Here is a 72,089-nt window from a genome sequence, read left to right as displayed (position 1 = left end):
TATTTGTATATATACAGATATTAATGCATAAACATATATATACACATATGCATATAAACATACATACGTTTATATGCCATTTTATTGCATTTTGCAGATATTGCATTTTTTACAAGTTGGAGGTTTGTGGCAACCCTGCATTGAACAGTTCTGCCAGTGCCATATTGTCCACAGTATGTGCTTCACTTAACTGGCAAGGAAGATACCGTGATCAGGAAGGCGGTATTCCCAGGGTGAGGTTTATCCATTGCACCATAAATATGCTCACTTTATGTCTTTGTGTTGCCTTTTGGTCATTTTTACAATACTTCAAATTATTTTATTATTTTTATATCTGTTATGGTGATCTGTGATTAGTGATCTTTGATGTTACCATTGATGAAAGTCAAAATTACAACAAATTTAGATTAAAGATATGAATCAGCTTTATTTGCAATTCTAGAATCAGGCAACACTTCATTCTATAAAATAGAATAAGTATTCCAATGAGCTGAGCAGAAGAGGTTGGCTTTACAGACAGAAAAGGGCTTAAAAAAGCAGAAGCAAAGAACATAGTGTATTAGTTACTTTGGACAGAACAACAGGAACATAAATTATTAGTTAACATCAAGTTACCTCAGGATATCTTTTTTGTGTGCGTAAGAATTAAAGCAAAGGGAACTTCATTGTCATACCAATTGAAGGTTTCATGCTGGTCCGTTTGGGAGAATTAGCTGTTATATCTCTCTCCTAATAGGTGGGAAGGTCGGATAACAACTTAGTTAAGGTTTGATGACATGGAACTTTAGCACGAGTGACTCCATTTTAATTTTTAGTTCGGTCTGTTGTACTAGTACAGGAGTTTAGTCCAAAACAATGACCTTCTATAATTTTTATTCAAGACTAATAGTTCTGAGGCACCATGAAGCATTCCCGTACAAAACTGCAAGCTTAATTGACAAATGTGTGTGTTCTGACTGCATCACTTAGTGAGAAAGCTTAGTGCAAAAGGCATCAGCTAAAAGCTAGGCTTCTTGCACCACTTAGCCAAGCTGAGAATGCAAAGGATAAGCTACTGAAGGAAATTAAAAGGGCTACACCAGTGAACACGTGAATGATAAGAAAATAAAACAACCTTATTGCTAATATGGAGAATGTGGTCTGGATAGAAGATCAAATCTGCCAAAACATTCCCTTAAGCTGAAGCCTAATCCAGAGCAAGGTCCTAGCTCTCTTCAGTAAATTCTATAAGGGCTAAAAGAGGTGAGGAAGCAGCAGTAGAAAAGTTTGAGGCTAGCAGATATTGATTCATGAAGTTTAAGGAAAGAAGCTGTCTCCATAACATAAAAGTGCAAGGTGAAGCAAGCATTTTTATTGAAGGTACAGTAAATTCATCTAGCTAAGATCATGGATGAAGGTGGCTATAGATTTTCAGTGTAGACAAAACAGCCTTATATTTGAAGAAATGTCAACTGTGACTTTCATAGCTAGAGAGGAGAAGTCAATACCTGGCTTCAAAAAGGCTGAGTCTCTTGTTAGGGGCTAATGCAACTGGTAGCTTTAAGTTAAAGCCATGCTCTTTTATCATTCCATAAAACCTAGGGCCCTTGAGAATTATGCTTAATTTACTCTGTCTGTGCTCTATAAATGGAAAAACAAAGCCAAGATGACAGCATATATGTTTACAGCCTGGTTCATTGAATATTTAAAGCCTATTTTTGAGACTTACTGCCCAGAAAAAAAGATTCATTTCAAAAGATTGACAAGTCACCTGGTCACCCAAGACATCTGATGAGATGTACAAAAAGATTATTGTTTTCATGACTGCTAACACAACAGCCATCCTGCAGCCCATGAATAAATGAATATTTTGAATTTCAAGTTTTATTATTTAAGAAATACATTTCATAAGGTTATAGCTGCCATAGATTGTAATTCCTCTAATGGATCCAGACATCGATTGAAAACCTGCTGGAAATAATTCACCACTCTACATGCCATTAAGAGCACTCATAATTCATGGGAGGAGGTCAAAATATCAACATTAAATGGAGTTTGGAGTTTGTAAGAAGTTGACACAAACTCTTATGAATAAGTTTGATTCAAGACTTCAGTGGAGAAAGTAACTGCAGGTAGTGGGGAAATAGCAAGAAAACTAGAATTAGAAGTGAAGCCAAAGATGTGATTGACTTGCTGCAATTTTATGATAAAACTTGAATGGATAAGGATGCTTCTCACGTGTGAGCAAAGAAAGTGGTTTTTTGTAATGGAAGCTACTCCTAGTGAAGACGCTGTGAATATTGTTGAAATGAGAACAGAAGATTTAGAATAGTACATAAACGTAGTAAAATATTATACAGTTTGTAAATTATTTTATTTTATTTTATATTTTTGAGACGGAGTCTCTCTCTGTCGCCCAGGCTGGAGTTCAGTGACGCGATCTCGGCTCACTGCAAGCCCCGCCTCCCGGGTTCCCGCCATTCTCCTGCCTCAGCCTCCCGAGTAGCTGGGACTACAGGCGCTGCCACCACGCCCGGCAATTTTTTGTATTTTTAGTAGAGACGGGGTTTCACCGTGTTAGCCAGGATGGTCTCGATCTCCTGACCTCGTGATCCGCCCGCCTCGGCCTCCCAAAGTGCTGGGCTTACAGACGTGAGCCACCGGGCTTGGCCTGTAAATTATTTAAATAGTAGTTATGCAAAATATTTGAAGCCACTGCTACCAATGGTAGGAGAAGGACACACATCTGGTGTGAAGAGAGCAGAGATGAAATAAAGCATATTTGTTGAAGAAATGATGCAATTAATCTTTTTCAGAAGCAGAGTGATAGGTATAAACATGCAGTAATAGAAAAGAGACCAGAGACTAAGGAGATTCAACAAAAGGTTGGAAAGTCTGTTGGAAACACCTGGTAATGAGGCTGAAAAACTGGTCATGCAGAATCATGGAATTACTTTAAATTAAAAGCTTTTGGTTTGATTTCTGAGTAAGTTAATAACTACGCAAAGTTTTAGAGTTTGAAAGTCAGAAGTTATATACACTATATATTTTACATGATTATATATTAAAATTTATGTTGTGTTTATATTATATTAATAACCATAATATTAGAAATTGTGTGACAACAGAAGTATAATAGTGTGATTATAATTAAGGTTGGTGCAAATGTAATTGCAGGTTTTGCACCAACCTAATATTAGTTTTTAGCATAATTGAAAAATTTGTGCATCTTTATCCTACTTGTAAGAAAGTACTAAGACAGTTTTATGTTACATGGGTTAAAAGGGAAGATTGCATTTTTATTTTCAGGTGATAATTTCATTATAACCTTCAAGATCGTCTTCTGTCAGTTTTAGAAAAGACACGTTACTGAAATAAATGGTGGACAGGCTGAAATATTGGAGAGATATAAATCATAAAAAAGGAAAGTTGTAGAGAAGTAAAGGTATTAAAAGTGGCATTGATTACTATAAGTAACAGTGGATTTCAAACATTGTAATAAGTGGATCCTCAGGACTACCAGCATTTACATATGGAAGTTAGGATCACATACTGCTTGAAGCTACATTTGTACCTGATATCTATCACATTCCTTATGGCATTTTCCATCACACATGTTTATATGACATAGACTTGCTAACACTGAACGTGTTTAACTTAATGTTTAATACAAGTTAAATTTGCTAACTATGTTATGATATATATATTATCATAATTCATTGCAACAGTTTTTTACCCCAGATGTACGTCACTGAGACGGAAAATGTGTGTTGCGCTAAGTTGTCCAAGATTTAGAATAAGGATGGTGGCAGCCCAAAAGACATTACTTTAATGATCTTACATGTTTGATACAGTTAACAATTTTTGACAAGTTTTTGGACAAAAACTCCTTATTGGTATAATTGTTATTGATGTTATAAGAAAATCACATGTTGACATACGGTTTTAGGTATGAAGACCCACTCATTGATTTACTTCAATTTACTTGATATGCCAGTGTTTAATTTTGTTGAGCCAAAATATTTCTTTAAAAATAGCTCCAGAGAAGTGATTTCAGCCATATGGCTGGAATCAAGAGGTTCTAGGTCCTCTTATACCAGAGGCATTAAAATAATAATAATTAAAAAAACAGAAACATTAAAATAAAATAAAATAAAATACTAGAGACTGGCTAAAATAACTTTATAAGAACTCAGAAAAACAGCCAAAGGTCTACAACAAACAAGTAAATATCCAATTAAGAAAAAGCCACATTCAAAACAATAGGAAAATTGATGGTGTTTTTATTAGCCCTAACCCCAACCCATCCCCAGCTCAGAGCAGTGGGGTTTCAGGAATGAGCTCCCAGTTCCCTCCCTATATTCTGTTTCCTGAAACAGTATTTTCTATGTAGACCTTTTGTTAATAATGAGTTAAGTTTTCATTTCAAATGACTTATAACATGGGGTTTTTTTTTTTTAACAAGTTGACAATTATAAGACTGAAAAGTTGAAATACTTTGTTGTTATTCTGAGAGCCTTAAGTTAGATAGATTGATATGAATATGAAGAAAGATAAGGATATAATGATGTATATAAAGAAATGTTACTATTTAAAATATATGACAGATATATAAAAAAAATAGAGACAGAAATTTGAAGGACATTTTGGGCTTTAAAATCCTCATAATAATTTACTTAAGCAGGTTTAGGTGACATTAATTCACTTAAAGTCTAAACAATTAAACAGTTTTTGTCTTGGTTCGTTTCACTATAACTTTGATTTGATTCAGTATAAGCTACTTAAAAGCAGGGAAATTGTAAGTTGATGACATATTGAGACTATTATCAGAATTGATATGTTACAAGTTATATTTATTTCTACATAATTATAGTGTTGACTTAAACGTCTTGAACTTTTTTTCCTCTTTTAGTCCTTTAATTCCCCTTGGAGTTTTGTATCTCCTGCGTTCACTTCAAGGCACAGCTGCTGCTAGAAACTCAGGTGAAGGCTATGTGAGAGGGCATGTATTTAAAAATCTATCTTTCGTTCAGAAATAATGCCCTCTTCACAAGGCCTTACCCTCACCATTCTTACTTTTCATTCAATTATAGTGGCTTTGTAAATAGAACCCTAAAGGAAAGTCTTGGCCTCAGTGTTGATTTATGTTATACACTGCAGAAGTTACAAACTTAGTTTTATATTTCTTATGTTAAAGATACAGTATCCAGCAATTTATGTCTCATATAAAAGGCCAAATAACTTAGTTAATTGCAGTTCTTAAGGCAATCAGTAAACATTAACCAAGCATCAAGATGATTTTGTACATGTGGGTATGACTATAGAAATACTTTAAGCTTTGTAGCATCTGGGTAAGTGGAGATAATACTTCACTTGAATTTCATGGAGTTATTTAAATAGAGGTATCTTGGTGCATTTGCTTAGGAACACCTTCATGTATTTTCTTTGTGAACAACCTTTAGCCCCTTTCCCAGTTTCTAGACTATCCGTTAGGTCTACTCAGTGTTTCTACAAGGAAATAGTATTTGTTTCTTTACTAAATCAGAAAGAATTTTCTTTCCCCTTGTATATTAAAAAAATTAAACATAAATTTTATTTTTTGTATTTGCAGATGTTAATCCATTTGCATCTAAAAATGTTTAGTTGTAATTAAAAATTGCTAATGAGAATTGCAATGGTAGAATATCAAGTGATAATCTTTTTTCTTTTTTTCAAATATAATCAAGATTATGAAATTATCTGTAGCATTTGATTCTTCCAAATTTTGTTTTCCTTTCCTTCACAGTCTAAAGCCCATCTGTGGATTCAGGCTTTTGCCTAATAAATATGGGAAAGAGGCATGTGTGAATCTGTGGACTGGAAAGTCAGAGACGAAAAGATTGATGTGCTGATTTGTTTCTGTATACCTGCCCAAAAGCTGAGGGATGAGTGTAATCTAATGATCATAAATAATAGACACCCTCGTCAGCTGGGGTGGGAAAGGAAATGGTGGCAATCTCTATCAGAGGGAGGAGAACCAGCTGTTGCTGCTACCTCTGAACAGAATTAGAGGAAACCTCTTTCCAAACCATTCCAGAAGAGTTGGGAAGGACAATGAGTATCCGTCTCTTTCACAACAAAAGTTAGCTTTCTAAGTCAAACAAAATCAAAACTTTTTTCCCAATGCATGTAGAAACTGGAGAGCACTGTTATAGTACAAGGGAAAATAGATTTATGAGAAATTCATCAATACTTCTCCCAGTTTCTTTTAAGAGGTTTAATGATTCTTTCATGTTTTCTTCTTTTCCAGAGGCAAAGAATGCTGAAACCAAGCTTCCTTCTTTCCAGGACAGTTAATGGCAAATTAGTCACAGTCACTTATAGATTATTTAATAAATGCTAATAAAAATTATTTTAATTACTTGGGTTATTGTTAGTTTAGTCATCACAACTATCAAATAATAAAAAATACTTCTAGAATTATAAAAATAATTTATTTAATTGGTGTTTTTTATATAACTCTTAAAAATTTTTCATATATAGTTCACTGTTTTGTCATTATAACCAATATTGAAAGTTGGTAAGGTATCTATTATAACCAGTTAACAGCAAATCAAGAGGAAATAGAAGTTAAAACCATATGAGCAATTCCTGAGTCTATGTTAAATGTTATCTGGGTCTCCTGAGATCTTTAGCATTTCCTTATCCTCTTTCACATTGTTTAATATAATACAGTTTTTAAATCTATGCTTAGCATTCATTCCTTTTATTACAGCCTGTCATTTTCCCTTACAAATGACAATGAGTCTCATATTTATCCTTTCAGATAATTAAAGATGCCTCAGAAAAGATCTCTATACTGTGATTTAGACTCACATTTACATATTCATAAACACTTCATTGAGAAGTGGTAACTTGTTTTTGCTTTCAAATGAAATTCAATTTCCATGTTGACTCTGCACAAACACTTGAAATGCATTAACAACATATTAACTTGTATTGAAACATATATTTCTACATATTTCAGAGCAGCTACTAAAGTTGGTCACTTTTGAACAACAAATGAAGAAAACTATGTTGCAATCAAAAAGTACTTGTCATACCACTTCACTAAAGTAAATGCATCATGTTAAGATAATATTAGCCACGAGACTCGGTTTCAACTCATTACTAACATGTCAAGAGTATGGAGGGAAATAGATAATCAAATATATACTTGGATCAAAAGAGAACTATAACTTTTGAAAGTCATACAACTTTAAAAGGGAAGCTTCGTCTATCTTTGTGGTTTGTCTCTGCTGTTTAAAAATAAATAATCTTCTTGAAAGTCAGATGTCATTCACAAAATAATAAAATAACCAAGAATTATTTATTAGAGAGAAGGTGAATATCCTTTGTTTCTAAATGTTTTAAGAATACAGCAAAATACATCAGTGGTTCAAAGAATTTTTCAGTTGTTACAAGTGGTTATTATATATTTATTTATTTAGCACAAAGCACAATTTTTTTTTTTTTTTTTTTTTTTTTTTTTTTTTTTTTTTGAGACAGAGGCTCGCTCTGTCGCCCAGGCTGGAGTGCAGTGGCGCGATCTGGGCTCACTGCAAGCTCCGCCTCCCGGGTTCACGCCATTCTCCTGCCTCAGCCTCCAGATTAGGTGGGACGACAGGCGCGTGCCACCTCTCCTGGCTAATTTTTTGTATTTTTTTAGTAGAGACGGGGTTTCACCGTGTTAGCCAGTATGGTATCCATCTGCTGACTTCGTGATCTGCCTGCGTTGGCCTCCCAATGTGCTGGGATTACAGGCATGAGCCACCGCGCCTGGCCACAGAGCACATTTTTGCTATGTAGTGATTTGATTTCATGAATCGTACGGAAACTTCTGTGACACAGTATGTTGCTAAATTAATGTTTTGATTTAATGAGTCTTGAAAACATTCTTTTGAAAATTAAAATAGCATTTTAACAACTCTTACTTTGGATTTAACTAAGATTTGGTTTTAAGTCAAGTCAACCAAGTTCACATGTTGTAAATGCATTTACAATTAAGTTGTTTTGGAATAGGTACTATACACAAAGATAAATTAAAATTCAATCACACAGGTGTTAATCTGTTGAACTGTAGACCTTCCACTGGCCTTTTTTTCCTTGGGACCCAAATTTTCATAGTTGTTACCATAGGGGTAAAAATTGTTGAGACTTTGCTTGAGTATTAATCCAGGTATTATCATTTATCTTTTCCTTTTGTCTTTCCATCCCAGATGCTATACATCACGGACTTTTGTTTTTTTCACGTGGTATTATACTTGGGAGTAGGTTTCACCTCCCTGGCACCAGTGACACACAATTTTTGTCTATTTGTTTTAGTTTGTATTATTTTCTTTGTTTCACAGTATTCTACTGCATGAACATACACATTATTAAACCAGTTTTCTGTTGATGAACATTAAATTTGTTCATAATATTCTGTTACTACAAATATATTTCAATGAATGACATTATAAATACCTATTTTTACATGTGTGCCCATGGGATCAATGCTATATGCAAAATAATGCCTAAAAATTGAGTTGCTAAATCAATTCAAGTGATATTAATTGTAATTATAATTCTGACAAGTTGTAACCTTGAGTTATTAAATCATAACAAAAAATGAGAAATAAAAAGGCAATATTACAAATTCTATCTATCTATAACTTCTATCGAAGTAAACAAAAAGAAAAAGTCAGTAGAGATTATTATGAACAACTATATGCTAACAAATTTTAAAACCTAGAAGAAATGGATAAGTTCCTGGACACAGACAATCTACCAAGATTGAATCAGGAAGAAACGGAAAGCCTGAATAGACTAATAATGAGTAACAAGACTATCAGTAGTAAACATCTTTCACCAAACAAAAGCGCAGGACCACATGGCTTTGTGACAGAATTCTATCAAACTTGTAAAGAATAATTTATACCAATTCTTGTCTATTACCAAAATTTAAAAAAATGGAAGAGGAGGCAATTCTTCCTAATTCATCCTACGAGGTCACTGTTACCCTGATAGAGAAACATTTCAGGACATTGGTCTAGGCAAATATTTTATGGTTAAGATGGTCAAAAGAGCAGGCAACAAAAACATAAAGAGGTAAATGAGATTATATTAAAAGCTTCTGCATAGCAACAAAACTATCAATGAAATGAAGAGACAACCCAAAGAATGGGGAAACATATTTTTAAACTATTCATCCAACAAGGGACTGATATCTAGAATATACAAGGAACTCAAACAACAGCAAAGATATAACCTCATTTACAAATTTCGGAAAAGTTTCTGAATAGATATTTCTCAAAAGAAGACATGCAATTGGACAACAGGTGTACAAAAAATGCTCAACATTGCTAATCTTCAGAGAAACGCAAATCAAAACTACAATGAAATATCTCATCCCAGCAAGAATGGCTACTACGAATAAAGACAAAAAAGTAACAAATTCTGGCAAGGATATAGAGAAAAGAGAAGTTTTACACTGTTGGTGAGAATGTAGATAGACGTTATAGAAAATAGCATGTCCTATGGTTTGGCTCTGTGTCCCCACTCAAGTCTACTTTGAATTGTAACCACCATTATCCCTTTGAGTCAAGGGCAGTACCAGGTGGAGGTTATTGGATCATGGGGACAGTTTTCCCCATGCCTTTCTCATAATAATGAGTGAGTCTCACAAGACCTGATGGTTTTCTAAGTGTCTGGCATTTCCCCTGCTTGCACTCACTGCATCCTGCCAGCCTATGAAGAAGATGCCTGCTTCTCCTTTGCCTTCTGCCGTGATTTTAAGTTTCCTGAGGTCCCCACAGCAATGCAGAACTGTGAGTCAGTTAAGCCTCTTTCCTTTTCAAATCGTGCAGTCTCAGTTAATCCTTCATAGCAGCATGAGAATGGACTAATACAGTGTGATTTTTCAAAAATAAAAATAAAAATAGAACTACCATGCAATCCAGCAATCCCACTATTAGGTATTTATCCAAAGGAAAGGAAATCTGTATATCAAAGAAAGACTTCACCCCACCCTGTTTACTGCAGTAGTATTCACAATAGCAAAGATGTAGAATCAACCTGAATTCTATATCATCAATGGATAAATGGATTTTTAAAATGTGGTGTGTGTGTCTCTGTGTGTGTGTGTGTGTATGTATATAGTATGTATATATACACACAAAAAAGTATGTATATATACATATATGTAAACATGTATGTGTATATATGTATATGTACATATATGTGTATATATAATGTGTGTATACTATTAGTATTATATTACTAGCAATAATTATATTACTAGTAGTTATATATTATATAAAATATATATTATAGTTGTATATTATATATAAGTTATATATAATATATATAAGATAAAAATATAGTATTATATTACTAGTAGTAGTAATAGTAATGAAATACTATTCTGTCATAAAAGGAAATAAAATCCTGTCTTTGGAAGCAATATGGATGGAACTGGAGGTCATTATGTTAAGTGAAATAAGCCAGGTGCAGAGGGACAAATATTTCACGTTCTCACTCTCATGGAGGAACTAAAAAATTGGTTCTCTGCCTGTAATCCCAGTACTTTGGGAGGCTGAGGAGGGTGGATCACGAGGTCAGGAAATTGACACCATCCTGGCTAACACGGTGAAACCCCATCTCTACCAAAAATACAAAACATTAGCAGGGCGTGGTGGCAGGCGCCTGTAGTCCCAGTTACTTGGGAGGCTGAGGCAGGAGAATGGCGTAAACCCAGGAGGCAGAGCTTGCAGTGAGCCAAGATCGTGCCACTGCACTCCAGCCTGGGTGACAGAGGGAGACTCCATCTTAGAAGAAGAAAAAAAAAGTGGTTCTCATGGAGGTACAGAATAGAACGATGGTTACCACAGTCTGGCAAAGGTGCTGGTGAGGAGGATGAAGAGGGGTTGGTGAATAGGTACAAACATACCGTCTGATAGAAGGAAGACGTCCTAGTGTTCAATAGTATAGTAGGGTTACTATAACTAACAATAATTTATTATGGATTTCAAAATAGCTAGAACAGTTTACATCTTCCCAACACAAAGAAATGATAAATCTTTGAAGTGATATATATCCTAAATACTCTGATTTGATCATTAAGCATTTTGTGCATATATCAAAATATCACATGTGCCCCATGTTATGTACAATTATTGTGTATTAATAAAAAAGAATTATGAGGGCCTTGTACATGAAATCAGGTAACTTTCGGAGCTTAAGAAAGTGAAGAGACATTGATACTATGAAGGAAGGTGTCAGATTTCTCCACTAAAAATCCAAGAGAAGCTGCTGTCAAATTATGAGAAGGAACAAAATAAGACTTTTTGTATGCGGCAAAATAAACATTAAACAAATATAATTTAAATTCACTAGCAATAACCAAGTTAATTACACAAAAGAAAACTAATTCAATTATCATACCAATAAAACTATCTAGCAATAATCTTAACACAAAATACTTAATATTTACATTTTGAAAACTGTAAAACTTACAGAACAACAGAATTTCTGATTAAATGGTGTTCTCTGTCAGATAATGAATCTTAATCACTATTTCAACAGATTTATTAGAAATAAAACAAGTTATGTCATATTCACCTGGGAAAAGCAGACACAGAATTAGCACAGGTATTTTGAAAAAAAGATGAACTGTGCCAAATAGCCAAAATTATTATAAAGTTATGTTTATTAAACAGCATGTTTATTTCCTAGGGCTGGGTGTGGTGGTTCATGCCTATAATCCCAGCACTTTGGGAGGCTGAGGCAGGCAGATCACTTGAGGTCAGGAGTTTGAGATCAGCCTGGCTAACATGGTGAAACCCTGTTTATACTAAAAATACAAAAGTTAGCCCAGCATGGTGGCTCATGCCTGAAATCCCAGCTACTCCAGGAGGCTGAGCCACGAGAGTCGCTTGAACCCGGAAGGCAGAGGTTGCCATGAGCTGAGATTGTGCCACTGCACTCCAGCCTGGGTGATAGAGTGAGAATCCAACTCAAAAAAAAAAAAAAAAAGAAAAGAAAAAAATATATTTGTATATAAACATCTATCTATATTTCTTTTTCAAATATATATATATTTGCCAGTATGCACCAAGAGATCAATGAAATATAAGAAAGTTGGAAAAATTATATGACTATATTATCATAAAAATAGTAATTCAAAAGATGAGTAGAAAGATGGAATAATCTATAGGATAATATTTTTAGTGAGATTAGACTACATATAAGATTATGAATGTTTGTTAAGAATTTCCCTTATCCTTCAGGTTCAATTATTTTATTATTTTTTCAGTCTTTAGATTTTTTGCTTTGTTTATTTTATAAAACAGAGCATCTTTGCTGAAAAAAGTCTATTTTACTATTGTTAAAGGAAAACAATAGGCCGGGCGCGGTGGCTCACGCCTGTAATCCCAGCACTTTGGGAGGCTGAGGCGGGTGGATCACGAGGTCAGGAGATCGAGACCATCCTGGCTAACACGGGGAAACCTCGTCTCTACTAAAAATACAAAACATTAGCCGGGCCTGGTGACAGGCACCTATAGTCCCAGCTACTTGGGAGGCTGAGGCAGGAGAATGGTGTGAATCCAAGAGCTGGCAGGAGATCCTGCCACTGCACTCCAGCCTGGGCGACAGAGGGAGACTCTGTCAAGAAAGAAAGAAGAAGGAAGGAAGGGAGGGAGGAAGGGAGGGAGGGAGGGAGGGAGGGAGGAAATAAAACATGCTATTAAAATAAATAAAAGTAAGAACAACTTTCTAGGAGTTTAATAATTAATTATGAAATTTTGTGAAGTATCAAAGTGATCTTTTAAAACAGATCACTCAATTCATTGTTCTATTTTATATCACAACATTTTTAGTTGTGGGGTTATTTACCTTTTTTTTCTTTTTTTCTTTTTGAGACAGGGTCTTACTCTATTGCCCAGGCTGGAATGCAGTGGTGCCATCTTGGCTCACTGCAAGCTCCACCTCCTGGACTCAAGCGGTCCTCTTGCCTCAATCTCCCAAGTAGCTGAAACCACACCATCACACCCAGCTAATTTTTTGCAGAGAGGGGATGTTGCCATGTTGGCAAGGCTGATCTCGAACTCCTGAACTCAAGAGATCTGCCCATCTTGGCCTCCCAAACTTCTGGACTTATAGGTGTGAGCCACCATGCCAGACTGCTATTTTAATTATTAAATATTGAGTTTATAATATAGTTAAATTCTCTATTTTTAAAATGAGCCTTCATATTCAGCTTCTAAGATAGCTTTAAGAATAATTAATTCTCAATATGTTAATGCCAACCTGAATTAAATATATAATATTCTGCATCTTTATGAAATAGCATAGGAGCGGCCTCTCTTTGTGTTAAGTTTAGACTTTTGCATGACTGTTAAAAGTAGAAAAGACAAAGATAAAAGAAGTGACAGGTTAAATGTTTATTTTCTTATCTCAATCTCATAAAGATTTTAGTTTTGATTGATTATTCCACCCATATGTGTCATTAAACGATTTGCCTTTTGTAAAAAACAAATGGGTAAAACAACTTTTGTTATGAATGACAATGAATCACACAAAACTTGAAAAGCTCATGGAGGAAATTTTTTTTTTTTTTGCTTCTTTAGAAGGGAATAATTATTAGAGAAATTATTCATAGTTTTGTGCCTGTTGAAATAACTTGTAAAGAATTTCTGTTTTTATCCATTTTTATGGGAATAAGCATGCAAACAAACATTGTTTATTTTGAAAAAGAGTTTTAGCCTTATATTATTAATTTTAATGAGTAGATACTGTGGTAATATCACATTCTTACCCCAAAAAACAGGGTTGCATTAAAGTTAAAATTAAAATTTACAAGTAAAACCGATACATTGTTATGTTGTAATGGTGACAACTCCAAAATGACTACTAGAGGAAAGTAATCTCAATAAAAGGAACAATTATGTTAAAATTTTAATGTACATATTATTTCTCAAATCTTCTTCAAATCTTAAACAAATCGATGGACAAAAGGAATATTGAAATCTGTACATTAATACAGAACTCCAATGGTTTCCTGTGGCATTATTAATTTTTTGTTCTCAGGCTGAACTGATAGGTTCCTCATAAATATAGTTTGCAAGGATACTTTCTGTAACACTGTACAAATAACGTAGAGAAAAACTCAAAGAAGAATGACATTACTTTTTAGGGATAATAATGTAAAATTTGACAATTATTACTGAATTGAGGTTTTTTTCCAGATGAAAAAATATTGTGGATTGTAATATTCATATATTCCTCAAGAGAAATGCTGACATTTCTCTAACATGAATTTATGAAATATTAAAATGGATGAAACACCTTATATAAAATATACATTATTCCAGAATATTCTTTCATGGTCCTTCTCCGAGATAATAACAATTCTGCTTTTTAACACTACAAATTAAATTTGTCTAGTCTCAAACTTTGTATGAATGGAATCATATGATGATAACATGTTTGGCGTTTTCCTTCAATCTATTACCTATGAGAATCATTCATGTTTTGCATTCTGCAGTAATACTTTTTATTGATTTAATGACTCAACTAATTTCAAAAAGTGGGTGAAACAGAATTGGAAGAATATTGATTAGATGGATAAATATGCTGATAATAGACCATTAAATTTTAGGTATTATTTTATAAATTGAAATAATAATAATAATTATTATTATTACTATTTTTTGACACAGTCTCTGTCATCAGGCCGAAGTGCAGTGGTGTGTTCTCAGTTCACTGAAACCTCCACCTCACGGCTTCAAGTGATTCTCCTGCCTCAGCCTCCTGAGTATCTGGTGCTACAGGTGTGCACCACCACACCTGCTAATTTTTGTATTTTTAGTAGAGACGGGTTTTCACCACGTGGTCAGGATGGTATCGATCTCTTGATGTCGTGATCTTCCTGCCTCGGCATCCCAAAGTGCTGGGATTACAGGTGTGAGCCATGGCTCCCGGCCATAAATAATTATTTAATGGAATGATTTTGATTGCTGACAAGTAAAAACAACCAAGTCTAACCAACAGAAATCCAATTATCTAGGATGTTGAGGTTGACTACTTTGTTATAGTACTTCAATGGTCTCCTGTTACAGAATTTCTCTTTTGGTGGGACCCTAATATCTACTAGCAGCTTGTCTTCATTGCCCACAAAGAATTTACCACACGGTCTCTACTCAATTCTTATGACATTCTGCACATATCGGCCCAAGTGGAATACTTCTCCCAGGTTAAGTCTAACAAGTAAAAAGTCTATGAATTGAACTCAAAACTATTTGATTCTTAATCTTAGTTCCTTATTAAAATAAAAAAAAGTTTTACTCGGTTGTCTGTCAGGTGTCGAGGAAGCAAATGAAAGTGAACAGTCTTTTGGCATACTAAATTGGTCTGCTGCAGAAAATACAAAGGGCTCTAATTTCTCTTGTGAATTCAGTCAGTAGACCCAGCAGTGATACATAAGTCAAACGCATGTCACAACAGCAAATAAGATTGAGTTTTCACTGTCCTTTTTGCTCAATCTTCTTTAATTTGGGTCAGATTTGAACAAACAATTTTGGATTGTGGGGAGTTTGGGTATAAGACTAGATAGCTCACATATTCTTGACTTGAATTTAGGCTTAGTTTTAATTTTAGTTGTGATCAGATGAAAAGAGCAACCCGCCCTTTTTTTTCTTCACTACCTACATTCGGTGAGATTAAACCATGCCAACTCTATGGGGCATCACCTTGAGTGAACAATGGAATTTGTGTATAAGCTGCTAAGGACATAAGAAAAATATTCTGAATTCTAATTTTAACCAGAAGTTATAATATTTTGGGGGGTTTCTATTGTAACTACATCTACACTAAATATAAAATGTTCAGTATTTCCCATACTGAGAAGCCATCTCACTGGATAGTGACACATATTCTAACAAAAATCAAGGGTAACTTTTACATTATTATGTAGAATTAAGTTAGGTCAAGCATGGAAAAATAATAAATTCTACAAAACAGTTATATAAATAAAATAATTCATAATTTAGCTTTTTAATGGTTACACTGAAGTTAACCTTTTTAAAAAGGAATTATGGTCAATAAGTTTGTGCATATATGAAATGAATTGGCTGGACTTTGGGCATTGCATAGGCAGACCCATGCTTTCGTTTTTAACCACACAATTTTCCAATTGCTGAATCGAGGTATCATGACCTTAGCTCTGAATGTGAATTTCAGTTTCACAAAAATACAAGGTAGCAAAATTTTGCATTTCAATAGCATATAAAATGTCATGTCAGGAGGCCGAGGCGGGTGGATCACACGGTCAGGAGATCAAGATCATCCTGGCTAACACAGTGAAACCCCGTCTCTACTAAAAATACAAAAACAAAATTAGCCGGGCGAGGTGGCGGGCGCCTGTAGTCCCAGCTACTCGGGAGGCTGAGGCAGGAGAATGGCGTGAACTCGGGAGGCGGAGCTTGCAGTGAGCTGAGATCGCGCCACTGCACTCCAGCCTGGGCGGCAGAGCGAGACTCCATATCAAAAAAGAAAAAAAAAAAGTCATGTCAACGTGTTAAGATTGATTCAGCTTCTTGGGAACCTCATACTTTCGTGTTGTTTAATTCAAATCTATTGAGATATAATTTTTCTACAATAAAAAGCACCAATTTTGTGTGCATTTTAAGGAATTTTGACAGATGTGTGTAACCACCAGTAAAAGTCTCTAAAAACCTTTCCCTTTGTGGATAATCACTCTCTACCCTCAGTTCTAGGCAATTTGATATGCTCTTCATCACTGAAACGTAGTTCTGCATGTTCCAGAACTTATTATAAATGGAATCATACATGTACGTTTTTGGCTGGATTCTTTCTCACAGTATAAGTTATAACACATATCACTATTTTTGTGCATCATTAGGCTGTTTGTTTTTACTGCTGAGTAGTATGCATTGTACATTACTATGAGCCATTCACTTACCATAGATGAACGTTTGAGTTGTTTCCACGTTTGGGATTTCATGAGCGTAGTTGCTATGACCACATACGAACAACTCTTTTGTTTTGATTTCTGCAGGGTAAATATTGAAGGATGGAATAGCACCATCATATGGTAAATATATATTTCATATTATAAGATAATGTCTTCTAGAAGAAATATATGAGAGTTCCTTTTGCTTCAAACTCTTGCCAGCAATTGTTTGTCAGTCTTTCTAGTTTTAGCTATTATAATAGATATTTAGCAAAATATCATTGTGTATATTTATCAGTGTGCAACTTAGTAAATTTGGCATATGTACTGCTCCATGATTGTACTCTCCAATCACCACTATCAGGATGCTAAATATGTCCATCACTTCCCAATGTTTCCTTGTGACCCTTTTAATCTGTCTCACACTTCTCTGTCCATCTCTACCAACCCTAGGCAAAAAAAAAAAAAAAAAGAAAAAAAAAATTGTTTTTCTGCCAATATAGTTTGCATTTCTTAGAATTTTATATAGATGGAATCATATGGAAGGTGTGCTTCTTTGGTATGGCTTATTTTATTTAACATAATTATTTTGAGATTCACCCATGTCATCGTGTATAACAATAGTTCATTTATTTTTACTCTTTAGCACTATTCCATTGTATGGGTATAGCACAATGCGTTTTCTGCATTTACCCATTGATAGACATTTAGCTTATTTCCACGTTGGGCTATTGCAATAAAGTTACTCTAAACAGTATTATGTAAGTTTTGTGTGCATGCAAGCATTTGCTTCTCTTAGGTAAATACCTAGTAATCGTGGCTAGTAATAATAGCTAATAATATTGTGACCATTATTACTATATTATGTACTATATAAACAAATTATATTTACAGTATAATACAATGTAGTAATTGCTTAGTCATATGATTGATAGATGTTCAAGGTATTAGGAAATTGTCAAAAATTTTTTGCAAATTAACAGTGTATGAGAATTTCAACTGTAACATAACTTCTCCGAAACTTCGTATGATCCAAATGTTTAATTTTAGCGATACCCTTAAACACGCATGGCCTTCTCCATCATCAACATCCTTCACAAGAGTGAAACATTTGTTACAACTGATGAACTTACATTGACTCATCATTATCATCCAAAGTCTACCTTAAGGATTAATTTTAGTGTTGTACATTCTTTGGGCTTAGAGAAAATTATGATGACATGAGACCACCATTATAGTAGTGTACAGAGTATTTTCACTGCCCCAAAAATCCTCTGTTCTCTGCCCATTCAGCCTTCCCTCTCCCCATAACTCCTGGCAACCACTGACCTTTTTACTATCTCCATAATTTTGCATATTCCAGGATGCCATATAGTCAGAATCATACAGTATGCAGCTATTTAAGGTTGACGTATTTCACTTAGCAATATGCATTTAAGTTTCCTCCTTGTCTTTTCATGGTTTCAAAGCTAATTTATTTTTAATACTGAATAAAACACCACAGTTTGGATGTAAATAAACCAAAGTTGCTTTATGCATGCATCTACTAAAGGACATCTTGGTTACTTCCAAATTTTGGCAATTGTGAATAAATCCACTTTACACATCCATGTGCAGTTTTTTGTTTTTTTTTTTTCCTTTTGTGAACCTGCGTTTTCAGCTCCTTTGGTTAAATATCAAGGAGCACAGCTGTGTTTGTTATTCTGGGTCTCTTTCCTCGCTGTGTAAATTTTAGAATCAGTTTGTTGACATCCACCAAATAGCATGCTGGGATTTTTATTGGAAGTGAATTGAATCTTTCTATCCATGAACATGATACATCTCTCCACTCAGTTCTTTTCTTTCCTCAGATTTTATAGTTTTCCTCAAGTGTATCTTGTATATATTTTGTCAGATTTGTACTCATTGTTTTTCATAGTACTGATATAAAAGGGATTGTGTTTATTTTTACTTTCAAATTCTGCTTGTGCATTGCTGGATATAGGAAAGCCAATTACTTGTATATATTAACCTTATAACCAACAACCTTGCTATTATCATTTATTAATTCCAGTGGGGGGATGGTCAATTCTTTTGAATTTTCTACATAGACAATCATATCATCTGCAAATACAGTGCTATTTGTTCCTTCCTAACCTTGCAGTATAAAGTTGAAAGGCAGTAGTAGGGGGAAATCCTTGCCTTCTTTCTGCTCTCAGTAGGAAAGCTTCTAGTTTCACTCCATTTAGTACATTAACTGAAGCTTTTTGTAAATGTTTTTTATACAGTTGAAGAAGTAACCCTCTATTCCTGGTTTATTGAGAATATTTATCATGAATGGATGGATTTTGTGAAATGCTTTTTTCCTGATCTGATTATATGAGCCTTCTTTTTTGAGCAAGTTGATGCGATGGATTACATTAATTTTTGACTGGTGTACCAACTTTGCATGCTGGGAATAAAATGAATTTGCTCTGCGTATAATTCTTTCTATAAATTGCTGGTTTGAATTTGCTAACATTTTGTTGCAGATTTTTGCATCTGTGTTCATGACAGTTATGAGTTTTGGTCAGTGGTTTTCTTTTTTTATAATATCTTTGTTTGATTTTGGCATTAGGGAAATGCTGACCTCATAGAATTAGCTGGAAAGTCTCCCCTCTGCTTCTAAGTTCTGAAAGAGATTGTGAATAATTTGTGTAATTTCTTTCTTACATGTTTGGTAGAGTTGTCTAGCAAATCCATCTGGGTCTGATGCTTTCCGTTTTGGAAGGCAATTGATTCTAGTTTCAGTATCTAATGGGTATAGACTTACTCAGATTATCTACTTCTTCTTGCATGAGTTTGACAGATTGTGTCTTTTAAGAAATTTGCGTTTTTAATCAGGTTTTCAAAGTTGTAGGCCCAGAATAGTTCATAATATTCCTTGATTGTTTTTAAATATCCACTGGATCAGCAGTGATTTCTTCTCTCTCATTTATAAAATTAATACTTTTTGTTCTTCATCTTTTTTTTTTTTCTTAGCTAGCCTGCCTAGAGTCTTATCAATTTTTTTGGTCTTTTCAAAAAAACAATTTTTGCTTTATTTGCTTTTATTTTCTGTGTTAATTCCTGTTTTTAATTTTATTAAGTCATGCTATAATTTAGATCATTTCTTCTGTTTGATTTGTTTTCTCTTCTTTTCCTAATTTTCTAAATACTTAGATAATTGACTTTAGATGTTTATTCTTTTCGAATATATGAATTCAATGCCATAAATTTTCCTCTCAGCACTGCTTCTGCTGCATCCCACAAATTTTGACAAGTTGTGTTTTCATTTTCACTTAAAAACATGTTATTTAGAAATGTGTTGTCTAATTTACAAATATTTAGAAAATTTCCAGCTATCTTACTGTTATTTATTTCTAGTTTAATTTACTGTGATCTGAGAGCAGACACTGTATAATTTCCATTTCTTAAATTTGTTAAGATGTGTTTTATGGTTATGCTCTTATGTCAACATAAATCTTTGTTGAAGTTTCTGTTCAACAGATAATTTTTATTAGGATATTTTTCTTATGACTGAATGTGTATATATAGGTGAGTGTTACATGAATTTATATGCACTTATACATACTCATAGACAGTCTAGTACAAATCCTTAAATGTATATATTTTTGAAATATTTTCTCCCAATATTTAATTATGTGTCTTTTGGAAAGTGTAGGTTTTGAGTTTGGATTGAGTCTAATTGACTGAATTTTACTGTTACAGTTGTTCCAGAAGTCCCTGATGCTTGGCTCATTTTTTTCCCTCAGAACATTTTCCCTTGTTTTATTCTGAAAATTTTCTATTGCTGTATCTTCAAGTTCTCAAACATTTTCTTCTGCAGTGTGCTTCTAGTCTTATCAGGCGATTTTTTAAAATCTCAGATATTGTACTTTGCATTTCTGAAAGTTTGATTTGTATCTTTATATACTTTTCAGTATGTGTAAAACATGCTCGGTTACTCCTCTAACTTCTGGAACATATAAATAGTTGTAATACCTGTTTCAATGTCCTTTTCTACTAATTCTATTATCTGTATTATTTCTGCCACTCTTGATTGATTTTTCTCTTCATCGTGGCTGGCATTTTCTTGCTGCTTTGCATACCTGCTTATTTTTTATTGCATAGTGGATGTTGGGAATTTTATTTTATTGATGTTGGATATATTTTCATTCTTACATTCTTGACTCTTTTTCTGGGACACAGCTAAGTTCCTCAAAAATGCTTGCCCCACGACCTTGAATATATTTGCATAAGCCAGTATCATTTTAATAACTCTATGATGATTACTTGTATCCTTTTTCATTCTATATATTTGTAATTTGTGAATTTCCTTTACATTTTTTTGAGATCATTTGTTTTTAGAGATTTACAAATTGTTTTATCTTTGCCAGGAAGCAATTTTTGTTTCTGTCACCTACTTTCATTTATTATTCATTTTTCTTCTCATTAATGTCTGCTCTTTTAATTTGCCTTATTCAAATTATTGTGAGTTTACTTACTGTTTTCTTGTGGTTTTTTAACCTTGCAGTCGTGAAGATTTTTACATATAATAGCATGACAAAATATGAAAATCTCACTTGATTGGCAACATATACTTTAAGATAAACAGCATATAATAAATCAAGGGTTGCTATGAAATGACAAAGCTATTAGTGATCATCATAATTCTCTTATAAATTCAGAAATTAACATTTAGTAAAAAATTTCAAACAACATACAAACAGATGCTAAGATTAATTTTTGTTGCTTGCTTGTATATTTAAATATCTGAGAAGTTTGAAGAAATAGAACGTAACTTTATAGCTTGTCGGAGACTACTGAAACTGTTGTTATGTTCTATGCTCAGGATAAAACAGTTTATAAATAGATATAAAAGCCTGTCTATCAACTAGTATTTACTGACTATATTTATCTGCAGTTATGATGTAGTTTCATACAAATTAATGCCTAATTCTGTCAAGAAGTGCTCTGGGTTCCACACATTAGTTATGTGGGCTGGTAAACTACTTAATTGTTTATTTTGTCACTTTGCTCATTTGTCAAATGAAATTTCATGTAGTGATTCTGTAAGAATAGCATAGTATATTACATGTAAAAGTGTTTCATGTCCTAAAAATAATTTGCAAATATAAATATGTTAATATTAGAGCCAAAGTCCTTTAACTGCCAAGCCAAATAAATATTAACACTTCCCCTTATAGCTTTGAAATAAGCATGTTGTTTCAGTAGTCATTTTATAAATGCAGCTAAGAATAAGCTATTATGAGACTTTCTTGCATTTTCAGGATCATGTTACAAAGAATACAATAAATAAGCTATATAACAATTATCTTAATTTTATCAATATAGTCATCCAGAATGAGTGACCACAGACCTCCAAAGATGATTTTATTTTTACCTAATTGTTATTGTTTACCTGTCTACATAATTCAAAGAATCATATAATTTTCAGTTCTTCATTTTTTAAAATTCTCATGGTATGGCTAAAGAGATTGGAATTCCAATTTTACATGAAGCAGAACATTTAATTTAAATTGCAAAAACTGCAGACACAGCATTTAAAATTGAATATAGTCAGATAGCATAGCACTGAATGGAACAGATTTCACTATTAAACATCTAAATAACAGAAGCAACATTAAATAGAAAAACAAAAGGAATTTCTCCAGTATTATTTTGGAAATAGCTTATTTTCATTGTTATTTGAAGAAACCCTATGGACTCTTTTTATTTATTTATTTACTTATTTTTTGAGACGGAGTTTTTGCTCTGTTGCCCAGGCTGGAGGGCAATGGCAGCGATCTAGGCTCACTGCAAGCTCCGCCCCTTGGGTTCAAGCGATTCTCCTGCCTCAGCCTCCTGAGTATCTGGAATTACAGGTGCCAGCCAACACAACTAGCTAAGTTTTGTATTTTTTAGTAGAGACAGGGTTTCACCATGTTGGCCAGGCTAATCTCGGACTCCTGACTTTATGTGATCCATCTGCCTCGGCCTCCCAAAGCTCCTAAAGTGCTGGGATTACGGGCGTGAGCCACTGCACCTGCCCTCCTATAGCACATTCTATTTAAAAAAAAAAAAAAAGAAGAGCAAAAAACAGATGCACTACGAAATGCTAAGGAAGTGTTATAAAGTTCATTTTAAAGTGTGAGTTTACCTAGATGTTAAGACATACTTTTATATTTGATCATTTTATCTTTTTTTTGTACAGATCATTCAGTTCTAAGTTAATGCAGTAATCAGTTTTGTCCTTAAAATTTCTATCAATTCTCATTATTTTAACTATTATTGAAAACTAAACTATAATATATTTGAAATGCAGTCGAAAATGAAATAAGTTTAATTTGAGGATGCAAATATTTCATCTAAAAAATTAATATTTTATTATCAATACTGTGTAGCACCTTCAAGGCAGAGATTAAATGAATTTTTCTTTGATCAGACACGCAACTGCAGTAAGTTTTAAAAATGAATGTTTCTTTCCAGATGCAAAAATCACATTACTAGATGCAAAGAATATATTGAATATTCTCAAAATAAATAATTTTAGTAAGATGCATTTAATACTGACCTGAGGCAACAGTAGACAAATAGTACAATAATAGTACTTTAGATTATGGAATTTGATGCCATATGGGCTTCTTTCTGAGCTCTAGATGTCACAATATCCAACCTGAATAAGTGACTTAACATGTCAGCTTACTCATATGTAAGGAGAATAAGAAGATTATCTGCCTTAGAGAGATATTGTGAGAATTAAAATAAGACAAAGTTTTCGTAAGGATCTGGCACATTATAAATATTCAATAAATGTCAGAATAAATGTTTATAATCATTAATAGAAAATAAATTAGTTTAAGAGCTACAGAATGGTGAGGGAGGAGGGTAGCATTATTATGTGCTACTATCATTAAATCATCACTAATATTTATTTCAACCACCCATCTCCCCATAGCCAAGATTCTGATAGACTCCCTCACTTTAAAGTGGAGTCTTTCTCTTTCTTCTGAATAATACTGAGAATCACCAAATGGAACATTCTCTATTCTTCAGATGTGCTGGTGATTCAGAATTTTTCTTGGTCATTTTGCCAGACAAGGACCGCCGGCTGGCAACGTCCCTGCCTGGCCCTTGATTGGCCAGGCTACCTGCCACAGGAGGCAGCCAGCCCACTCGTCCTACCCAGGCGTGCCTGGCTTGTGCACCAACTAAATCCGTGGCTGCTGTGGCTGCACACTCAGCCCCTGGCAGGAGTGGGTGTGTGAGCAAGTGAGTGTGTGGTCCAGCTGGCTGTTCTAAGCACCGGTACCCAGGCGGACTCCAGACAGGGCCTACAGCTGGACCAGGCATGTCACCCCGAAGGGAATGTGGTGGCACCCCAAGAGGGGTGCCCACAACCTTGAAGCTCCAGAAGGGGCGATTCAATATGCTAATTATCTCTTTTAGTTCTGCCATCCACAGCCCTAGGGGTAGTGACATGTTAACATCTCTGTCAGCCCCTTGCCCTGCTCTGGCCCGTGGCTCTGGGGCTGACTCAGCTTTGCCACTGCTTCCTGTCATGTGGAGCAGCCGCCCTCCCCTGGAGGAAGGAGGGCCACAGGGTTACAGCCTTCTGAGTACTTGTGTTCAGTGGGTCCCAAGTTCTTGCCTCACATCCAAGAAGAATGAGGTCATGCTGACGGTTCAAGGGTGATGAAGACAAAGAATTTTATTGAGCGACAAAACAGCTCTCAGTGAATAGGGGAGGAGAAGGTGGTCTCTCAACTGAAGTTGGCTCATCTAGGTCTGGGGTTTTTATAGGCACATGATGGGGCAGCGGCAGGCATAGGTGGTATTGGAAAAAGCAACATTTGATTGGTTAAAAAGCATTATTCAGAAAGAACAAATCAGGAAAGCACAGGCAAACAGGAATATAAATTCTCACTTCAGGTCACAGGTTTCATCTGGAATTAGCAGTCCAGTCTTTCAGGCTTAGGCTGTATTTGGCTTGAAGATGGGGTTTCACTGGAGACCCGTTCTATCTAGCCAGGCATTTGTCTGCCTCCTGCCACTACCAATGGTAAAGGAAAAAGTCTAATAAACTCTGTTAGTAAATCCCCATATCAGCAGTAGGCAATAAAATTTTATAAACATTTTTAATTGCTTTAAATATCGATCTCCATTCACAGAAAGCTACTGCTGTAGTACAGGTTTTTATAGCTCAAACTGGGCAGTTAACAAATGCAAATGGTGTCTTCAAAATGAAACTTAGACTAAAATGGATCATGTGTGTAGTAAAAAGTATGTATAAAATATGGTAGTAATTGTGTTAACAGAAAACATTCTGATATTGACAAAATTGAAAACAGTTTCTCTGAATTAAATATTTATACATATAATATATAGGCAAAGATATAGATATATCTGTATATCTGTGTAGATGTAGATATAGTTATATATACATTTTACTATACACAGGCACACACACACACACACACAAGGTGGAGAAATTCAACCTAGAATAGCATTTTGTAAAGTATTGCAATTGAAAGTGAAATCCTCATTGTATAGTTTATCTGAAAAAAATACAAAAAATTTACTTTGTTGTATACAAATTATGTGTGATACATACAGTGACCAAAAATACTATATTTAACTCATTTTTGCATGGAATTTATTTTATCAGTGTTTTATTTTATTCTTTTCATAAAAAATCATTTTGACATTCAAATATTCCCACAAAAATAGGAAGAAAACAAGCTACTTATATTTACTGCGTAAAGGTATTGAGAAATAATGCTCTCCAATATAAATTTCAGTTTTTAGACATTAAAACGTAAATTTTATTTTAAATATATTATCTCATGAAGAGGCTTGTAAAATAAATCAGTGCAAGCATCAAACAATGATTTATCATACCATCTAATTAACTTGAATTGACTAAAGTTATTTAATTCTATACTCCAAAAAAAATATAAGCTGATAGCTTTTTTTTTTTTCTTATAATCAGTGCAAAGTTGCACTTATTTTAGTGGACAAAAGAGCAACTAGGCAAGTTTTTTACTAGAACTAGAGACACTTTCCATCAGTTTTATAACAGCATACAAGCAGAAATATATAACAGACATTTATGTAGTAGGTATTTATTCTTCACACAAACCATTTGTAGCCATCTCGATCGGCTATATCGATGGCAAGACCATTCCTATGGAATATATTACTGATTTTTTTGGAAACGTGTCTACTCAGCTTACAAGCAATTTCTTCCTTGATGTGCTCATTTTATAGCTTCTTTAAACTATTGGAATCCATTACAATTTTGATCTCACTGTAAAACAGGAAACATCATCACTTTGGCACTTCATGGATAGTACCAAAATAGATAGTTTATAAATGATGATAGGCTGATTGAAGCTTCAATAAAAGTGTTTGAAAGTTATATTTTTAAAATAGAGTATTTCATATTATATTGGGGTATGTCTCTTAGAGGAGAATTTTCTCACCATAGACTCTATATGCAGGTGAAAATAATCAGACCAGGGAATGGTAACACAGTGATGGGGAATAGCTGTCTTGATTCAGTGGGGGGGTCATTACAACAGGAAACTGCAGCAATATTTTCATCCTCTGGTAGGACCTTCTATATAATAGTATTTGGATTTGCAATGAAAAACAAAATTGAGTTTTTTAAAACACAGTTAACTTCTAAGGAATGTGACTACTCTTAATCTCTTAAGCATCGTGATGAACTTGTATGTGCAAATAGAAAATAAAGATGGGCACTGGAAAAGAAGATGAGGAATTTGTCTGGAAATACAAAAGATAGTAACTTAGGGTTTTAAGGGCAAAGAAGGGATGAAGGTGAGATATGAGAGTATGAGAAGGAAAGAATAAAATGAAATTAGTGATGTGGGAGATTTGAGCATTATATGAAGTAAAGAAATAGTGGGAATGTTTCAATGAGGGAGTTTTAAAGACTACTGCTCTCATAAATGCTTTGTGTAAGAAGTTTTGTTTTTATTTTTGGAAAGCATTTCCTCTTCTTGGAAGAAAATAAATTTGAGGATGAATCTAAATATTTTTTTCTGTGACTTCACCATGTGGAATAAATTTAGTAATTATAGAAGGTACAACCAAAGTCTAGGGAAGACCATGATATTATAGATCCTGCATTGTTTCTTAGGTGTTTATCTAGGGCTGTCTGTCTTCATAAGCATGAAATGGGCCTTGAACCAAGCAAACCAAGATTTCAAGGAACCAGAATGTGGCCATTGATTTGTTTTCTATATGAAGTGATTTACTTCTGCAGTTTTTTGAAAAATATCAAGTAACAAAATGGAATAATAAAATAAGGTAGATGAAATTTGGGAGACCATATATGAAACCATAAATATTAGAAAAATGGAACATTACAGAAAGTCTATTACTGTGAAGTGGAAAATGTTATACACCCCAAATGATGATCCGGTATAATCCGATCAGCTTCCAATTAATCAAGAGAAAATGCAATAGGGTGACACACAGTTGGGGAAAAAAGGAACAATCTGAACATCAAAAAGTTTGGGGGAGCCATTAGAATCAGATGATAATATGTACAAATACTATTGCAACTAAAATTCAAAACTAAACTGTGAATTAAATAATGTAGTATTGATGAATCTGTATTACCCTTGATCTAAGAAGCTTTTTTATGAATACAGATCCTTCATGATCTCTGAACTTCCATGTTTAACTCATATATCAAATGGGAATTTGAATACAGGTTGACAGTCTCCTGAGTTGCTGCCGTCATGGGGTTACTTATTTTAATCCTTATTTTGCTATTTGAAATGTAACTGTGCCTATTATTTTTGGATGAAGAATATTATAATTTATATCAAAAATTACTTCCCCTAAAACTTATAATTTATGTTTACATTTTGAATTAATACTTTCTATTGTAATATTTTTTCTAAATATAAGAAAAATATAGTATTTCATAGCATTTAATTTAATCTTCCAAAATTAGTCTCTAATAAAATTTTCTCTCATCTGTTTTGAAGTATGACTCTCTTGCGAGATGATTCAGAGGTTATCTACATTTAATTTACATGGGTAAAAAATCTAAACATCTGTATCTTTACTTTGAGACCACAAATCTGGAAGAGAGCATAATATTCAAATAGTGCTATTCATTTTTCACATGTGAAATATATAATCCAATGTTATTAAGTGTTTGCCTAAGTTCAAACTACAAGTTTTTGGCCAAATCTGATAGGAGATTCTATGTTTTCTATTATTAGCTATGTACTCTTTATTTCTAAATATATTGAACTGAATGAAAGCTCAACTGTCTATTCCAAAAGAAAGAGTTGATTACCAAATATATGGATACATGTCTAATATCCTCTAATATGACAATGAATATCACTTATTAAAATGATCTTGTTAATAAATTTATGTTGGTATAATCTTTCCCAAACACCACTTTCTTCCAGTAACTTCATCAAAAGCTATGGAAATTGTCAGGAAAGGAGGTTTTCAAAATAGGTACATAGTCTTCAAGTTTCAAAAATCCCTTCCTATAATTTGATTCCAAATACTTAGCAAAACCAAAGCCACAGTCTCAAATTTGAAGGTATGTCCCCTGGCGTCATTCCCAGTACCATGTTTTATACCACTCAGGCCAAGTCAGAAAATCAAAAGCGACACTAAATAATGTAAAGACAGAGGACTTAATACCAGGACTTGGTTAGATGGTGTTGTCAAGCTGAAGGAGGAAAAATGGAATGCTGAGCTCACACGCAGATAAATGTCTGCAGGAAGCAACTCACCTGCTAGGTCTGTTGGCACAGAAGGGAACAGGTGGGCTTCATGAAACAAAAGAGCACAGAGGAGGGCGCTCTGGTGCTGGAGGTTAAACTTACGTAGCTGGTGCTTATCTCTTGGAGGGAGAATTTTTTCCTGCTGATGCTGGAAATGTCAAAGGAGTTCAGGAGCTAGAGTAAGTAAACAGTTTGTTGCTACTGAACTGATTCTGACAGGAATAGAAAACAGGAAAGAGGTCCTATTCCTTCCACCAACTTTTCATTCCCCTCTAGCATCTTTAATGAGCAGAAAAAAATTGGAAAATCATGCTGGAAATGGAGTCAGAGTCCCAGCTCTAACAAGAGAGAAAGAGAGACAGAGGCAGGGAGACAGGGAGGAGAAAAGGAAAGTGAAAAAAGGGGAGAAAGGGGGAGAAAAGAAAGAAAAAGAAAGAAGAGAGAAGAGCTTGAAGCTGAGAGACAGTGAGTGTTAGGTAATTGCATGCATACCAGGAGATTAATGTAGAAGTCTTTGATGACTCTTGAAATAGTACAGTGTTGTGGTGGAGGTGAAAATCTGATTTATGGCAATATTAGAAAGAAGAAAAGGAGAGAAAGTAGAAGCAGTGAGTGTGGACAACTACTTTGAAGTGTTTCCTGTTAAGAATTACTAAAAACTGAAGGAGTAGCTGGAGGATGATTTGGGTTTTGTTTTAAACCCCTGTACTGAAATATAATTCACTATGATAAAATACACCACCATAAAGATATAGAGCATTTTTTACCCCATGAAATTTCCTTAGGCTCCTTTTCAATTCCACCCCCACCTAAAGTTCCACAGCTGGCCCCTCTTAACCAATTTCACCTAATTGATAATTACAGAACATTACACCCAACGCAACAGAATACACTTTTTTTTCTTTTTTCTTTTTTTTTTTTTTTTTTTGAGACGGAGTCTCGCTGTGTCGCCCAGGGTGGAGTGCAGTGGCCGGATCTCAGCTCACTACAAGCTCCGCCTCCCGGGTTCACGCCATTCTCCTGCCTCAGCCTCCCGAGTAGCTGGGACTACAGGCGCCCACCACCTCGCCCGGCTAGTTTTTTGTATTTTTTAGTAGAGACAGGGTTTCACCGTGTTAGCCAGGATGGTCTCGAACTCCTGACCTCGTGATCCGCCCGTCTCGGCCTCCCAAAGTGCTGGGATTACAGGCTTGAGCCACCGCGCCCGGCCACACTTTTTTTTCAAAAGCACACAAACTTTCACATTAGTCATCTTTTGTGCCACAGCACAAGGGTGAAAAAATGAAAAAGGAATGTAACAATACAAGAAAATTAAATTAGCGTCAGTAGTACTAATAATACAGAGTAATTTGGGAAATCCTCCAATATGGGAGAAATTAAACAACACGACACATGGAATGACTCAAAAAATAATCATTAGAGAAACTGTAAAATACTTTAACTGAACAAATAACAAAATTTTCTAAAATACATCTCAAGCAGAGTTTAGTAGGAAATTTATAACTTCAAAAGTATGTGTGTCTTCGTTTATGTGAAAGTGTGTGTATGATATATATGTACATACTTGGATAAACTAGAAATTGTGAAGGAGTAACACTAGCCGTTTAACTGTCCATTTAAGTTGCACGTTGCAATTTACTGTGATTTAAAATTTTTTTATTAATATTGAGATTGAATATACTGGTTAAAATTCAAGGTGTTTAACTCCTTAATGATCAGTATGGAAACTTTCTAAACTTGTCTTGTTTTAGTGCTAAACTAAATGCATACATGAATCCATTCACACATCTTGTTCATAGAATCCAGCAGAAAAGCAGTTGGTGTCCAGGTGAATAGTACTTTTCTACACTGGAGAGTGAACATCGTAAAGTTACAGTTTCTGTTTTTAAAAGACCTTTCCACTTCATAATCAGCTGAGAGTTCTCACCGCCACCGACGATCAAGCATCCTAGTCACTTATCTTCTTTTCCGTTTTTTTTCCCCCTGGTTGTTTTCTTTCTTTCTTTTCTTTTATCTTGTCTCTTATTTCTCAGATATATATTTAAAAAGTTCCTTTAAGATAGTGTAATTCTTTTTACCAATTGTCACAGATTTATCCATATAGTTTGAAAATTATCATGTAAAACACGTAGTTGGAAATATGTATCTGTAATGAACAGTGGCATAAGTCAGATGTGTCCATTTTATCCTCGTGATGAAATGTTTAAGCCACCGTAATAGTTGACTTTCATCAATTAATTTCATTGGAACCACGAGCAGTTATATAATCATATCTTTTCAATTATCTCCTTTTGTTTAGATAATTTATTCACTGTTTAAAGTGGATTGAAGTTAATGAAAAACAAGTTATTTACAGAAAATGTTATATTTATTTTCAAGTATTTTCAACATCTCAATAAAACTTTTGACTAAAGTTTCTACAGTAAAATAAGAGAAGTTGTAGTATGTTTTCTATAAAATAAATGTTAGCAAACATTTCTTTTGTCCAATATACCAGGTCTTTAAGGAAATGTGAATCTCCTCTTCACAAAAGAAAGAGAGAAAGAAAGAAGCTTGTCTCCATCTTTCAGAACAAGAGAAGCCTATGCGCCAATGTATTATGTATTATGTTGTATGCTGATGAGGATGTTAAAATATTTCTGGTGTAACCACATTCTGGAAGACCATAATGGGGGGCACTGTTCTCCTGAACCGTTGTATGCCACTCTTCTTGAAATGATCTTGCCTGAGTCAGTCTGATATTTTTCTACAATGGAATCATCTAAAATGATTTGATTGCTAAGAGACTTAACCTGTTCAGTGGTTCTTTACCTAAGCAACCTCTATAGAGCATTGCCTCTTACAGAGGCGGGTTAAAGATTGACAGCTGGTTAAGAAAAGCATCCATTTTGGCTTGTTGGATTTGAGTAAAACTAGTGATAACGATCAGCAGGTGAGTATAGTAAATGTCATCGCCCTCAGCCTTCATCCTCTCTATCAAGGAAAGGGAATAAAAACAGATATTTCAGACACCAAATTTCATATAAATATAATGATACAGAAATAATGCTTATTCTGAAAAAAAAATTGATGACAAGATGGTGTCACTGAAGAGGAGATGGAAAGGAGGGCAGGCCAACTGTACAACAGCGATGGAAACAGATGCTCTCTTTCTCCTCTCTGTGTGACAGCTGTGGGCTTCTCTCAGACTATTACTACAGAAGATTTCATATCTTTTCGTCTCTGGCCTTATCTCTGAATCTTTTTAGATCTCCATCGTCCTTCATTAAACAAATATCTTTGAGAACTTTCAATATATTAAGCACAGTGCTAAAGACATAAGCTACATCAATGAATAAAACATGATCCTCTGCAAAGAGGGACAATTTGACTTCTTCTTTTCCTAACTGAATACCCTTGATTTCTTTCTCTTGCCTGATTGCCCTAGCCAGAACTTCCAACACTATGTTGAATAGAAGTGGTGAAAGAGGGCATCCCTGTCTTGTGCCAGTTTTCAAAGGGAATTTTTCCAGTTTTTGACCATTCAGTATGATATTGGCTGTGGGTTTGTCATAAATAGCTCTTATTATTTTGAGATAGGTTCCATCAATACCGAATTTATTGAGCGTTTTTAGCATGAAGGGCTGTTGAATTTTGTCAAAAGCCTTTTCTGCATCTATTGAGATAATCATGTGGTTCTTGTCTTTGGTTCTGTTTATATGCTGGATTATGTTTATTGATTTGCGAATGTTGAACCAGCCTTGCATCCCAGGGATGAAGCCCACTGGATCATGGTGGATAAGCTTTTTTTTTTTTTTTTTTTTTTTTTTTAATTTATTATTATTATACTTTAAGTTGTAGGGTACATGTGCATAACGTGCAGGTTTGTTACATATGTATGCTTGTGCCATGTTGGTGTGCTGCACCCATCAACTCATCATTTACATCAGGTATAACTCCCAATGCAATCCCTCCCCCTTACCCCCTCCCCATGATAGGCCCCTGTGTGTGATGTTCCCCTTCCTGAGTCCAAGTGATCTCATTGTTCAGTTCCCACCTATGAGTGAGAACATGCGGTGTTTGGTTTTCTGTTCTTGTGATAGTTTGCTAAGAATGATGGTTTCCAGCTGCATCCATGTCCCTACAAAGGACGCAAACTCATCCTTTTTGATGGCTGCATAGTATTCCATGGTGTATATGTGCCACATTTCTTAATCCAATCTGTCACTGATGGACATTTGGGTTGATTCCAAGTCTTTGCTATTGTGAATAGTGCCGCAATAAACATACGTGTGCATGTGTCTTTATAGCAGCATAATTTATAATCCTTTGGGTATATACCCAGTAATGGGATGGCTGGGTCATATGGTACATCTAGTTCTAGATCCTTGAGGAATCGCCATACTGTTTTCCATAATGGTTGAACTAGTTTACAATCCCACCAACAGTGTAAAAGTGTTCCTATTTCTCCACATCCTCTCCAGCACCTGTTGTTTTCTGACTTTTTAATGATCGCCATTCTAACTGGTGTGAGATGGTATCTCATTGTGGTTTTGATTTGCATTTCTCTGATGGCCAGTGATGATGAGCATTTTTTCATGTGTCTGTTGGCTGTATGAATGTCTTCTTTTGAGAAATGTCTGTTCATATCCTTTGCCCACTTTTTGATGGGGTTGTTTGTTTTTTTCTTGTAAATTTGTTTGAGTTCTTTGTAGGTTCTGGATATTAGCCCTTTGTCAGATGAGTAGATTGCAAAAATTTTCTCCCATTCTGTAGGTTGCCTGTTCACTCTGATAGTAGTTTGTTTTGCTGTGCAGAAGCTCTTTAATTTAATGAGATCCCATTTGTCAATTTTGGCTTTTGCTGCCGTTGCTTTTGGTGTTTTAGACATGAAGTCTTTGCCCATGCCTATGTCCTGAATGGTACTACCTAGGTTTTCCTCTAGGATTTTTATGGTATTAGGTCTAACATTTAAGTCTCTAATCCATCTTGAATTAATTTTCGTATAAAGAGTAAGGAAAGGATCCAGTTTCAGCTTTCTACTTATGGCTAGCCAATTTTCCCAGCACCATTTATTAAATAGGGAATCCTTTCTCCATTTCTTGTTTCTCTCAGGTTTGTCAAAGATCAGATGGCTGTAGATGTGTGGTATTATTTCTGAGGACTCTGTTCTGTTCCATTGGTCTATATCTCTGTTTTGGTACCAGTACCATGCTGTTTTGGTTACTGTAGCCTTGTAGTATAGTTTGAAGTCAGGTAGCGTGATGCCTCCAGCTTTGTTCTTTTGGCTTAGGATTGTCTTGGAGATGCGGGCTCTTTTTTGGTTCCATATGAACTTTAAAGCAGTTTTTTCCAATTCTGTGAAGAAACTCATTGGTAGCTTGATGGGGATGGCATTGAATCTATAAATTATCTTGGGCAGTATGGCCATTTTCACGATATTGATTCTTCTTATCCATGAGCATGGTATGTTCTTCCATTTGTTTGTGTCCTCTTTGATTTCACTGAGCAGTGGTTTGTAGTTCTCCTTGAAGAGGTCCTTTACATCCCTTGTAAGTTGGATTCCTAGGTATTTTATTCTCTTTGAAGCAATTGTGAATGGAAGTTCATTCCTGATTTGGCTCTCTGTTTGTCTGTTACTGGTGTATAAGAATGCTTGTGATTTTTGCACATTAATTTTGTATCCTCAGACTTTGCTGAAGTTGCTTATCAGCTTAAGGAGATTTTGGGCTGAGACAATGGGGTTTTCTAAATATACAATCATGTCATCTGCAAACAGGGACAGTTTGACTTCTTCTTTTCCTAACTGAATACCCTTGATTTCTTTCTCTTGCCTAATTGCCCTAGCCAGAACTTCCAACACTATGTTGAATAGGAGTGGTGAGAGAGGGCATCCCTGTCTTGTGCCAGTTTTCAAAGGGAATTTTTCCAGTTTTTGCCCATTCAGTATGATATTGGCTGTGGGTTTGTCATAAATAGCTGTTATTATTTTGAAGTACGTTCCATCAATACCAAATTTATTGAGCGTTTTTAGCATGAAGGGCTGTTGAATTTTGTCAAAAGCCTTTTCTGCATCAATTGAGATAATCATGTGGTTCTTGTCTTTGGTTCTGTTTATATGCTGGATTATGTTTATTGATTTGCGAATGTTGAACCAGCCTTGCATACCAGGGATGAAACCCACTTGATCATGGTGGATAAGCTTTTTGATGTGTTGCTGAATCCGGTTTGCCAGTATTTTATTGAGGATTTTGGCATCGATGTTCATCAGGGATATTGGTCTAAAATTCTCTTTTTTTGTTGTGTCTCTGCCAGGCTTTGGTATCAGGATGATGTTGGCCTCATAAAATGAGTTAGGGAGGATTCCCTCTTCTTCTATTGATTGGAATAATTTCAGAAGGAATGGTACCAACTCCTCCTTGTACCTCTGGTAGAATTCAGCTGTGAATCCATCTGGTCCTGGACTTTTTTTGGTTGGTAGGCTATTAATTATTGCCTCAATTTCAGAGCCTGCTATTGGTCTATTCAGGGATTCAACTTCTTCCTGGTTTAGTCTTGGAAGAGTGTAAGTGTCCAGGAAATTATCCATTTCTTCTAGATTTTCCAGTTTATTTGCGTAGAGGTGTTTATAGTATTCTCTGATGGTAGTTTGTATTTCTGTGGGGTCGGTGGTGATATCCCCTTTATCATTTTTAATTGCGTCGATTTGATTCTTCTCTCTTTTCTTCTTTATTAGTCTTGCTAGTGGTCTGTCAATTTTGTTGATCTTTTCAAAAAACCAACTCCTGGATTCATTGATTTTTTGGAGAGTTTTTTGTGTCTCTATCTCCTTCAGTTCTGCTCTGATCTTAGTTATTTCTAGCCTTCTGCTAGCTTTCGAATGTGTTTGCTCTTGCTTCTCTAGTTCTTTTAATTGTGATGTTAGAGTGTCAATTTTAGATCTTTCCTGCTTTCTCTTGTGGGCATTTAGTGCTATAAATTTCCCTCTACACACTGCTTTAAATGTGTCCCAGAGATTCTGGTATGTTGTATCTTTGTTCTCATTGGTTTCAAAGAACATCTTTATTTCTGCCTTCATTTCATTATGTACCCAGTAGTCATTCAGGAGCAGGTTGTTCAGTTTCCATGTAGTTGAGCGGTTTTGATTGAGTTTCTTAGTCCTGAGTTCTAGTTTGATTGCACTGTGGTCTGAGAGACAGTTTGTTATAATTTCTGTTCTTGTACATTTGCTGAGGAGTGCTTTACTTCCAATTACGTGGTCGATTTTGGAGTAAGTACGATGTGGTGCTGAGAAGAATGTATATTCTGTTGATTTGGGGTGGAGAGTTCTATAGACGTCTATTAGGTCTGCTTGCTGCAGAGATGAGTTCAATTCCTGGATATCCTTGTTAACTTTCTGTCTCGTTGATCTGTCTAATGTTGACAGTGGAGTGTTGAAGTCTCCCATTATTATTGTATGGGAGTCTAAGTCTCTTTGTAAGTCTCTAAGGACTTGCTTTATGAATCTGGGTGCTCCTGTATTGGGTGCATATATATTTAGGATAGTTAGCTCTTCCTGTTGAATTGATCCCTTTACCATTATGTAATGGCCTTCTTTGTCTCTTTTGATCTTTGATGGTTTAAAGTCTGTTTTATCAGAGACTAGTATTGCAACCCCCGCTTTTTTTTGTTCTCCATTTGCTTGGTAAATCTTCCTCCATCCCTTTATTTGGAGCCTATGTATGTCTCTGCGTGTGAGATGGGTCTCCTGAATACAGCAGACTGATGGGTCTTGACTCTTTATCCAGTTTGCCAGTCTGTGTCTTTTAATTGGAGCATTTAGTCCATTTACATTTAAGGTTAAGATTGTTATGTGTGAACTTGATCCTGCCATTATGATATTAAGTGGTTATTTTGCTCGTTAGTTGATGCAGTTTCTTCCCAGCCTCGATGGTCTTTACATTTTGGCATGTTTTTGCAATGGCTGGTACCGGTTGTTCCTTTCCCTGTTGAGTGCTTCCTTCAGGGTCTCTTGTAAGGCAGGCCTAGTGGTGACAAAATCTCTAAGCATTTGCTTATCTGTAAAGGATTTTATTTCTCCTTCACTTATGAAACTTAGTTTGGCTGGATATGAAATTCTGGGTTTAAAGTTCTTTTCTTTAAGAATGTTGAATATTGGCCCCCACTCTCTTCTGGCTTGGAGAGTTTCTGCCGAGAGATCTGCTGTTAGTCTGATGGGCTTCCCTTTGTGGGTAACCCGACCTTTCTCTCTGGCTGCCCTTAAGATTTTTTCCTTCATTTCAACTTTGGTGAATCTGGCAATTATGTGTCTTGGAGTTGCTCTTCTCGAGGAGTATCTTTGTGGCGTTCTCTGTATTTCCTGGATTTGAATGTTGGCCTGCCCTACTAGGTTGGGGAAGTTCTCCTGGATGATATCCTGAAGAGTGTTTTCCAACTTGGTTCCATTTTCCCCCTCACTTTCAGGCACCCCAATCAGACGTAGATTTGGTCTTTTTACATAATCCCATACTTCTTGCAGGCTTTGTTCATTTCTTTCTCTTCTTTTTTCTTTTGGTTTCTCTTCTCACTTCATTTCATTCATTTGATCCTCAGTCGCTGATACTCTTTCTTCCAGTTGATCGAGTCGGTTACTGAAGCTTGTGCATTTGTCATGTATTTCTCGTGTCATGGTTTTCATCTCTTTCATTTCGTTTAGGACCTTCTCTGCATTAATTACTCTAGCCATCAATTCTTCCACTTTTTTTTCAAGATTTTTAGTTTCTTTGCGCTGGGTACGTAATTCCTCCTTTAGCTCTGAGAAATTTGATGGACTGAAGCCTTCTTCTCTCATCTCGTCAAAGTCATTCTCCGTCCAGCTTTGATCCGTTTCTGGCGATGAGCTGCGCTCCTTTGCCGGGGGAGATGCGCTCTTATTTTTTGAATTTCCAGCTTTTCTGCCCTGCTTTTTCCCCATCTTTGTGGTTTTATCTGCCTCTGGTCTTTGATGATGGTGATGTACTGATGGGGTTTTGGTGTAGGTGTCCTTCCTGTTTGATAGTTTTCCTTCTAACAGTCAGGACCCTCAGCTGTAGGTCTGTTGGAGATTGCTTGAGGTCCACTCCAGACCCTGTTTGCCTGGGTATCAGCAGCAGAGGCTGCAGAAGATAGAATATTTCTGAACAGCAAGTGTACCTGTCTGATTCTTGCTTTGGAAGCTTCCTCTCAGGGGTGTACTCCACCCTGTGAGGTGTGGGGTGTCAGACTGCCCCTAGTGGGGGATGTCTCCCAGTTAGGCTACTCAGGGGTCAGGGACCCACTTGAGCAGGGAGTCTTTCCCTTCTCAGATCTCAACCTCCGTGTTGGGAGATCCACTGCTCTCTTCAAAGCTGTCAGACAGAGTCATTTGCGTCTGCAGAGGTTTCGGCTGTGTTTGTTATTGCCCTGTCCCCAGAGGTGGAGTCTACAGAGACAGGCAGGTTTCCTTGAGCTGCTGTGAGCTCCACCCAGTTCGAGCTTCCCAGCAGCTTTGTTTACCTACTTAAGCCTCAGCAATGGCGGGCGCCCCTCCCCCAGCCTCGCTGCTGCCTTGCCGGTAGATCACAGACTGCTGTGCTAGCAATGAGGGAGGCTCCATGGGTGTGGGACCCTCCCGGCCAGGTGTGGGATATGATATCCTGGTGTGCCTGTTTGCTTAAAGCTCAGTATTGGGGTGGGAGTTACCCGATTTTCCAGGTGTTGTGTGTCTCAGTTCCCCTGGCTAGGAAAAGGGATTCCCTTCCCCCTTGTGCTTCCCAGGTGAGGCAATGCCTCGCCCTGCTTCAGCTCTCGCTGGTTGGGCTGCAGCAGCTGACCAGCACCGATCGTCCGTCACAACCCAGTGAGATGAACCCAGTACCTCAGTTGAAAATGCAGAAATCACCGGTCTTCTGTGTCACTGGCGCAGGGAGTTGGAGACTGGAGCTGTTCCTATTCGGCCATCTTGCTCCGCCCCTAGAACCATTAATTCGGTGGATAAGCTTTTTGATGTGCTGCTGAATCCGGTTTGCCAGTATTTTATTGAGGATTTTTGCATCGATGTTTATCAGGGATATTGGTCTAAAATTCTCTTTTTTTGTTGTGTCTCTGCCAGGCTTTGGTATCAGGATGATGTTGGCCTCATAAAATGAGTTAGGGAGGATTCCCTCTTTTTCTATTGATTGGAATAGTTTCAGAAGGAATGGTACCAGCTCCTCTTTATACCTCTGGTAGAATTCAGCTGTGAATCCATCTGGTCCTGGACTTTTTTTGGTTGGTAAGCTATTAATTATTGCCTCAATTTCAGAGCCTGCTATTGGTCTATTCAGGGATTCAACTTCTTCCTGGTTTAGTCTTGGAAGAGTGTAAGTGTCCAGGAAATTATCCATTTCTTCTAGATTTTCTAGTTTATTTGCGTAGAGGTGTTTATAGTATTCTCTGATGGTAGTTTGTATTTCTGTGGGGTCAGTGGTGATATCCCCTTTATCATTTTTTATTGCGTCTATTTGATTCTTCTCTCTTTTCTTCTTTATTAGTCTTGCTAGCAGTCTGTCAATTTTGTTGATCTTTTCAAAAAACCAACTCCTGGATTCATTGATTTTTTGAAGGGTTTTTTGTGTCTCTATCTCCTTCAGTTCTGCTCTGATCTTAGTGATTTCTTGCCTTCTGCTAGCTTTTGAATGCGTTTGCTCTTGCTTCTCTTCAATGCCATCCCCATCAAGCTACCAATGAGTTTCTTCACAGAATTGGAAAAAACTGCTTTAAAGTTCATATGGAACCAAAAAAGAGCCCGCATCTCCAAGACAATCCTAAGTCAAAAGAACAAAGCTGGAGGCATCATGCTACCTGACTTCAAACTATACTACAAGGCTACAGTAACCAAAACAGCATGGTACTGGTACCAAAACAGAGATATAGACCAATGGAACAGAACAGAGTCCTCAGAAATAATACCACACATCTACAGCCATCTGATCTTTGACAAACCTGAGAGAAACAAGAAATGGGGAAAGGATTCCCTATTTAATAAATGGTGCTGGGAAAATTGGCTAGCCATAAGTAGAAAGCTGAAACTGGATCCTTTCCTTACTCCTTATACGAAAATTAATTCAAGATGGATTAGAGACTTAAATGTTAGACCTAATACCATAAAAATCCTAGAGGAAAACCTAGGTAGTACCCTTCAGGACATAGGCATGGGCAAAGACTTCATGTGTAAAACACCAAAAGCAACAGCAGCAAAAGCCAAACTCGACAAATGGGGTCTAATTAAACTAAAGAGCTTCTGCACAGCAAAAGAAACTACCATCAGAGTGAACAGGCAACCTACAGAATGGGAGAAAATTTTTGTAATCTACTCATCTGACAAAGGGCTAATATCCAGAACCTACAAAGAACTCAAACAAATTTACAAGAAAAAAACAAACAACCCCATCAAAAAGTGGGCAAAGGATATGAACAGACATTTCTCAAAAGAAGACATTCATACAGCCAACAGACACATGAAAAAATGCTCATCATCACTGGCCATCAGAGAAATGCAAATCAAAACCACAATGAGATACTATCTCACACCAGTTAGAATGGCGATCATTAAAAAGTCAGGAAACAACAGGTGCTGGAGAGGATGTGGAGAAATAGGAACACTTTTACACTGTTGGTGGGATTGTAAACTAGTTCAACCATTATGGAAAACAGTATGGCGATTCCTCAAGGATCTAGAACTAGATGTACCATATGACCCAGCCATCCCATTACTGGGTATATACCCAAAGGATTATAAATCATGCTGCTATAAAGACACATGCACACGTATGTTCATTGTGGCACTATTCACAATAGCAAAGACTTGGAATCAACCCAAATGTCCATCAGTGACAGACTGGATTAAGAAAATGTGGCACATATACACCATGGAATACTATGCAGCCATCAAAAAGGATGAGTTTGCGTCCTTTGTAGGGACATGGATGCAGCTGGAAACCATCATTCTTAGCAAACTATCACAAGAACAGAAAACCAAACACCGCATGTTCTCACTCATAGGTGGGAACTGAACAATGAGATCACTTGGACTCGGGAAGGGGAACATCACACACCGGGGCCTATCATGGGGAGGCGAGAGGGGGGAGGGATTGCATTGGGAGTTATACCTGATGTAAATGACAAGTTGATGGGTGCTGACGAGTTGATGGGTGCAGCACAGCAACATGGCACAAGTATACATATGTAACAAACCTGCACATTATACAGATGTACCCTAGAACTTAAAGTATAATAATAATAAAAAAAAAATTTAAAAAAAAAACATGATCCTCTTTTTTCAAGGAATTTATTTATATATGGGAAAGTAGGCAAGTAGAAAATAGACAGTGAAGTACAATACAGAGTGAGAAAATAATAAAAAATGCAACAGAGGAGGTATGTAAGATTTCCATTACAGCACTGATGAAGGAATTTAAGCAGACTGAGAGAGGTAGCAAGGGGATGCTGGAACTTTGTTTCTCTTCTTCTTGTAAGTATAGTGACCCTCAGTAGTGGACCTGTCAATCTTTAACCCACCTTACTAAGACACTGCTCTATAAAGGTTGCTTAGGTAAAGAACCACTAGCAGGTTAATTCCCTTAGCAATCAAATTATTCTAGATGATTCCATCGTAGAAAAATACTAGAGAATGACTCAAGCAAGACAGTTTGAAGAAGAGTGGCATATGGTCGGTCAGATCAACAGTGTATCCCATAATGGTCTCCTGGGATATGGTTACACCAGAAATATTCCAACCTAGACTCATCAGCACAAAATCCAATACCAGAGGGTTTTCAGTTCCTACAGAGAGGAAATAATTTTTTCTTTTTGGCTCTGTTTCAGCATGCTAATTTTCCCAATGTTGATGTCTCAGTAGGAATTCCATATTTTCCTGTGGATGTTATTTAATTTTCAATTATTTTTGCTGCAGTTGGCAGTATTAAAACTTTCCTAAAATACTCTCATAATAGTAAGACTAATTTAAGAACATTTCTGAAAGTTCCCACCATTATTCTCAATTAAAATGATAGTCACCATATATTTCAGGGGCTACGTGTTATAGGCTGTCTGATGAGATATAGTCTGATGAGACTGAGGCCATTTTCAGCTTGGAAGCCTTCAACAATAATATAAATGAATGAATATATATGTGTGTGTGTGTGTATATATACACAGATATATATATATATATATAAACTGGAGTGCCAAATGCTTTCCTTTTTTTTTCTCTATGGTTTTCTCATTTGAAAAAAAATACATATATAATATATGAATAAATTTAGAAAAATATGGTATGTGAATACATTTATTGAAAACAGATTACTCATTAATGTAGTTCAAGTCTTTAGCACTAGTCTCATTATTCACAGATCATATATGTGTGGATTTGCCTACTTGCTTAAATTGATTTGTAACCCCAAAATTAATACTTGCAGCAATTTTATGTTCATTTGAGGACACATGTGTCTTAGTCCACTCGGGCTTCTATAACAAAATACCATAAACTTGATAGCTTGTAAGCAGAATTTGTTTCCTTTTGCAGTTCTGGATGATGGTAAGGTTAAGCTCAAGGTACCAGAAGACTTAGCATCTGGTGTGGGCCTGCCTTCTTGTTGTATCCTCACCTGGTCAAAGAGGTAAATTTGGGAAGGGTGGGGACACAAACATTCAGACCATTGCATCGACTAAGCTGTGAAAATCTGAGTCACCCAATGAGCATGTCTGCAGCTGAGGACAGACAAGGCCGCATTCTGCCTCTTGTTTCAGCTCTCATGCTATAAGCGAGTACATTTACTACACCACACTTGCGGCCACATTTTTCTAATTTTTGTGCTTTTCATTGGGTGATTTGTCATTTTACAATGGCCCCCAAGTACAGTGCTGAAATGCTGCCTGGTGTTTCTAAATCCAAGAAGGCTGTGATGTGCCTTACAGAGAAAATACACGTGTTAAACAGCTTTGTTTGGGTAAAAGTAACAGTGCTGCTGGCTGTGAATTCAATGTTAATGACTCAATACTATGTTAATAAGGTGCCTAAACAGAAACAACTATAAAGCAAGGCTATGTGTTGATCAGTTGATGAAAATGTGACCAGACTGCTTACAGGAACCTAGCTCTATATTTCCCATAGGAGCAACAGTTTAGTATTCCCTAATTCATTTGCATGTCAATTTTAAAGGACCTAAGTTCTATGAATAATGAGAATTGAATGCACACACACTTGATTAAAGTTTGTGAAATTACCAAAATAATAAAAAGAGGGAAAATGGGAAATCACTCGCTCTAGATACCTACTATGTGTCAAGGTCTACAAGGCATAAAACAAATGCAAATGCATTTGTTTGTTCCCAGGATTGAGTAAACAAATAATCAGAAATATCAAGTAACTTTCAAAAACCATACATCTTGTAGAAGACACAGCAGGGAATGGAGGCATCCATGTCTGCAGAGCTCACATGCTTTTTATTACACCATGCTGCCTAACAAACCATTTTCTGAATTTAGACACATATTCCTAAATATGAATCACATGTTGGGTGTGAAATTAAATCTGAATGCTTTTCCTAACTCCCCACTAATTGGCCCTGTGCATTTTTCCATAATAATTTTTAAAAATGTCTAATCGTGTTACATTTTATCTCTGGATTAAAATCCTTTTAAAAATTTCCTCTTCTCATTCTATATTTTATTCTGTTGTCTAACTTCTCAATATTTAATACCAATCTTGCAGTAATTTTCTCTATTTTCTTGTTCAAAAATCAAATTCTGCAGCTGCTTATAATTCCTCTGCAGGTGCCACTGATAGATAATTATTCCCTATGGGTTTTCAGAACAATTCCACCAGGCTCATTTATCACATACAATTATATCTAATCTACTTTTTAAATGTTTTTTGTTTTGTTTTGTTTCTGGGAGACTTACAAGAAACACTATTATATCAATTTTCAACTAACATCTGTGGATAAAAAGCATTATAATACAAAAGAAATGTCTTCAGGGTACAGCTCAACATAATGTGTCTTTCTTCACTGCCTAAATAGAACTATACTCATTTTATCGTCTTAAAATTTTGAAGGAAAAAGAAAGAAACAAAGCTGATTTTGCCATAATAAAACTTGAAAAAGTATTATTTGCTATTAGGGGCTTAAGGTTGTCAAGAGATAAAATAAAGAATAGTGATTTCTTGTACAGACTTCTCCCAATAAAAAGCAATGATAGTCTTAGCTTTTCTTAAAGCATAGAAATAATACAAGAAACCCCTCGTGAACTCACTTTCATTAGCTCCCAGGAATGCTGTGTATTTTCATGTTGTGTTTGAGAATGACACATAATGACAAATAGGAAACAGATTATGCTTTTCCAGGTGTATATGTCAGGCCTTATGTTAAGCCAGTGAAGATGTGCTGAACTAGGTCAGCACAATGTACTTACTCGGAAATCTGTCTTTATGTATTGGTATACAATCATTACTTTTTGGATCACAGGATAGCATAAGTTATTTTGAATCAGTCACAGAGGAGTGTTGCTTAAAAGAGGAGTTGAGTATAAGAGCTCTTTCTGATAACGAAAAAGCAGTGTAGTTTTAAGAGTTGTGTAGCCGAGTCAACTGAACTCAAAATGTATTGAGAATCAACCTTAGAATTAAATCCTCATTGATAGAACAACAGGAGTTGTTGGCGTAAGAGCATTAATCAGATTGATCTGAAAGTGAAAATTCCAAATGAAAGGGAGAGTGTGAGAAGTTCTATACTAGGTTGGAAGAAATATTTTTAAGAAAATTTTCAAGAATCCACAAGGAAAGTTGGCATTTGAACTTGCAAAATTACGGCAAGCATACTATCCCAGGTTATTCTAAAGGAAATTTTACTGTCAAGATGTTTCTGATTACCTGGAAGAGTTGAAAGGTTTGATAAATTAATTTGCATCAATTGGTTTGTAAGATATGTTTAGGTTTGGGTTTGGAAGAGGATATTTTTGTGAACATTCCGGATATGTGTAGGTGAAGAGTGGACATAGGGGATGAAAAATGTGAAAACTCTATGCTCTCAAGTTTGAAACCCGGGGAAAAGAGGCAGCAAAGAGAGGAAGAAGGACTTTGGGTGAAGCCACAAAGGGGTGGGAGGAGACACCTTGAGTCTCTGAGGTGACAGATCATGTGGTAGAATGCAGACAGATGGCATTTTTTTCCACCTGTGGGCCAACTGCAGACAGATTAATCACTTCAAATTCGGGGAGAGCATGGAGATACCGCCCTTGTGTGATAATTGGTATTCTCATGTTAATCCTATGTCATTGAGAGTGGTTAGATGCCTTCAAGAAGATGTAATGGAAGCATCAAGAGGGTGGAAAGACTGCAGAAAAGAACACATGTGATGGTCTGTTTCAAAAACCCATGTGATGCATCTCCTGTGGATAGTCAACCCTTGGCTGGTGAGGCCTGAGGTCAAAAAGTTGACACTCCAATGACTTTCTACTCTAGGGAGTTTCCAGTGTTTAAAGAATTAACAAAGCTTGTCTCAGACAATACTCTAATCAATGAGTCATTGATCAAGCAACAGTTACCTGGAACTCAATGCAAGATAAAGCAAAAGACTCAGTGGCTTGAAGTGAAAATTTTATGAATCACATATTATGGGAAATGCTCAAATCACCAGCAATTAAAATAATTTCCCTATTGTTACCTAATCTGCAGTTTGTTAGTTCTACCACTCTAACTACAGATATAAACCATGACAACACAGCTGAAAAAACAGGAAGATCAGAGTTAAAATTGTTTCTCATCCATGTAAAAGGACCTCAGTAACTCATTTCACATCTTTCGTGATTTAACCTCCTGACCATCTAATTTACTTTTCTCTTCTTCTGTAATTAGTTTATTCCTCTTAATCATTCACATGTATTTTTTTCTGTTCCCTTAAATAATTTTATAATCAGGATAATATACAAATAAATATATTTTAATTCTTGTTTATCTGGTATTTTCAAGTTCACATTCCTCTAATGAAAGGCAATTTATTAATGATTTGTTGTATTTTTTAAAGGTGTTTATTTTCTTGGAGCTATAATGATTTTTTACCGCATGATATTGAAGAGCCATAATTAGCTACTGTGGATGTTTTCCCGTTAGCATTGCCATCTGGTAGCAACTTCCACAAATGTTAGTCCATACCTATAATGTGATTTAAAGATTCAAAAGTAATTAAGTGTGCAAAATTCACAACTACTATTTAGCACGCTGTAGCTGTTTAATACATAAATGGGTGCCACAAACCAAATGGGTAAACACTAAAATGATGACATTAAAATTGCCATATTTAACAATATTTAAAGTCATTTTGAAAAGAAAAGTGAGTGATTTATTGCTGTATTTTCAGCTACTAGCATACACATACCAGCATATCATTTTCTATATAGAATAGTTAAAATTATTTCCAATTTTAAGAGCAATAAAATTTTTTAAAACTGCTCTGAGAATTCATTAAAGAGAAAATGAACATTTTACCAAGGAGTATTTTTGGTTTTAGTTAAAAGGTAGACACTCCCAAAATATCATCACTTTATATCAAGAATATTCTGTCAAAGCAATAAAATCATACTTTTTAAATCATGAGAGATTGTTGATGTTAAGAAACTACATAAATCGAAATTCAGAAATAAACAAGGCATGTAGCTGGACTCAGTCATTGAGGAGTGGGGAGAGAAAGAACAAATCTGCCATAGGTTTGGATAGGAAATACCCAGACATAACTTTAATGGACGCTTCATGGTTGCATGGGGGATTTTCTGTGATGAATTAGAACCCCAAATACAAACAAAATCTGTGTCCACTCACCAATTCTTTTCCACAGAGCCATCACTGTGTATGTGGGATAAGGTGAGGATGGGGAAGGAAAGGTCAGAGTGATCACTGTTGCTCCCCACCCCAAAGGCTAGAGCGCCTTCCCAAACACACATCAATAGTCCACTGATGGTAAGATGCAGAGTATCAAAGCTGAATCAAATCACCTACAGGAGGATGAGCATTCACGCAGTGTAAGCAGAGGTGGATGTGGAATAGGAGCTTGCGCCAAGTACACTGCAACCCCTGAAGGTCATGGCAGAGCCGAGTAGAGAGGAATATCAAAAGATGTAGAAATTCAGGTTGGAGAGTAAAGAGGAATACCTAGTGACCCAGAAAGCTGGCATCTGTGCTGTAAAGCCAAGAGAAATCTACCATGGTTTAGGAAAGCAGTGACTGGACTCTAAAACACACGGAGATCCATTCATCAGATCCTAAGCTTCCGCTTTTCTCTGCTTTATTGAAATATAACTGAAAAATAAAAACTTAGAGATTTAAGGTATACTATGTGGTGATTTAATAGACACAAATGTTGTCAAATGATAAACACAGTCGATGAACACATCCATCACCTCATGAAGTTACCATTTGTGTGTGTGTGTGTGTGTGTGTGTGTGTGTGTGTGTGTGCACGCATAGTGAGAACACTTAAGGTCTACTCTCTTAGCAAATTTCAAGTATATAATATTATCAAATATAGTCACCGGGCTATACATTAGATCTCCAGAACTTATTCATCTTAAAACTGAAAGTTTGCACACTTTGACCAACCTCTCCCAATTCCCCAACCCCACTTCCTGGCAACCACCCTACTGCTCTCTGCTTCTATAAGTTCGACTGTGGAAATCTGTGAGCTGCATGAAGTCTGGCACCTTACAGGAAGAGCAAGGCAGCCAGAATGGCTGAACCGAAGCAAAAGAGGGGCAGAGATAGTAGGAGGGAAGTTGTAAAGGTGCTGAGAGGCCAGATTGTATAGAGCTACAGAGGCCTTTTTTTCTCTTACTGCTATAAAAAGGTGGTGTGCTCCATTGAGAACCAGATTTGTGCTCACATGGGCAGCTTAAAGCCTGACTCAGGCCTGGGCTGCAGAAATTGATATGGGAGGCCAATCAGAAAGAAAATGAGCACATAATTAATTTATTCTTTCTTTCTTTTTCTTTTTTTTTCTTTCTCCTTCCTTCCTTCCTTCCTTCTTTCTTTCTTTCTTTCTTTCTTTCTTTCTTTCTTTCCTTCTTTCTTTCTTTCTTTCTTTTCTTTCTTTTTCTTTCTTTCTTTCTTTCTTTTCTTTCTCTTTCTTTCTTTCTTTCTTTCTTTCTTTTCTTTTCTTATCTTATCTTTTCTTTTCTTTTTCTGAGATGGAGTCTCACTCTGTCACTTAGACTGGAGTTCAGTGGTGTGATCTTGGCTCCACTGCAATCTCCACCTCCAAGATTCAAGCAATTCTCCTGCCTCAGTCTCCTGAGTGACTGGGATTACAGGCAGTCACCACCATATTCAGGTGATTTTTGTATTTTTAGTAGAGATGGGATTTCACTATCTTGGCCAGGATGGTCTTGATCTCCTGACCTCGTGATCCACCCGCCTCAGCCTCCCAAAGTGCGGGGATTAAAGACGTGAGCCACCACATCCGGCCTAACTTCTAATTTATTTAAAATTGTTGTAAATCATAAATCACAGTCTACAAAGTAAAAACCTTTCCTTTATTTTTATGAATTTCTTTGCAGGCTACTGAGAGTAAAATTACGTCAATATGTAAGGATAAAATATGGGTTATTCTTTTATATATTGTTCCTGTGAAGTGGAAACTAAGTCCATGTTAGCAAATTTTTATCTAAATGTTTAATAGTTAAATGTAAATTTTTCAACAGTGATAAAAAATTTCGTATTTGTAGTTTCCTCATAGATCTCCAGGGATTTATGGCATGCAGATTAATAAATATTTTCAGGTTTATTACTAGATATAGTTGTTAAATGACTTTAAAACAAGTGGAACTTTATGGAAAAATAAATGAACATTAGAGTCCTAATCCATCAATGCTGAATAATTCTTCTTTGATGGACTTTTTTTTTTGAATTTATGATCAATGAGCTTAAGAGTAATTTTGGTTTCCCACCCAGCATCTATATGCCAGGGGTAACACTGATAAATCTGTTTACTTTCATTTGGAATTAGTATCACTAAAATCTTTTTGATGGCCAGAAAGATCGTTTTCTTCGATATATAGGTCTTATACCTAATTTCCCAATGAACTGTCCTTGATTTCAGCTATTTCATTCTGTCAGCACTGTGCTAGGTGCTGGGTATACAACACTGAATAAATATAGGTCATGCTCCTTCCTGTTTTTCATTTTTACCATATTACCTATATTGAGATGCTGTACTTCCATAATTTAGCATTAACATTCTTGTTTATATTTAATTATCTTACTTTTCATTATTAAAGAATATCTAAAATTACAATAGAATAGATCACAAGAAATAGTTATTACTCATAAGAAAATGTCAAAAAATATGTAATGTAAATCTAGTATGTAATTTTACCTTTATATTCCACTTACATGAAACTAATGGCATATTTGTATAGCCTTTGTCTTCAGGCTACACTAATCAAAAGACATGAAAATTTACCAGTCACAAGGGTTTGGGCACTTGTATTCCCTCTGCCACATTTCAGTACATCGCAAGGGTGATATCCAGCACTTACTATTCCCAATGAGTTCAGTCAGTCTTTGAAGATTGTAGTTACTTCTTGTTTTCTTTGATTACTAGACTGTTGTAATGCTTGTGGTGTGTGACATGTTTTTAAGGCAACATAGCAAAGTAGTTGAGAGCATACATCTATACTCAGAGACTGCCTGTGTTTAAATCCACTTACCAATTATATGACCTTAGATAATTAAACTAATATCTCCATGCCTCAGTTTCTTTATGGAGCTAAGTAAATGAATCAGTAGATGCAAAGTGCTTTGAAGAATGTCTCGCATCTAGGTGTTATATGTGTCAGTTGCCATTCTGATGATGATCTCATGAGAAAATACATATAAATAAATGGACGTACTAAATATTAAACAAATATTTGTTGCTGCTGTGGTGAACATGACATCCATAAATTCCTGTGTCATAGCAACGTGATATCAGAGATGCGCTTTTCAGTGAACAAAAGCTGTTTTGAAAAACTCAAGTCCTTTACTTTCCTTAACTAGCATAGAGGAGATAAATGGACCAATTGATTTTTCTCTTCTTAGCCTGATAGATACTAATTTATTTCTGCATTTGTGCTATTAAAGATAATAGTGCCAATACATTTTTACCAACTTATATATCAGAACTATATAGAGATTCCTAGAAATCACATTGCTGGTGTTTATTTATTTTCATTTTTTACTTTAAATAGATGAAGCCAATTTGCCTTCTGAAATTTTGTCAGTTTAACTTGCCCGTAAACAGTAAAACAGCCACATATTCTCATTTGTTTTAATTATAAAACAATTTTATGTGGTTGTCATCCTTTTGGGTAACATTGCAATCTACAAGTTTAAGAGTTGGGAAAAAACTAGATTTGGTACAAATAATATCAATAACAAAAATAAGAATGGGTGAAATTGCTTGCACACATTACAGTTTCTATTGACTAAAAATTAATGAGAAGATTAAACTAAGATATAATTTGGCTTGGAACATTTTAACCCATGAATATGTATTTGATTGGAATAATGGCACCAAAGAAACTTACAATGTCAGTATTTTATAAAAATTAGTATCCTCTGAAGAAACAATCAACAAATACTTAAATTTTTCACAAAAATAAATCATCCTAATGAAAATCGTGCCAATGAATCCAACATTGAAGAAACTGGAAGTAGTTAAACGGTGCTATTTTTAAAAAGTAGAAACAAACTAACCCTAATGAGGGGTTCCATAAGCATGATTAGCTCTTCCCAAGTTTTGAGTCTCGACTTTTGAATACATCATTTCTACCTGCATTTTCATTTTGATTCCAAACATTCTTTGTGATAGTGATTATGAATGCAAACATGTCAATCAGATTTATTTTAAAATTGAGGTACTGCATTTTTACTGAAAATGTGTATTGTCCAGTGAACCTCATTCAGCCAATTTCACTTTGTTTCTACTTTGAAAAAGTAGCACCATTTAACTGTTTTCAATTTATTCCACACTGGATTCATTGGCTCCCTGTAGTCTTCTGTGCTAGGACTCAAAGTCTGAGTCTGACAACACAAAGGTGGCGTGAAGCTCAAGACGACAGCCTCAGGTTATGTTTATTGTCTTCCCATCTCTACCATTTGTTATGGACTGAATTATGTCTCCCTAAAATTCATACCTTGAAGTCCTCAACCCCAATGTGACTGTGTTCAGAAACAGAGTCTTTAGGGAGGTAATTAAGGATAAATCAGATCATAAGGGTGATGCCCCAGTGCAATAGGACTGGTGTTCTTATAAAAAGAAGAAGGGGCAGTAGATATCTCTTTCTTCCCTACCACCCCATACTTAAGGGCACAGGGAGAAGGCGGCCATCTACCACCCAGGAAGAGGCCTTGCTAGAAACCATCCTGGTAAGCACCTCAATCTTTAACTTCTAGCCTCCAGAACTGAGAGAAAATAAATGTATTTAAGCCACCCAATCTTTAGTAATTTGTTATGGTAGCCCTACCAGACATAGTCACCATTCTAAGATCCTTTTTATTTCTTCCTAAAACTTATAGTTATTTGCCCTCTGTCTTCTTAAGTGAAGCTCCTCTTATGTAATTACTTTCTCTTTGATTGTCAATGCTACAGTCATAGGGCAAACTTCACCTCCCCCGTATTGTTGCTTGGTACTTTTCTCTAAATTAGGCCCAGGACTAAGCTTTCCAAAGTCTTTAGAAAAGTTGTATATATTGAGACACTACAACAAATCTTAACTACAAACACTCAATTCCATTAAGTTGTATAGGCAAAATGAAATGATTTTAATAATACGGCAAAGAAGAGAGGCATTTAATATCTCTCAGGCTTTAAAAGATACAGGTTACAAATGAAAGCAAAAACCTGTGTACAGTCTAAAAAATTTAATGAAAAAAATTATATACTAGTCTTGTATATAGGTTAATTTAGGTAATTTAAAAATCTATATCATCATTCAGAATTTTTTTTTAAAAGATGTTCTTTCTTTAGTATAGGAAAACCAATGAAAGCAAAGTAGAATCCTAATGGAATGATATCTCTTATAATCAAGAAACAAAAACTCTTTCAACATCAAGATTCTGAATAAAAGTATTTCAATATACTTTCCACAAATTATCTTAAAGTTTGAGGTAGAAAATATTGACATAAAATATTGATACGATTACCTCTAAGCAAATACACCACTATGGAATTTTAAATAATTTATTCATATAAAATTTATGACATAAGCACGTTCAAAACACTTTAAAACATTTTATTATAAAGAAAATAGGTAATTAAAATGCATTTTAAATCTAGAACAATGGAAACTATATGAAATAGGCCTGTATAGTTTTGGAGCTTTTGCTAAGTTTAACTTAGACTAAATATGATTATTGCTTTTGCTCATAGTCTAATTCTGAGAATTCAGGCAAAAACAAATAGAATTCTACACTTCCTATGTCCTGACCAAAATATCGAACCTGCTGTTTTTTCAAAGGAATCAAAGTTTTCCAATAATAAATTCTAAAAGTAGTATGTTCCCTGGGTTCAAAGATGAGTGGCAACGAACAGAATAGTGGACGGTGTCTTCAGTAGCAGCTTATCAGCAATGCTAGAATCTTTCTTCATATGTCCACTTAATGAATCTCTACCTAATAAAAGCCAAGGACATAACATTAAAAATAATGCAATGAAGGCATTTCTGTGAAAATTTCTGCAGAGGCTTGAGCCAGTCAGATAAGCATTTTGATAATCCAACTTGATATAATAGTAGAATTTACACTAATTTGAGAGGTGATAGATAGTAGAGAGTCCTTGTGTTTGAGTTATCTTTCTCAAATATCAGTTTTCTCCTTTGCATGAAGAAAAATAACTTCAACTATGCACTCTTGTATATGAGCCAGGAACACAGGGGTTCTGGATTCCTGAGGTAGTAATACACACATTTTACAATAGGGATCGAGATGTAGAATTAATTCTCCACAGAGTACTAGGGATCAGAGAGCCAGAATTTTCTGAATCAGTTTTAGATCACTTTCAAAAGTGCTCTACCGAGATCACATATTGCAGACAAATATCTTGATCATTCAAGAACATCAGCATGGATACCATTAAATTTTTCATCTACCTACAAAATTGCATTTTCCCCAAGTTCCATGTTATTTGTTGGAACTATCATCCAATTAGATCCTCAAGACAGAAACATAATAAATATAGTTTGGTTTCTAAATTTCCTTCACTCTGTCATTCTCCACTTCTAATCACTATCCAAGCTCCATCAGATTTATCTTTTGAGAGCATGTTGATGATTTTTCTTCTCACTTTCATCACTCATACAACCCTCACTGGACCTTCAATTATAGTGACCCCAAACTGGTCATCCTGTTTCTTCACTTCCTTTCAGTCTATGCTGCTTGTTGCCATCAGAGATCTTTGAAGACGCAGATTACTTACTGGCACTCACCAAGGCAAATCCTTTGATAAATTTGCTCCAGTCATCAGGCAAAGGTCTAAGCCCTTTAGCCTGGCACACAAAGCACTTAATGACTCAGATAATGACCTGGTCTGAAACCCGGATTACCTGCTCATAATTTAAATGCCAACAATACAGAATCTATAGAAACACTTGTTTCCACACCTTTCCCATGTTCCCGCTATGTGTATACATGCTTCTTTCTTGTTTTCTAAAAACTTCTTGATATTGCTAATTATATTAATTAATATACTAATATATTATTATAACTAATGTAATATGGTATTACAATGACCAAATGTTTATCCTGTATAAGACACCTTATTTGAAAATCACTGTCAATTGCCAGGCAGATAGAGCACCACTAAAATATTGTATGGAGCTAGTCCAGCATAATGAAGCATAGTTAGTTGGATTATTATTTTGGTGAGAAAGATTAGGAACTTTCTATGGATAATCACTTGAAGAGGGAGAGACTCAAGGTTGAATGAAGGAGATGCACAGTACAACAATATGATAGGCAGACTGGAATTAGAGTTAGATAATAGAGACCAAATAGAGATTTGGGACAAAAAGCCATTGTAGGTAGTACTTATCAAGGTTAAGGGGACTGGACAGATTCTATATTTGGGCAATAATTTTTTATATACTAGACTCTGGAGGCTGAGATAGCTTTTAAATAAAGCTGATAATGTATAAACTCTAAGGGCACATGCTCCATCCAAAGCCCTTAATTTTTTGCTTATAGTCATGTGCTTTTTTACTTAAAGACCATGCATAAAATTGCGTAAGTTTCAGACCCTGGAAAACTTTTTAAAAAAGTAGCATTAAACCAAACAGGAAAATATTGAGGTCTGCACTTCTATGTTTGTCAACATCCTTAGAGTGACTGTATTTCGGCTCTCATGGTTTCTTGCTTATATTTAGAGGGGAGTAGTACAGGGAAAATTGATGATTTACTCTTTTGTGATATAAACGTTTCTTTGAAAGTAGCTGAAACAAAACACAATCAGGAAAATCAGAGTATATATTCTTTTGAATACGTGTGGGAATGTCTATGGATTTCCTTCAACAATGTTTTTAAAACATATATAATATATATTACATAATATATAAATATATAACATGTATAGAAGTATATATACTTATATTTATATGTAATTATCATATCACAAAATGTCATATATGTTCCTGTATATTCCTAAATATGTGTGTGTATATATATATCCACTTACCCATATATATACACATATTCATGTATATTCATAAACAATCTCATATAATTCAAGCTCTTGTCAATATCCTTGTAAATTCCATGTGAATGGAGTAAGGAAGATTTCCCTCTGACAGATTTATTTAATTCAAAGTCAAGTGATGATAAAACTAATAACAACGAAAATCATATCAATCATTGAATACTTCTGTGCTTTAGTTATTTTTATTCTTTGTAAGTGCAAAAATACAAATATTATTTTTATCTTAAAAATGTCTAAATCCCTTCAGAGAAATGGACATCCCCATCTTGGCACAGCCAATAAGAGCTTGTGTGAAATTAAAACCCATTGCAAGTTGGTTCTAAAGGCTCATCTCTTTCCACTAACCCACTGAATTACTCATTTTGAAAGCAAGTCTATTGCAGCATGCTGGCACTCAAGGCACCCAAGATACTGATTTTGGACACTCTAGTGTTTACCTCCCAGGAAGGAATTGGCAGATTCAGAACTGCTTGGTTATTTATGAAAGTTAAATGCCGCAGTGTACAATGAAGTTTTCCTCCCTTGATGGGACTTCTTTCCCACTGCTTTATTTTGTATTGATATGGACTGCTCATGATAAAATTAGAATTCGCATGTTTTCATAATGAGACTGCACTGTTTGTGGGTAAGAAGATAACAGTGTTCCAGTGGCTAAAAGTAACACTATTAACGTCAGATGAAACTTGGACTTTCATCCTGGCTTTATCATTTGCTAGTGCTGTGACCATAGACAACTTGTAAGCTTCATTTTTACTATCTGTTAAAGGAGACTACTGATATTGCACACATAACACTCTTACAGAAAGTTGTGTGCTCATGTACATATAAAGTGTTTAAAATGTCTCTTCCTTCACTTCTTCCCCCTTGCCTCCTTGACCCCTTGTTGATTTTTCAGGGAAAGATTTTTAGTCACACTGCACCGTATTACTCACCAGATCCCTAACATTTTATCAAGGCTGATTTCACTGTAAAGAATGTACCTAGGATGAAGGAAGAAGAAGAAAATAAATATGCGCCATTGGAAGAGCCAAGTGATTCTGCTTCCCGCCCATCGTTCTAAGAGCTGAGCACTTCTCTTTCAATATTTATAAATGAGATCAAATAATCAAACATATTAGCTAAATACACATACTAAAAATTGATAAAATTAAAAGACTTCAGCAGCAAATGACGTAAATCCAAGGGTTAAGCTTTACACAGAGGAGCAAGCAATGCTCTCTGAGTTAAGGGTACCATAAACAACTCCGGTGTTTTCTGCAACTACATCCTCAGCCTGGGGGATCCCTGCATGAGGTCTCTCTTTGAAGAACCTGAATAGATACCAAACAGAGAGCCAAAGGTCGAAACAACCTGAAGGCTCAGGCTCTTCAGTTTGGCAGTAAGGTCCCTCATGTAAGGGAGTGCATTCTCAACAAACTTCAGAAGACTCAGCTGAGCTCTCTACTGGGGAATATCCTAAAACAGTCAAAGAAACAGGCTCAGCATTTAGACACAGAACTTTCCTGATTCTTGTAGATACATCCAAACTGCACTGCTGCAATTTTAATTCTCCAAAGAATTCTACTTTGACCAACATCTAAGAGTCAAATAAGTTTTTAAACTTCTATTTCTCTTAAAATTTGAACAATAAAAAGGATCCAAAACTATGTGGAAAGTAGAATTTATTTGCATTCTTTAGAACATAAATTTATATGAGGATGCACTGAAATAGCTCTATGAATGACATCACAGGTGGGTTTTATTTTTTAATTAATTGAAAAATATTTAACACGAGGATTTCTGGTCATTATAATCAGAAAATGATAGTATTATTTTATTGCTATTATACACACATAGAGTATGGATGTTTTTCAAAATACTTACCTTGACTTTTACAACTCGTACTACTATGTAAAACAGCCAAAGTGCACTTTAAATTTCAATTTGAAATCCAAATTAATAATGTGCTACAGTTAACTACTTAATTTTTAAAATTTACTGTAGACCTATAAAGCATATATATGCCTTAATAGTCAACTATTATTTCTTCTGATACAAAACAGTACTTTAAACAGAAATGCCTTCTCCTTAAATTAAGATTATTAATCTTACCAGAAATTTATCCTGTTGTTATATAAAACATCAAATTTAAAGTTTGATGAATACTGAGAGCAATATACTACTTGGAATTTGATGAAAATTGAAACTTACTTCACATTGATGGGCAAAATTTTAGTAATGTATTGTCCAACATGTTATCACTATACAAAATTTGAGATAGCTGATGGCTAGGTGACATGAACAAAGTATAACGTGGTCTAAGATATGAAGATCTATCCACAAGATAAAGAACAATTAAATTAATTTACAAACTCCTTGTGTTTATTTCAGTTGAAAAGTATTTTCTTATTGTGAGTAGGGGAATAAGATTAAATAATTTAGTATAAAATTCTACCAACTTAACAAAAGGAAGTTTCTACATTAATTTTTTTTTCAGTAGAATCTGAAAAAGTATGATCTCTGATGAGGCTAAGGAGTAGTCTGTGTTGCATTATGTGAGTTCCCTAGAACAGGGGTCCCCAACCTCCAGGCCATGGACCAGTACCAGTTCACAGCCTGTTAGGAACCAGGCAGAATAGCAGGAGGTGAGCAGCCGGTGAATGAGTGAAGACTCGTCTGTATTTACAGCCACTCCCCATTGCTTGCATTACCACCTGAGGTCGGCCTCCTGTCAGATCAGCAGCAGCATTAGGTTCTCGCTGGAGCGGGAACCCTATTGTGAACTACGCATGTGAGGGATCTAGGTTGCATGCTCCTTATGAGAGTCTAATGCCTGATGATTTATCACTGTCTCCCATCACCCCCAGATGGTACTATCTAGTTGCAGGAAAGCAAGCTCAGGCCTCCCACTGATTCTGCCCTATGGTGATTTGTATAATTATTTCATTAAATATTACATGTTATAATAATAGAACAAAGTACATGATAAATGTAATTTGCTTGAATTATCCTGAAACCATCCCTGCCCCACCCCATCCCATGGTCCATGGAAAAATTCTCTTCTACAAAACCAGTCCTGGTGCCAAAAAGGTTGGGGACTGCTGTCCTGGAGCACAACCTCATATTTTTGGGTTGTAAACCAAATAAAGCATATCCTTAGTAGACTGAGGTGGCTGCAATTATGATGAGAAGAGCTGTACCATACCTGCCACAGCAGGAAAAGGCCTTTCTCAACTACAGTTACCTGCTATGAACAGCCATAAAGGGTACTAAAAAACCCACAATCTGAAAAACATTTATATAAACTGGATTTAGTTATATGGCCTTCATATAATCATTCTCATGTAAAAGAAGGCATGAAGGACTATCTATACTTAAAATGTCTAAAGGTCTATATGTCTATATTTTTGTCTAAATATATTTCTAAATGTTGATGTTTCAGTGAACAAATACACCTTGATTTCAACAATGTATACATCATAAAAAGTCTCTTCTAAAATAAAGTAAAAATATATTTTTGCTAACTTAAGGATTTTTAAAATCTTTTTCTTAGGCGTAAAGTGAAACTGAACAATAAATGAGTCGTTTCTATGCCAACATGGCACTTTATATTGACATTCTTCAATTTGATATCTTCAAAAGTATAAAAATTGTTTTATTATACCTCTAAGTATGTAGTTTTGTACGTTTTCTATAACTTTTCCTCTAACTGATTAATGGGAACTCAAGGTCAGCCCATGCATAATGAGCATTGGTTTCCTTTATGGATAAATGTTCATGTTTGATATTTCTGATCTCAGTACCGAGAAGTTTCAAGACCTTTATTTCCTTCTGGTGTTAGCACAATCTGCAGTTGTTACGAGAGCTGTCAATCTCTTCTTAATATATTCAAGTCCTTTGGAGAAAAGCATGGGCCAAAGGGGAAAACCCAGAGTGGAAAATTTCTGAAACTGATTATGGAGAGGGCTGAATGGTAGTCAAGGGTAAATTTCCAAAGGTATCTGATTAACATTGCTCTATCAAATAAGAACCAGAGAATAAGTCATTAATTTTATGGCATTGTTTTTTCTTCTACCTGGTTTTTCATATGTTGGACTTCCTTCCGGGATAATTAACCACTAAACATTTTACAAGCAATCCAAGTGCGGAAGCAGTAAAAGATGGATAGCACTTACGAAGTAATTGACAAAGGGTATTTTAAGCAATGATAGTGTGCATCCTAATACCGGAAGAAAGGCTTATGTACTGTCATTTGACAGGTCATTATTTAACCTCAGACCTCAACGTCAGCTAATATAAACTCAAGGCTAAAATGAACTTATACATACTAGGAAGAGGGTATGCTAGTACAAACAGCTTCTGAGAAAGCACTTAGTGTTCTTGCCTTGGCATTATCAGAATACCCCTGGTGTTATCTCAGATGAATTTCCAAGTTATTTTGTTTTCTTTTGACAGTAAACTCAGTGCTCACAAACAAAGACAGTTCTCAAAGAAATTCAATTACTGAAATGTCTGACAGCTTGCTTTGCTTCTTCTCACTAAAGTTTCTAAAGTTGCTTGCAGCATGTGTGATATTGTTTGCTTTGCAAGACTCATGGTATTTTATAAATAAAAATAATATCAATAGAGAAATAAAAAAATTATTAACTTAAAAAGTTTGGTTAAAAAACAAGGTAATGATAAAGCATATGGAAATATTTACAATTTTGTACTTAGAGCTTATTAGCTTTCTAGCATCATTCATGGCAGTCAGGAGAGAAATTGTTTCTGTCTTTCATCAATGAAATCTATCAAACATTTATTGCTATAAAATCTGAAGTCACAAAAAAAGAGTTTGAATTCAAATGGTACATTCCTAAATTTAAAAATGTATTTCTGAAGGAGAACATCCCTGTGAGTTGGATGACTACAGTAATTAACCATCAGTGCTAGTTCAAATGACTAGGATAAGTAGTGGATGGGATAAAGCACACTATCTATGTGTGTATGTGCATTGTCATGTCATATGTATTCCATATATAATAAATTCCATTATTAATATATAATTATGTAAAACACTGTGATTTAGATTATTATAAGTGTTAAAATTATAAAGAAATATGTGCTTAGGAACAAAATCCCAAGAACCGTCTTGTTCCTACTGACTGATTACTATGTTCAACTTCAGATTATCCTCAACTAATTATAACTCAAGATTATTCTGCAAAGAAATATTAGGGTGAAATAATGATATTACACCTGTATGTCAACACTTATTTCAAATACGCCTAATTCCTCGAAAGTGGACCATAAATAATTCCTTAGGCCAGGTGTGGTGGCTGATGCCTGTAAGCCCAGCACTTTGAGAGGCTGTGGAGGATGGATTGCTTAAGGCAAGAATGCCAAGCTGCACAATATAGCCAGACTCTGTCCCTGCAGAAAATAAAAATTAAAAAAAAAAATTAGCCAAGCATTTTGGTGCATACCTGTACTCCCAGCTACTCAGGAAACTGAGGTGAGAGAATCATTTGAACCCAGGAGGTCAAGGCTGCATTGAGTCATGGTTGTGCCTCTGCACTCCAGTCTGGATGGATTCCTTTTAGAAATACAGGTCTTTCTGTAGAGAGCCTTAAAAGATAAGAAAACATTTTGCTCTGATTACCCAGTTACCCATTAACGTTTCTGTCTCCTCAGAGTTTCCACATTTTTGAAAAAGGATAATTAATTAGATTTATTAGACATTTCTTTTTACTGGGTTAGGACTTAATTTTCTTTTTTTTTATTATTATTATACTTTAAGTTCTAGGGGACATGTGCATAATGTGCAGGTTTGTTACATATGTATACTTGTGCCATGTTGGTGTGCTGCACCCATCAACTCGTCAGCACCCATCAACTTGTGATTTACATCAGGTATAACTCCCAATGCAATCCCTCCCCTCTCCCCACTCCCCATAATAGGCCCTGGTGTGTGATGTTCCCCTTCCTGAGTCCAAGTGATCTCATTGTTCACTTCCCACCTATGAGTGAGAACATGCGGTGTTTGGTTTTCTGTTCTTGCAATAGTTTGCTGAAAATGATGGTTTCCAGCTGCATCCATGTCCCTACAAAGAACACAAACTCATCCTTTTTTATGGCTGCATAGTATTCCATGGTGTATATGTGCCACATTTTCTTAATCCAATCTGTCACTGATGGACATTTGGGTTGATTCCAAGTCTTTGCTATTGTGAATAGTGCTGCAATGAACATACATGTGTCTTTATAGCAGCATGATTTATAATCCTTTGGGTATATACCGAGTAATGGGATGGCTGTTTTCCATAATGGTTGAACTAGTTTACAGTCCCACCAACAGTGTAAAAGTATTCCTATTTCTCCACATCCTCTCCAGCACTTGTTTCCTGACTTTTTAATGATTGCCATTCTAACTGGTGTGAGATGGTATTTCATTGTGATTTTGATTTGCATTTCTCTGATGGTCAGTGATGACGAGCATTTTTTCATGTGTCTGTTGGCTGTATGCATGTCTTCTTTTGAGAAATGTCTGTTCATATCCTTTGCCCACTTAATTTTCAAAATTTCTCTAAGACCAAGTTTCTTCAGTCAAATGTTCTACCCCGGAGCGATACCTGCAAAATCGATGTTTCTACCAATGCAAAGATGGATTTTTCCACAACTGGGTGCTATCACAAATTTAATATGTGTGGCATTTAATGATCATCAGGTCCACTTTATTGACAGTGAGAGGAATTCATGGTTAAATAGTCATGGCGAAATCAACTTCGAAGGTCATACATTTGGTTTGACGTGAGCTACAGGTAAAACCACGATCTCATTATTCTATATCCAAAATGGTCTACAATTTTTTTCAATTAATTAATATGTTCGTCTATTCAACAAACAATGATTACATTAATACTAAGTAGCATAAAATATTCTAGGTATTGGCGAAGTGGGAATGATTTAAGAAAACCCATGATTACTACCTTTATGTAAGGAAAAGTGGAAATGCATCAAGTTATGAATTAAATAAATATTTGCCAAGTTTGATGTGTTATAAGGAAAAGTACAGGGAATATAAGAGACTTTAGCACAATGTGGTTACCAATTCTGAGGGTTAAATGATAGATTCCTTTAGAAGAAGCACTTGTATCTACACTAATTCTTGTATCTTCGAATACCACGTGAAGTTTTAATCATACACAAAACCTACTCATGCATAATATCATTAAAATAACTACTGTTGTTTGAATCAATTTTAATAACAAAACTATACAATGTGTTTGTTGATTTTATTTGATGTGTTTTCTAGAGAATGTTATGTAACAAACTTTAAGTTATATTTCATAATTTATTTTTGTAGCAAAATGCCAACATATTTTATTAATTTATAGTATTTGGCTTCAAGCAGAATTGACAATAATAGGTAGAGTTACTTGAAGTGCTGTAAATCCTCTTCAAGAAAGTGAATAATAATTGGATGTGACATAGAGTCTCACTTTTCATGATTCCTTGAACAGTTCATCAATCCCTTTTATCTCTTTCCCCTCATCACTGATCTCCCTGGGGGGGGTGGGAAAAAAAAATAAATAACCTCACCTATGTTCAAAAATCGAGAATTGTGCTTATACGATGATGGACCAGGGGAAGAATGCAGCTTGCCTGTTTTTACTCTGTCCTCAAAGACAAACCACAAGTGTGCAGTACAACTGCTTTGCATAGTAATACATTTGTTAGAAAATTATTTCCTCCATTCGTGTAGATGGCTGTTTCATTCCCTTTCCTTTCTCCTCTTTCTCCACTGTTAGCACCCTAGTCCAAATCACCATGGTCTCTGACCTGGATTATTGTGCTCTCATCCTGAGATGTTTTTCTGAGGCAGCACTGGCCCTTATGTAGTATGTTCTAAATTATGTAACAAGAAGTTAAAGTCAATCTAACAAGGCTGGGTATTACATCCTCACTGCAGATATAAAAAACTTTCCTATCTCACTCAATAAAGTGTAAAGTTCTTATCAGAGCTTATCACAGTGTCTAAATACCTGTCCCCATTCTCTCTCTGATCTCCTTTCACATTCCTCTTGTTCGTTTTCCTGTCACTTGAATACCCCAGATACTGTAGCTTCAGGAACTTCACCTTGTTCTCTTTGCCTGAAATGCTTCTACTGTGGGCATCCTCATACTTGCTTCTTTCACTCAGGCATTAAAGGCTTGAATTTTACCTTTTCAGAAAATGCTTCCTAACAAAAGTATGACCAATAATTCTCCTTCTCTAACTTACCTTTAAACTTTTATCTCCACCATATATATGTTATATTGGTCTGTCTGTATGTTTATTGTCATTCTCCACCTCCCAAATTAGAATAGAAGCTCATGAGAGAAGAGATTTTACATCGTTTGTTCACTGCAGTACCCCCAACAGAGACAATCCTGCCACATGGTGTATGTTTGGATAATATGGGGTGGATGAATAACAAATGAACCAAAATGCCTCTGATTTGAAAAATCAATAGTCCAAAATTTGATAGAAGACTAAAGGTCACTATTCAGTTTTTAGTTTCACATAAATCTTCTTTTCCAATCTGGAAAAAGAGGCACATCTTATTCACCACATACTATAATTTCCTATCTGCCAGAAACCAAGCTTCAGACTTTCAGGTGCAAAAATATAAGAAAAAATAATCTTTAAAATGATTATACATGACATAAAATCATATAAATGTAAAGACAAAATAAAATATACACTTTTAACCTGTCTCTGTGCAAATAAAACAGAGTAAAGGCAAACAATAAATCTTGGGTCTCAGTATTAACAACAAAGAAAACATTTTTGTCTGTAACATGGTAGAACTTGAAATGTGAAACCTGAACAAAAAAATTAGCGAAGAGACATTGGGAATACTTCCTCATACAGAAATTTTATCTGTGGCAGGTGGTCATCAATTTCTACTAAAATGTTTTAGTAAAGAAGACATCACTACATTAATGATGAAGCCAACTTAATTACTAGTTATGATTATCAGAAATATTTATAATTAAAATGGAATCTGCCTTTTTATTCCTTTCTTCCTGTGGTTTTTCTACCATTAATTTTTTTAAGGAAAAAAGTTTCAGATGTATGAATATCTAACATTTTAACTTTTTAAAGCAGACTTAAATCCTTCCTTTTCTTTTCACTTTAGGTATGAGCTCACAGACTTTTTAAAACTGTAACTCTGTTTTGAACCAACTAGAATCTTTAACATCTCTTTTGTACTAGGCTTTCCAGTATTCGCTGCAATAAATTTGTCAATAAGCATTTGAATTCACTAATTCAAACTAGCAATTTTAGTGACCATAGAACTATAAAAATAGCAAACAGCTGTACCAGCATTGGAAATTAAATTCATATGCTATACACCATTCAGATGCTTGAATCAATTTTTTCTGAATGTAAAATAGGTGATACTAGATAAAAAGACGTTTTCATTTCCCGACGTGGAAATTCTACTTACTGAAAGAGACTGCACCACGTCAGGGAAACAGGTCCTGTCAGAATCACATCATTCTGCAGGAGAAAAGCTGCGATAAATGGAAGATAAGGAAAAGTTAGGAGGTCATTATTCCTGACTCTGACTGCTCATTTGAATAAGCACTATTTGTGTAGATATCCTAGAAGACCTTATATACATAAGATTGCGGATGTTAGGAAGGCATGGTAGTAGTACAGGACAGAACCTTTTCTAGGATGTAGTTGTCAGGCCAAACTGGACTCACTGCTTCATCTTTCTTCTCTTCGTAATGAGAAGAAACCACGTTGAGCAGATACTCACTTCTATAGACTAACCATGATCCATTGGTTTCCCTTGCCATATACCAGGTTACTGGCTCATTGAACTTGAGTTATAAATCTATATCAACTGCCTTTCTTGGTTAAAGTTTTAAATTCTTAAGTAAGACAAGCCAACAGATAGTGAGGAGATTTAATAAAGCAAAAACTATCTCCATTATTGGGAGAATGATTGAAAAATGAACAGAGAAAAGAGCCAATCTAATAAACTCTTAGAAATATTTTGGGGAAAATTGCTCAAGAGCTACCTATAATAATTACATTATGCCTAGATGGTTTTATAGGTAAGATATATCAATATAGCAAAAGACCCATGATTGTCTAACTCTTTAAACAATTTCGGAATTAATAAGGGATGAAATCCGTCCAATAATTTTCCCATTTGAAATAATCACCAAATCCTTCACAGATAGCTTTCAAAAGCTAATTAAAGACTAATTTTATTTGTGCATAGGTGTGAAAGATATTAAATTGAATATTTCAAAATGAAATCTGTCAAAGTATTTTTTAAAATAATAGAAGATATAATGAATAAGTTGGGACTTTTCCAGAGATGGAAGGATCATTCAACATTAAGAAATCTATTAATTTAATTAACATCATTAACAGGACAAAGAAGAATAAACTTGGTCTCGTGGTTATCAATATGGAAGAGGACATTACAAGTTTTTAGTATCCATTAGCATTTTGGAAAAGAAAAACACTATAGAAAGTTAATTCCTTAACTTTCTAATAATATTTATGTAAAACATACAACCAAAATCCCACTTAAGACTGTAACACAAAGTACATTGTATCATTACAGTCAGGAAAATATATGTGTCTCAACTTATTTAAATTTGCATTATTTTGCATATTTTTGCCAAAAGTAATAAAATGATAAATAAGAGGAAGAAACAAAATATTTATTATTTTCAGATGACAACATTATTTACCTGTAAAACACAAATAAAACATCTATTAATCTACAAAAATCATCAAGACCGCTTAGTAAGATTTCTGGATACAAATCAATAGGCAGAAATCAATAATTTACAGTTAGCATATTTTTTAAAAAAGAAGCATTAACATTGGCAAAGATCAATACAAAGTGAAAAATTTTGAAAACCTCAGGTACAATATTTCTTTAAAAAGGCCACAGATCTTTATTGAGGGATAATAAAAATTTTGTATGAACAAATCCAATATCACTCAGATATAAAATATTTTCAAATTAAATAACTGACATATTCTCAATAAAATCTATAATTTTTAACTCTATAAAATTATAGTCATATAAAAAAACCAGCTAAAAAATGTATGCCGTGTTATGAACCTAAGAAGCAGCATAAAATAAATGAAAAGTAGTTGGCACTCAAATTATTAAGAATTATATGAGTAATATAGCTATATGATTGAAAGATAATTAAATATTAACAAGTATTAAGAATTTTTGAATATAACTATAGCATCACAATAAAAAAATAAAGTAAGGATTATTGAATGAGTGGCACTGAATTTCATGTCAAGAAGAGAATTGTTTATGACGTTAGGTAAAGATGTAAATGATGTACATTTCAATATTAACTAAGTTTAAAGGGAAACAACAGTCACTGGGAACTCTTGGGAGAGAGGGTGGTGGGGAGGAGAACATTAAGGAAAAGTGCTAATGCATGCTGGGCTTAGTATATAGGTGATGGGTCGTTAGGTGCAGCAAACCCCCATGGCACACACTTACCTATGTAAAAAACATACACAACCTGTACATGTTCCATAGAACTTAAAATAATTTTTTAAAAAAGATACTGGCTTACATTAAATAAAAATTGGTATCTGGGAAAAATAATTAGAAAAAATCATGTTGTAATATTGATATAATTTAGGACGATGAATGATATTTATTCAAATATGAACACAAAAGTGTGAAAACAAAGGCAAATCCCCAAAACTAAAATGTTATAAGACTTTCTACCAAATATTAAATTTATATTCAAAGATTATTTTAAAAATTAAAATATAAACACATTAATAAAAATATTTTCAGTCTATTTGATCACCACTGGTTATTCTATGGATTGTAAATAGTAGTTTAATTAATAAGGTAATTTTTTTTATTAGCAAAGGACATGAATAGGCAATTCACCAGTATGAAGAAAAATGTACAATAGACATTAAAATAGTTAAATTCAGTAGCAAATAAATGTAAGTTCTTCATATTAGTTAAAGTTTTAAGAAAATAATTAAAAGCAAAAAAGAACAAAGTAGCCAGTGATAATGGTAAGTGAAAATTGATATTTGCATTCATATTGGTTTTGTTGTATGTGTACAATCTGTCTATAACATGGTCATATTTTCAAATAACCTGAATAATAATTAGTTTTGAAAAAAAGTTTAAAAATAATTGGAAATTGATGTAAGGGTATTTTTACAGTGTTATTTAGAGTAGTAAAAACTTGGAAAGCCCATAACAACACTTGCTTTGTTGATTACAATGGAGTATATACTATGGAATACATTTTGAAGAGAAAATATTTCTGGGCAAAAATGGTAGAGTGAAACTGTATTGCAGAGTCTCTTTATCTTCATATCTTACTCGAAACCAAAAAAAAAAGTAAAACAAACACATGTTCACATGTATGCACACACGCATGCACACACACACACAGTAGCAGGAGTCAAATAATAAAAGTAGCACAATTTCATTTGATAAGCATTGAAAAGTGTTGAATAAAAGAAACATTCTAACTCCTCATCACTCTCCACAAGCAGTTTGGGAGACTAAAATCAAAATATTATAAGGATTTATGAACAGAAATTGACCTCTGCTGTTTCACATACAGTAATCTCCATAACTTGCATTACTTCAAGAGGCAATATTGGAGATCATGAATGCTCTACTAGTGTGGATTCAAGAGTGTCTATAATGAGCAGATGTCAAGAATGTCCATAATGAGCAAATTGCCCCGATGTTAAACCATGACATCTACAGTAGAAACAAGACCTATATTGCTAGTGGTTCTCATTTTAAGCCACTGTTATTTTGGTGATGCATATTACAACATAGTATCTTGGCTTACCCTTTCTTCTATATGGGGGATTCAGGAAGCAAATGACATGTGACCATGTTCTTAACAACTGAATATGATCAGAAATAATTTGTGTAAATTCTCTGTCATTTGCTTAAAGAAATTGTTTGCCTCCCAGTTCTATGTCTTCATAATGTCCTGAAGCAGGATCCTAGATATGGACCTATCATATCATATGAGACATAGTTCACAGAATTTTGTAAAGTAGTAAAATAATAGAGATTTTCTTTAAAAACCACACCAGCAAAGATCACTCATGTTTTCACCTTATGTGATGGAGAAGTATTTTTTTATTTTATTTTGGGGTCTCTTTATCATGTCAGTTAAACTTATACCTTAAGTATCACTACCCTCCACTACATGCAAGGAGCAAAGATAATAAAAGTTAGTAGGAATGGGTTACTAGGAGATTTGATATCAGAGAGCAGGGTAACTACCTAAGGTGGGGTTATTACAAAGCCTTTAAACAAAGCAAAAGTAGCCTGTATGACAATTCTTTTTATTTATTTATCTATCTATCTATCTATCTATCTATCTATCTATTTATTTATTATTATACTTTAAGTTCTAGGGTACATGTGCATAACGTGCAGGTTTGTTACATATGTATACTTGTGCCATATTGGTGTGCTGCACCCATCAACTCGTCTTCTTGATGTTATGTACCTTTCCCAAAACTCCTATACAGATGCATCTGTTGAGGTGACAAAAGGGACTTCGGAAAGAAAAACAATCTTTAGCTTTCTAGCCTCTAGAATGTACTGAGACATTCTAACAGTATTAAAATGAAGCAGACTCAGCAGATCTGAGTATAGGCCCCGTAGGTTTCTGGTTCGTTTATTGGAACTTTGAGAAAAACGAACATCTCTTCAGTCATTCTTGCAGAGGAAAATGAGATATGAAAGAAAAAAATTCAAGGTGGCTCACACTTCTGAGAAACATTAAAAGGCAGAATAAATATTTTTAAAGCATATTATATCCTGCAGGATAAATGAAACCAGAGGATATTATACTCAGGGAATATGGTGATCAAGTTTAGAAGCAACAAGCCAACACCTTTAAATGTGTGAATTTCAAAAAACACAATAAAATAAGCCTACAAATTGTAGCCCAAAATATGACTCTAGAACAAGTATAATGTTAAAGGGATACATGGTAAACACTGAATGCAATTAAGTACAACTAAAACTAACATTTGTGGGATTTATGGATTAGCATAGGGAATGGTTTTAACACTAATGATGATTATTTGAGATTTATGGATCCTTGTGCTTTTTCCCCTTCTTTGTAGTGCTGTTTGATTATTTTAATAATTATTATACTTCTCTTTAATAAACATCATAAAATTATTATTTCAAGATGAAAGAAGAAATCATTTCACAAGAATTATTAGTCAAATAAATCCATACTGGCATTCAGTAATTAAAATATTAAAATTTGAAATTTATATCATTTATTTAAAAATTTAATCAACCTGAAAATTTCTCTATACAGATGCTTATAAATAAAATGAAACTTATATATTTCTTAATATTTATCAAAGCTCATTAGTTTCAAACTTTGGGCCTTCTATTAGCATTCCTAATGTTTCATATCACTCTTTTGGATTTACTCTGGTTTAGTGTTCTGATTTCTATTGCTATGGTTTCCTTTTAATTTGATCTTGAGGTCTTTATCTTAAGAGTCTCGTTGCCTCTTGTAAAGCCCTGACCATAAAATTCAAGAAATTTGGTCATGGGTATTTAGAGTGTGCCTTTCATGTGATACTTCCTAATCCTGGAAGGTTGCCTAATGCAGAAGAATCCAACCCATGGCCAAGTATTCCTTTCACAGGCATTTTGTTTATACCGCCAGGTGCTTGTGGGACTCTCCTCTGACCCTTGGTCAGTTTATTCTTACCAAGACAGCCACTTTCTAAGATAGAGAGCTGGCCTGGAAAGGTCAGGATCAAGTTTGTGCATGTCAAGTGAGACATGTGAGGCAGTGAAACCAAAGTGCATGAAACAGAAGAAATGTATTACTTATAGGTCCTAGAGAGGTTGGGGTGCCAACAGGAGGCTGGCGAGAAGTCTGGAGGTATCCAGATGTTAACCAGTGAGTGGAAAGCAAGAGAGAGTGGACTTGTGTGACTCTTTCTTAAAGATCATGGGTGTTATTCCTTAGACTTTTCCACTGGAATTACAGATTGTTTAGTTTAAATAAAATTTGCATGCACTTTTTTACATGATTCTGTGTTGAGAACTTTTTTACATGATTCTGGTATTGACCTCTAGATTTTATCATATTTGGCAATGTGAGTGTGTCATATTGTGGGTCAGTAAGATGAGAAACAAGATGTTTACTAGATTGTTACATTGTAAACAATCAGAGAGGTAATTTTTCAATACACCTAAGGTGACAGAGTATACCTGGGTTTTAAACAATTTATGTCAAGCCTAAAAATGAATGCTGAGGCAGCAATTTCATTCACCAGTTATGACATCTAATATGCCTTTGGGGGAAAAATGTTTCCACACAGAAAAAGATTTATTGCTCTATATTGATGGTAAGAAGTAACTACCAGAAACTTAATCCTTGTTCAGCTAATCATTGACAACTTAGTTCAGCAGAAATCTTTCGTAAGCCAACCCTTCAGTGTCAAAATGTTGTTTATGAAAGTAAGCAATTAGGAGTCGACTTATTCCATGAAAACACTTCTGAGTGCCAACCAAACAATATCTTACCTGAGGAAGCTGACTTCTGCAGATGTCAACATGCATCTGAACACGTGTCAATCACCAATCCCTGTTTCCATGACTCCCAAAACCCTTTATAAGATGGTCATCCTTTCCTGTTCAGGCAGATGATATCTGATCATCACAATAAGAAATACATTTAGAATAGTTTTAATTTCACATATTGAAAAGTGGTCTCATGAGGACTTCCGGGGCTTCCACCAGATTTGTTTGGAATACACTCAGTGAATTCCAGGAGGCTCTCAGGCCAACAGTTGTGTTCATTGGAAGGCTTATGCCAAAACACCATTTTTTATTTAGATCCACTGTGTGAGACAGTCTCAATAAAGATCCATGCCCTGATTAGTTTTATTGATCTTTTGGTGCAAATTTTATTTCATTATTTTATAATTTGTAAGGTTTTCATATAAGTTAACCTATATTTTTATATAAAAATTTCAAGCATGGATCTGTGTATAAAGTTATTTTGGTTGAAAAGTGCATCACTTGACAAATTAGACCTAGATTTTTCAGGCAGATTCACTAAGCCTTTGGTTTGAAGGTTTACCACTGGAAGGTTGTTTTCTATTAAAATGCTTATCTTCTGTTATTTGCTGTGTTTTTGCTGTTGTTTTTCTATATGCACCAAGTTATAGGGCTTTGGTTTTATCCTTGCTGTTCTTGTTGAACACATATCAAGGAGTCTTTTGTACAGAATGGATGGAGACAGTATCCTAATAAGTCTCCAATCCAATCCAAGCTGACTCTGAGTAATCATAGTTGGAAGACCATTAGGCCAGTGACCAGTCATGAAAAGGTGTTAGTCAAACTGTATCCTAGGTCCCTTACAAAACCTTCATGAGGGCATTCTCTGTTCTATAGATTGGTAAAAGAACTGCAACAGCTGGCAGGTTGTTGATCATAATGACCCCTTTCTGGCATGTGCCGGTTTGGGGAACCCACGACAACATTCTTAAGCACACACACTGATCAAATGTAGTGCTCTGCTCTCTAGTTTTTCACGGGCTTGTCTTTACCCAACTCTCAACCTCCTTCTGAAAGGGACTCTAATTTCTATATAAAATCTCATTTTAATACTAAACCTGCACATTCCTCAATTAATGACCAGAAACTAAGTTGACATAGAACAATGTCCATTACGGAGAAACTTTTTACATGTAAAATGTATTAACTAGTCTGTTTAAAAGGGAATCTATAAAAATTAGAGGGCAGAACAACAAGAATTCAAAAGTTAGAGTTTTTAATTAGAATGCTGAAACCATAAAACAAAGTTTTATCTTCAAATAAACCTCTCTAAAAGATTTGTACCTTTTGAAATTTAACCTTTGTAAATCTCTCACACTTTCAACTCCATTTTACTTAGTCTTCTAAATGAGCTATTCTTTTTTTAGGCTTTCTTCGGGTAAAGAAAGATTGTATTGTAAAATTGCTAGATCAGAAGGCATTGTGAAATTGCAAGACCTTGGTGTACAGACAAGTTAAGAACTATCATCAGTGTTTCCCCAAATTTTAATAACACAGACAAAACATTTGCTCCAAATTTAGGATTGTATTATATATTCACTGCTATAGAGGATAGCTCTTTAGCAATTAGTTCTGTTAACTGTTAGCTGCATAAAGGAGGGAAAATGTTTCATAATAGAAGGATAGGGGAAAGAACATTTAAATGAACCTACTGAGATAAATTTTTTTAAGTTACCTTGAGAGGGTAAGAAAAAATATGTACTACGCAAGGCAATTTCAAAATCAATATGTAGAGTAGATTGAATAAAGATTCAAAATTATAAACTAAATTAAATCTAAATGAAGAATCCATTGCAGGAGAGTTGCTGCAACAGCAAACTTATTAAGACTGTGTGTCTGCAACAAGTTATGCTCTTGGTGTCCAATATGCTCCCTTTTCTATAAATCTGCATGTAAAGAAATATTCCACATTGCTTTGTATGTTTATGCCTCTAAGAACCTCAGAAATATTACCTGCCTATAACCAATCCTCAAGTTATTTTGGCTCAAAAATTCCTACATCAATA

This window comes from Macaca fascicularis, chromosome 5 (assembly GCF_037993035.2).
Source record: "Macaca fascicularis isolate 582-1 chromosome 5, T2T-MFA8v1.1".
In the NCBI taxonomy this organism is placed as follows: Eukaryota; Metazoa; Chordata; class Mammalia; order Primates; family Cercopithecidae; genus Macaca; species Macaca fascicularis.
Note: the sequence above shows the minus strand (reverse complement) of the source record.